The sequence below is a fragment of the Salvia splendens genome, unplaced genomic scaffold (assembly GCF_004379255.2).
Source record: "Salvia splendens isolate huo1 unplaced genomic scaffold, SspV2 ctg891, whole genome shotgun sequence".
NCBI classification, from domain to species: domain Eukaryota; kingdom Viridiplantae; phylum Streptophyta; class Magnoliopsida; order Lamiales; family Lamiaceae; genus Salvia; species Salvia splendens.
In genome coordinates, this window is record NW_024599577.1 from 1 (window position 1) to 50,917 (window position 50,917).

The 50,917-nt window shown below is 39.4% G+C and overlaps 3 protein-coding genes and 1 non-coding gene across 4 annotated transcripts; all 4 read right to left on the minus strand.

Annotated features, from left to right (window-relative positions):
- Positions 1 to 15,778: 15,778 nt before the first annotated feature.
- LOC121791735 lies at positions 15,779 to 16,270 on the minus strand. Its single transcript, XM_042189589.1, has one exon. It carries the CDS (start codon positions 16,268 to 16,270, stop codon positions 15,779 to 15,781), a length of 492 nt encoding a protein of 163 aa, XP_042045523.1.
- An 18-nt stretch (positions 16,271 to 16,288) lies between these two features.
- LOC121791736 lies at positions 16,289 to 16,660 on the minus strand. Its single transcript, XM_042189590.1, has one exon. The coding sequence runs from the start codon at positions 16,658 to 16,660 to the stop codon at positions 16,289 to 16,291; it is 372 nt and encodes a 123-aa protein (XP_042045524.1).
- Positions 16,661 to 24,975: 8,315 nt separating this feature from the next.
- LOC121791737 lies at positions 24,976 to 29,461 on the minus strand. Its single transcript, XM_042189591.1, has 2 exons — positions 28,740 to 29,461; positions 24,976 to 25,006 (listed from the first exon to the last, which is right to left on the minus strand). The coding sequence occupies exons 1-2, from the start codon at positions 29,459 to 29,461 to the stop codon at positions 24,976 to 24,978; spliced, it is 753 nt and encodes a 250-aa protein (XP_042045525.1).
- A 17,128-nt stretch (positions 29,462 to 46,589) lies between these two features.
- Positions 46,590 to 46,696, minus strand: LOC121791738. The gene has a single exon (XR_006048711.1). It is a non-coding gene; the product is annotated as a small nucleolar RNA R71 (small nucleolar RNA).
- Between the last annotated feature and the right edge of the window lie 4,221 nt (positions 46,697 to 50,917).

Consider the following 50,917-nt stretch of genomic DNA (forward strand, 5'->3'; position numbering starts at 1 on the left):
ACTTTGATTCCAAAAAGCAATTGACCATTGAGGATACGTAGGCATCTCAACTTAAATTTTAAATTTAAGTTGAGCTCAAGTCCTTTCCTTTATTTCTTTTTCTCCCATTTGTTTCGAATATGTAATTTGTAAATTGTAATCAAGACTTTAAGTCTTTGTAATTTATAATTTTGAGTTGTAATTTGTAGTTTTGAGTTGTAATTTGTATTTTAAAGTTGTAATTATATCGATAAAATTGCATTTGTACATCGCATTATTCTAATTTTATTTATGCAAGTATATTTTACATTTTTTTACTTGAATTATAATGTTATAAAAAAAAATACATGAACCACCGAACCGGCCCGGAACCGGACAGGAACCGGCGGTTCCGGATCTTGACATGAACCGCCGGTTCACGGTTCGGGAACCGAAACCGTCGAACCTAGGACGGGCCGGTTCAGGTTCAAGAAAATCTTGAACCGGAACCGCCGGTTCCGAACCGTGGTGACGTCTACATGCTAATAATATGAGTAGTAATGAGAAGGAAGCAAGTGCTATTGAATAAAGTATTTCGATTTCGAAAAATGAGGCTACAAGAGGAAATCCCAACAATATTTTTATTTTCATTTTATTTTAGAGAGACAATTGATTTGTAACAGATCCAATAAATATAAAGCCCAGGCCCAGCCTGTATTTCAGCCTGCTAACAGAGGCCTAACTCAAGTTTATTCAGTGGACAATACTGAAATAAATAAAACTAGTTATTTATACCAATAAGTATAAAAAAAGATGTAGGATTATTGTGCATTGGAAATGAAACTCAAACAAAAGTACAAAAAATTGAGTAATTATTAGCACCTAATATAATGCAACTTACTTAAATATAGTAGTAGTACTAATTTTTTACCACGAATTTTAAAGTTGACAAATAATATTACAAACTTACTTCCAGTTGTCAAAAATACTTTGGCGACGGATTCCGGCTTAAACTAAATGATGCGGAAGATTATGTGGCAATATTAAATGATACAAATGGCATGGTAAAAATCTATCTTAGTTAGATTTTAAATTGAACTTCATAATTAGTCACTGGAAAATGATGTTGGCATATTTTAAATCTCTAAAATAAAAATATAAAAAATCATATTTTCAGAAATTTGAAAAAGAAAAATTCACATCTAATGTGCCTCAACTAACCATTTTACCCATGTGAGACTATAAATAAATGGTGCATAAGTCATTTTGCTTATCTCAGTATTACTAGTATTTGACAAACATTCATATATTGAAGTTAATACTACATGACTATTGTATTGAAATGTAAGAATGAGTTGAATAAAATGGCTTCTTCGCCTTTTATTTTCAGGGGTAAAATAGTTAGTCGAGGAACCTCAGGTGTGATTTTTCCTTGTCCGAGACCCAAAAAATGTGTTTTTTCTTACTTCCAAAATGGAAAATGTTGATCTCATTTTATAATTTCACTCAAGAACAAGTGTGATTGCCTACTATGTCATTGCAATCTACTCCTCTCTCAATGAAATCACAAATAATTATGTTAATGCTAATTGGGTGCAAGCAAGCAATGGAATAATTTCTTTACAATTTATGTGAAAGGGGCCTTTGGCGTCGATGATGTTTACATACTTTTGTCATTGCAAAATTTAACACATTTTTTTCTCAAGAAATCGAATCGACCACTAAATTGTGAAAGTGACTCACACCTTGCAACTTCCCTGAAAAAACTTGAATATGACTATTGGAAATTTGGAGGCTAAAAATATCATGTGAAAAAATCAAAATGTATGATGCAAAATGCAAATTCAATTATAATAATATTTATATTTTTGGATACAATTTATTAATTAGTAGTACTTCATTTTCCTTATTTTAAATGTCCTTATTACAAATATCTCACGCCATTTGAGAGCGTGGATATGAATTTTTTTTAACACAAGATATGTGATTAATGGACAATCAAATTAATTTACATTCCTAAACAATCATATTTTGCTATTTTGATACATTTAAAATGACATTTATATTCTTTTTACATTTCTAATAACTAAATTCCACAATTCACTCAATCATTTCATTCAAAAGATTTTGAACGTGCATAAAGTCAAATCAAGTGAAATGAGACTAAGAGAATATTATTTTTAATTATTCTTTAATACTCCTAAGTAGGTTATATACGTTCATTAAAATAGGGCCCGACCAAATCAACCAAAATAGGTTATGCTTTTATTTTTATGTTTATGTTTATTCATTTCAAAGTGGGGCGTTCGATTTTGACGGCCGCCTGCGTGCATGCACCAAAACTACACGATTTTCCTATTTTAACCCTACCGCCACCCTCTCTAACTCTGGATATATTTGTCAATTCCTATATAAGATCGTTTGATTTCCTGTTTTTTTACATTGACTTGGATTTTTCTTGCTTAGAGAAGAGAAAACCATTCAAGTTTGGCATAATTATAAATATAAAAATATCTTTCTCATTAATTATAATTTGTGATTTATTTTGTCTTATAGTTTGACAATGCCCAGTTTGTATTTATTTAAAATTGTGATTAGTAGATTTTATTCAAAATTTAATAAACTTTAATTAAAAGTTTATTGGATTTTAATAATACTTTATTTAATGCGTTTGATAGCTATTGGTCCAACTGCTCAAACCTCATAATATTCTCGTATACATTTGAAAAACATATAGTGTACAACGTGCAAGATATTATTTATCACTTAAAAAAGAATAGATAATAGTAGAAGCCAAATAAATAGAATGGTTGGTCAAATGAGAATCCAATAATTCAAATTTATTAGAATATAATTAACACGATTTTAGCATTTCTGTCTTTTAATTAAGCTGCCAAATTGCGGAAAATGGTATTCTTTGTCCACCCTTAACCCCCTATTATAATACCACATGCTAATCTTATGTTTCAACCATAACCAACCTAAAACTTTTCAAACCTTAAACTCTTACAATTAAGTTGTTGTTTCTAACTTATTAACAAGTTAGGGTTCATCTTTATAATTAAAGTGTTGTAATGTTACTGGTGTAAATTAAATTTGAAAATGTTTCAAAATAAATGCTAAACTTATACTCCACTTTCTATCATTACTCTAATAGTAGCATTTTTTCTACACAGCAAGCAAAACGCCACATAAAATTTGAAATTAACTTATTAGCTAGGTGGAATGTTTAAAATTTGTTGTGAAAGAAAACAAAATCATGATGGCGTAGTGTTTTGTAAATTTCAAAATTGACAATTAGTTAAGCGTAAATACGATGTTTATATTCACATTGACAATTGATACTATTTTGGATTGATGGTCTTGGTTTGGTCATCTCATGATGCATGACGGTCACCAAGTTAAGTGGCTCGCGAAAATTCTTGCGGTGGTCACTACACCACACAAACAAACTAAGGACGATTCGACTCGACTCATAGGTAAGCTTCCGCTTTCTAGAATACGATGATTATATGGCATTTTTATTGCCACGTAAAATAAAATTGGTGGGATATTTCAATTACAAACATAAATGATTCTTATAAAATACTTATAAGTTTAATATTTATTTTGAGATTAAATAAAATTTTATAACCAATTTAAGATAAATATCACAGTTTAATGGAGTACCACATTAGGAAATTAAACCTCGCAAATTCACAAAAAAAAATAGTTTATCATAAAATTTGACTAAATTCTACTACCTCCGTCCTACAAGAAGTGTCACATTTTGTCATTTCGGTCTGTCCCACAATAAGAGTCATGTTTCACTTTTACCATAAATGGTAAGTAGACTCCACATTCCACCAACCAATTCTACTCACATTTTATAATAGGGAAATGCTATGTGACCACGTTATGAACAACCATAAACTTATTTAATAGAAGAAAAAACCGGTTCATTTATTATTTCTAGTTCAATAACAATTAAATTTGCTTTTGTATCCTTTATCTCCTCTTCTCTCTTCTCCAAAAAGTGGCACCTGATTTTCCCTCTCTCCCACATCCTTTTTCTTCTTGATTACCGGTATCATTAAGTAATGCCAACACAATTACCCATATTTATTCTCTCTCCCATTTTTTTTTATTTTCAGTTTTTCCCTCTCCTAATACCTTCCACGAATGGCAATAAGCCAATAGGGTAGTGATATAATGAAAATCTTATATCTAATACAAACTCAAAACTTTAATCCTAACCACTAATTATTACAGATCAACGCTTATTATGTTTCCAGATTAAAATTTCAATAACTTCTATGAATCTATCAATAGAGGGTATATTAGACACTTTCATAATACAATGAATCATTTAATTATAGAATAATTGTGTAACCCCGATTTTGTCGTTCTCTCTCCTTCCACTATTCACGTTAATTAAACCGTTTCAATTATAACCCCCCCCCCTCATTCCAACTTTTCGCCTTTTCGTCGTTCTCTCTCCTTTTCGTCGAAAAAATTGCTTAAATTTTGCGGTGAAATTGCGTTGATTCTTTGTTGATGTTGAATTTTGTGTTGAAATCGTGTTGATTCTGTGTTGATTCTAAAATCTGTGTTAATTTTAAGAAGATTTTTTGTTGCATTTGTGTTGAATCGATCGTGTTGCTTTTTTGTTGAATTCTGAAATCTGTGTTGATTTTTTGCGCTGAAATTTCATTGATTCTTTTGTTCTGCTGTTAGTGATTTTTTGCATTGAAATTGCGTTGATTCTTTTGTTCTATGTTGAATATTTTGTTGAAATCGTATTGATTCTATATTGATTCTAAAATTTGTGTTAATTTTTTGTAGATTTTTTGTTGAATTTATGTCCATTGTTTTAATCGTGTTGAATCACTTTTGGAATTATTGAGATTGATACACAAAGCAGCCAGATGTCAACAAAGAATTAAAAAAATGAACTCGCACAACAACTATATATATCAATATAAAATCAACAAAAATATCAATAGAATTGCAACATAGAATCAACCGTAGCTTACAAATGTCAACATAGGATCAGCCATGTGATACGACATATCAACAAAAATTCCAATAATTTCAACACAGGTTCAACGGAAAACAAACACAATCTGAATAACAAATTGTATTCGCAATCCACTCAACATACGGACATCTACATCCTAAGAATCTGAAAATCACAAATCTGGAAATGAAAAATCTTTAAAATATGAAAATCACGAATCACGAATGTGTCAATCTTCAACGTATGGAAATTATGAATCACGAATGTGTCAATCTTCGACATATGTAAAACATGAATCTGGAAATGAAAAATCAAAAATCTTTTGCGGCATAAAGATTGACCTATAATTCTCATTACCATGAAATTACCTTTATCAGCGTTAGAACCCTCCATATAATAAAAAATCGTTGTGACACAGAATACGCCGAAATTGATTTTATGAAATATGAAATTCAGCGGGATAATATTACGCCGGTGACGGTACAGTCATAAAATAAATTCTTGAATACACCGGCAAAGAAATCAATTTAAGTCTTCAGAATAAAGTTTTGACGTCAATTACAGTGGTGTTAAGATCCTTTCGAAGATGTGAATATTTTTGGTTTTGGAAGGTGGGAGAGAAATTAGGAACGCAAGAGCCGTTCAGAAACTTAACTTACAAAAATACTCTCTGTTGACAAAATACATGCTCTTGTTGAGATGGAAATTCTACGCAATATTAACCACAGATCTGTTATAATTAAAGGCTATGATTAAAGTTTTGAGTTTGTATTAGATATATGGTTTGCATTTGATCACATCCCTAAGCCAATAACCCATAATTATTTCTAGTCCCCTCAAGCCATGAAATAAAATGTTAGTATATTTTATTTTAAACTATCAATATATCTGAATCAAAACTAAAACTAAGATTAGAAATAATTGATTAAACAATGTCTTAAATTATTAGTGGCAAGTAAAGAGGGATTTGTTCCTAATAAAAAATCTTAATGACATTAGTGTTTGTTTAAATAAATATTTATTATCTTAAGTCTAATATCATAAAAGGGGTGCATTAAGGTCCCAACACCCTCTTAATTTTAGACATAAAACAAATCATAGCCATTAGATAGATGGATTGGATGGATGTAATTTAAATTAACCGAGCTACATTATTTCATGCATAATGTACATTATGGGGGCAGAATTGTAAACACGGTACTTATTGAATATATTTTAAAACGGCAGGTCCTATAATTCCGCGTGATATTATGATAGACGATTCACATACCACTCTCTCTGTCATTCCACTCTCTTCATCTCTCACATCCCCCTCACTTCCTGCCACATCCAAAACCCTAACCACTGCATTTTTTAATCCAAAGAACATATTTCACCGTCGATTGACCGTGCAAACATGGTTTCCCCTTCTTGTTCTCATCATTCGAAGGTCTTGTTTTGTTTTTAGGTGCAACCAGGAGTCGTCGATTTTTCTAAAGCCCGAAATCAAGTAAATATTAGGACCAAAAAGCGATAAGGGAGCAAGAATTTCAGTTTGTGTTACATAAAAGTGCATTTGTTTTGGAAATTCGATGTCGTTTGTTTCATTACAAAACTAGAATTTTCCTTCCAAGAATGTGCATCGCGATTCAGTAATTCGTTCATTATACGGGTTAGGATTGTTTAGTTTCAGGTTTATTGAATTTTTTGTATGTCTTTTATGATTACTTATTCTAACAATTGTTTCTGGTGTATTGATTGATGTCAAATTTGGATTTTTGTTCCGTTCTTTTTTTCGCATGAACAATTGTCAAATTAGCAGCATGTAATGTGCGATTGTCAAAATATTCAGTTGTTGATCCTTAATTTGTTTGTGTGTGCTTGTAGTATTCGTTTCTATTTGGTTTGTAAGAGAAATAATAATGTCATTGGTCTTGACTGAGTTCTAATGTTACAAAATAGATAAATGAATTAGTGGTTTATTTTCATCTAATCTTCATTTAATAGAGAAATCCGAAAGATAAGTATTTCATTTTTTTATGTGCTTGATAACTAACATTGCAAAATTTTAATTAGTGGTTTATTCTCATTCAACGTTTTAATTTTTATTAGAGAAATCTTAGGACATTAGTGTTTGATTAAATGATATGAGTCTTTGAATGTGCTTAAGATCTAATATTATAAACTAGTAATTTTTTATCATCTAACTCTTCATTAGTTCTTATCCAAAATTCGTAACTTATTTATTTATTTATTTATTAATATATGAATATTTTCTCTAAAAAAATTAACAACGGTTATTTCACATTTTTGTGGGTTGGTAGAAGAGTCGGAAATTCTCATTTTTTAACTTTTATTAGAGTATAAGAATATGAAGATGATTAGATGAATATTTCCTCCCATTGCTAATATGAGCAAATTTTCTCCATATTGCCATACGGTGGTAAATTGATAAAGCAATGTTATGGAGTAACACTAATATTATTTAAAAATATCATAGTCATATTAAAATTTGTGTAATAGTGTTTAGTTTGTTGGAACTATAAAACGTAATTAATATACTAATTTTAATTCAAATTTGAAAAGAAAGAATAGAGGGAATTGTGAGTCAAAATTCGTAACTTATTTATTTATTTATTTATTAATATATGAATATTTTCTCTAAAAAAATTAACAACGGTTATTTCACATTTTTGTGGGTTGGTAGAAGAGTCGGAAATTCTCATTTTTTAACTTTTATTAGAGTATAAGAATATGAAGATGATTAGATGAATATTTCCTCCCATTGCTAATATGAGCAAATTTTCTCCATATTGCCATACGGTGGTAAATTGATAAAGCAATGTTATGGAGTAACACTAATATTATTTAAAAATATCATAGTCATATTAAAATTTGTGTAATAGTGTTTAGTTTGTTGGAACTATAAAACGTAATTAATATACTAATTTTAATTCAAATTTGAAAAGAAAGAATAGAGGGAATTGTGAGTCAAAAATATAAATATAGATTGAGGGTTAATAAAGTATTTTAAATTTATCCACTAACTATAATTAATATTTTAATATATAATTAATATATAAATTTACTAATATATCCTTGTGTGGTTGACCATAATGTAGTTGTTTAGCATCACTCTTTATTATAAACTAATTAACATAAGTGAGACCTACTAACTTATCCAATCTATTTTTTTTACATTTTTCTAAATTCTTGCTCATACTAAATGTGACACTTAAAGTGAGAGGAGGTAGTAGTATTTTTAAAAAAATATCGGTCCTTAACCTTGAGTTGGTCCATTCAAGTTAGTAGTACTAGTATAAGTCCAAATCGATGTGATCATCAAATTTCACGGCAGTGTCATTTTTATAACAAAAATAGACCAATTGATGATAATGATATTAAATTCCAAAAGCTATCAAACATGATGCTTTGAATCAAAAATAAAACGTCATAGAATTAATAGGGCCAATAATGAATTTAGACTAACCTTTTAAAAACTCATGTAATATTAATATTGCGAGTTTTTTTTTTTTGATAAACACGAATCGTGCTCAAGCCATGACACGAGGGCGAGCCAAGAACTCAAAAGTACAACTAAAATAAAGTCACCCCAAAAGAAGAAAAACAAAAGGTCATGGGTTGAAATATATACCCCACAAACCTCACAAAACAAGCACAACCAGAACGAAAACAAGGAGAGCAGTTAAGAGAGCAACACCAGTTAGCTACACAAGATACCAAGCAACGAGAACAACAAGAAAAACACCTCCAAAACCTACTTAGGTGAAAAGGGAAGACCAGACACCAACCTTCAATTCACAAACCAAGCCGCAAAAACAAATGCTTCTTTGCCATATCCCAATTGGCACTGGCGGAGCCAATGTAGAACAAGGGGTAGAACTGTACCCCCAAATATTGTTCGTATTTATATAGTCTTTCGATGAAATAATTTCTAAAAATGTGCTTTGACGCAGCGGCAGGAAGTAGTTGTGCCTTAGCTGTCACGACCCAATTCTCATTAAGGATAACAAGAATGGGTGATTCGCGACTAATGGGGGATTAAAGAAGCGGGGATAGAAAATGGGGAAAATCTGAGGAACTTATCAAAGGCCAAATATGATATTATCGAAATAGCAGTCAAGTATTCGATATAATTCTCAAAATAATGTGATTGACATGTCAACTGAATCAGAGTTCAATGAAGAGACATTACTATTCTCATTCAACAAAACACAGCGGAATAGGTCCCAACTGAACGACTTCGTGTATGAAGACACGAATCGTCGAGATATCCACAGGCTTATTTAATAGCATCGACTCCGATCAATCTTTACTCCATCCTGACATTCAACCTGCACGTTTATAAATACATGCAGGGCTGAGTACAGGAGTACTCAGTGAACACATGCCGAAAACAAAACATACAATATAAGTTGTCATCCATCCACAGTATCACCCGGGGGTTTTTCTTAAAAGGCCCGAGCATACTAAATTCTTTTGTGATATTAAAAGTCCGACTGCAGTCTAAGTTCTTGGTATTCTGCCATGTCTGAGAAACTAGTGTGCCGTGAAGGTGGCCACCTTCAACGAGCACCCTCGCCGGCCAACCTCTCTCTAGGATGGCTCACAGCTCTTGTGCACTTAATTCCGAATAGGATTTGCGGTCCTATTGAGAACCGAATTCGTTACTAACCTTTTGGCATCGCCAAAAGTCTCAGCATATAGCCCTATCAGACAGGTCAAAAACAAATATTTTCTGGCATGACAACAACTTTAAAAGAGATGATCACATTCTCATTTTTCAGAAAAGATATTTCATACTTCAAAACATTTGCTTTATATCCACACTATAGTGCTGGATATTAAAAGAAAGCCCACCTCTTGTGCTTATCTTCACTTAATTTCCTCGCTGGGCCTCACTTGCCCCCGAATATTTTTCTCCCTTGAAAATAATAGCGTAACACGCTAATTAGCACTTGAACTATTTCTCTGAAAAGAATGCATGCATCCTGCAGGATAGCATCTATCTCTTAGTCTCGGCTTATAGGATTTCTCTTTAAATCCTAACTTGGCTTTACTGCTCTGCAACACTTAATCATTCTCTTTTACTTCTTTTGGAGAAACTCTATTTTCTCAAATAATATGGATTCTTAAAATCCCTCCTTAATTTCCTTTTTTTTCGGAATTTTCTTAAGGCTTCTTAAGACCTCTTAAGGCCGCCCACGGCGTCGCGGGGCGACGCCGGTCGGCCCTCGCTTCTTCGCCTTAAAATTTTCCATCCTCGGGAACTCAATAATTTATTCGGGAATTAATTAAGCTTCAAGCTCAATTCCTTAAATTAATTCCGCTCTACCAAATTAATTTCCCCAAATCCACTAATTTAATTTCCGGCCCAATTATTTATCCTCCGCCCAACTCTTAAATCGAGGCAGCCCACTTCCCTTGACTAATTAAATAGGACTTAGTCCATTTCCCCTTTTAAATCACTTGACCCAGAATTCATTTAAATCTAGTGGCCCAATTTCCTTTTCTGCTAGCCCATTTAATTAACTTAAGGGCCCAAACAAAACATATGGCATCAGCCCATATCCTACTCCCTTTGCTGCCATCGTGAATCACTCTCTCTCCCAACATAAAATTCCAATTTCTGCAAATGCAAAGGAAACCAGCGGCGTCCCCCTTTTTTTTCTCTTCTCTCGGCGAGTTCTCACCTTAGGTGGTCTCGATTTCTCCTGAATCGGACCCCTCCCTCTCCAATTTGACATTTCCCCAAATCAAATCCCTAGCCGTGTCTCTCTAGAGGCGTTGCCGCCTGAGTCGTATATGGGTTCGAGCTGCGCGTCGCGCCGGCTCGCTGCATGCCGTTTCCCCGCTGTCTCCTTCGCGACGCAGCTTCGGCGCTCACCGGTCTCGCGGCGTCGCCGTTGGGTCCCTGCCGCGTCGCCTTTGTCGGCGAGTTGCGCCCCACCTGCGCCGCCGGTGGATTCGCGTCAGCTTCCTCCGCCGAGTCCTTCGTTGGGCAGCTCCTTCCTCTAAAGCTAAGTCCCTTCCCCACTCCCCCTTTTACTCATTAATTATCGAGTTATGCATCAGCTTGGTATTGCTTTGTTATCTCAAATCCTTGTTCTTGTGATTTTTGTGCTTTGAAGGGAAGTTGGGCAGTAGCTTTGTGGTATTGGGATTCTTGGCTATGTGTTATGATTTTACATATGCATTTGGGAGCATTGGCTCACTGTAACTTTGGTTCTGCATATGTTCACTGGGGAATACTTGGTGGATTTGCTACTGTTCTATTTTCGTACTTGTTGTGGGGATCCTTATGAGGAGTGCTATGTTCTTGTGCTATCCGACCATTCTATATGATGCAAAAGAGGGTGTTGTCGAGGGGATTACCTTGCTCGGTGATTCCCTTCGGTCCTTGGCTGCCCCTTGACTGCCGTCGCTCCTCACTCCGTCGCCCTTCACTCCGTCGCACTCCCTTGCCTTGCGAGAATTTGGCAGGAAAAATGAGTGTGGAGTGGAGAGGGAGGCGGTGGTATTTATAGGCAAAATGCCTTGGCCTCTTGTGGCAGAATCTTGGGCATTGAGCTCCTAATTTTGGTTATAAGCTCAGCTCTCTTTCTAAGCTTCATAATCATGTTGTTTATACTATTTTGGTGATTATCTGGGGCTGCCCTTCTAGGCTATTTCTCAGCCTTGGGTGATTGTCTACTTTGAGTTGTATAGTGAGCATGCCTCACCGTGTACATTTGTTGGCTTTCCCCTCTTGATGAAACTTGGGGAATTGATAAAAGGAGCTGTCCTCAGCTCTATTTGGCAGCCTAATGGTTGACCCAAATAGCTCTACTATTCCTCATTTCCTAGTTGAGCTTGTGCTCCATCTTCTCTTTATTTGTGAGTTCTAAACTAACCCCATTTTGGTGTAATTGTAGGTACTAAGGCTGCCTCCTTGTGGCTTGGTGGAGCTGGAAAAGTCGAGAGGGAGGGATAGAGAGAAAGAAGACTTCCTCTTGAAGCTCTTATAGTCCATATTACTTTAGCAAACTCCAAGACTTGTATTGTCTTTTTCATACATGTAAGCATGTACTATTAGCATCTCCATATTTCCATGTAATTGTATTTCCAAAGTGAAACTTAAATAAAAGCATAGCTCTTATTTTTATCCTTGCATCAAATTCCATTGCACTTTGAGAAATTTTCTCAAGAACATTCAATATTAAATTCGACGTAGGAGATTACAAAATTCTACGTCTTCCGGACGAGACTTAATCGAGCTAATAAATCCAAATTAATCCAATTAGGAGGATTAAAACCCGGGGCGTCACATTCCACCCTCCTTAAACAAAATTTTGTCCCAAAATTTGTACGGCTTTACTCAAACATCTCGGGATATCGCTCCCTCATTTTACTCTCTAACTCCCACGTGGCCTCTTCCTGCCCGTGGTGCTCCCAAAGTACTTTTACTGAAGGGATGGATCTGTCCAGGATTGCTTTCGGCCTTTCCTCATAACTCAAATCCGGGTTTAATATCATCTCTTCCCGATGAATCACATGCTTCAGATCAAACACATACTTCCTAAGCTGTGACACATGGAATACGTTGTGAACGTTTCCAAAGCTTGGCGGTAACGCCAATCGATAAGCCACTGGTCCGACCGCTTCTTGGATCTCATACGGTCCTATATATCTGGGTCGGAGTTTTCCCCTGACTCCAAATCTGGCTATCCCCTTTGAGGGTGATACTTTTAAGAAGACTTTATCTCCCACCTCAAACTGCAATTCAGTCCGTCGGACATCTGCATAGGACTTCTGTCTGTCCTGAGCCTCTTTGATTCTCCCTCTGATCTTTCTGACAATTTCTATCATTTCCTCAATTACTTCCGGACCCAAAATTTTCCTTTCACCGACCTCGTCCCAATAGAGGGGTGATCTACACTTTCTCCCGTACAGTGCTTCGTACGCAGCCATATCAATTGTTGCCTGGTAACTATTGTTGTAGGCAAACTCTATTAGCGGCAACACTTGTTCCCAATTGCTTCCTCTATCGAGCACTACTGCTCTCAGCATGTCCTCGAGTGTCTGAATTGTTCTCTCCGACTGTCCGTCGGTCTGTGGGTGAAATGCTGTGCTAAAATTCAGTTGTGTCCCCAGTTCTTTCTGTAAGCTTTTCCAAAATCGGGATGTGAATTTGGCATCTCTATCCGACGTGATCGTTGCCGGTATACCGTGCAGGCGAATGATTTCCTTCACGTATATCTGGGCTAACTTCTCTGATCCGTACGTGATAGGGATTGGTATAAAGTGAGCGCTCTTAGTGAGACGATCGACTATTACCCAAATTGCAGTATTTCCTCTCTGAGACTTTGGCAGTCCCGTGACAAAATCTATGGCTATGTGTTCCCATTTCCATTCGGGAATTTCCAACGGTTGTAGCTTTCCATATGGTCGCTGGTGTAGTGCCTTAACTTGTTGACAGGCAAGACACCTCTCGACGTAGGAAGCTATATCTCTCTTCATGCCGTCCCACCAGAATTTCTTCTTTAAGTCTTGATACATTTTCGTACTCCCTGGGTGGGCGGTGTATGGGGTATCGTGCGCCTCGCTCATTATCTCATTTCTGAGCTCCTCTTGGTTGGGCACACACAGTCTCCCCTCAAACAGGAGCGCATTGTCTGCCTCCTCCTGGAAATTCTCTTGTTTGCCTGTTCTCAATTTCAAACGCCACTTCTCTAGAGTCTCGTCCCGTCTCTGGGCTTCCACAATCCTGGCTCTTAAATCGGGAACAACTACTAGGGTCGAAATTATACTTCCAATTGTTTCGGGCGCTTGCACCATCTCCAAACTCATTTTGTCAAATTCTTTTAGCAGTTCTTATTCCTGGGTGAACAGGATTGCTAATTGGTGCTGACTTTTACGGCTCAACGCGTCTGCCACGACGTTAGCCTTGCCCGGGTGGTAGTTTATGCCACAGTCGTAATCTTTTACCAGTTCGAGCCATCTTCTCTGTCTCATGTTCAAGTCCTTTTGTTCGAAGAGATATTTGAGGCTTTTGTGGTCCGTGAAAATCTCACACCTAACTCCATATAGATGGTGTCTCCAAATTTTCAACGCGTGAACCACTACTGCTAGCTCTAGGTCGTGTGTTGGGTAATTGAGCTCGTGTGGTCTGAGCTGTCGTGATGCATAAGCAATCACCTTCCCATTCTGCATCAACACACACCCAAGTCCACTTTTGGAAGCATCCGTATAGACAACGTAATCTGTCCCTGTCTCTGGGACGGCTAGTACGGGTGCACTGGTCAATTTCTCCTTTAGTAGCTGGAAGCTTTCCTCACACTCGGGAGACCATGAGACTATGGTTCCCTTCTTGAGTTGCTGAGTCATTGGCCTGGCGATTTTTGAAAATCCTTCAATAAACCTTCTGTAGTAGCCAGCTAGTCCGAGGAAACTTCGGATCTCATTAGGCGTTGTCGGCGCCTTCCAATTCCGTACTGCTTCCACTTTAGCAGGATCCACTCGGATTCCTTCTGCTGTCACAATATGTCCGAGAAAATTCACCTCTTTGAGCCAAAATTCGCACTTGCTGAATTTGGCATACAACTTTTCTGCCCGTAGTGTTTCTAGGGCAAGCCGCAGGTGTTCCTCGTGTTCCTTTTTGTTTTTAGAGTATATCAACACGTCGTCAATGAAGACTAGGACAAACTTGTCAAGATATGGATGGAAAACGCGGTTCATCAAATCCATGAATACTGCTGGTGCATTCGTTAGTCCAAATGGCACCACAGTAAATTCATAGTGACCGTATCTGGTTCGGAAGGCCCTTTTAGGCACATCCTCTGGCTTAATTTTCAGTTGGTGATACTCTGACTTCAGGTCCATTTTGGAGAACACACTGGCTCCCATGAGCTGATCAAACAGATCATCGATCCTGGGTAACGGGTACTTGTTCTTGAGAGTAAACTTGTTAAGCTCTCGGTAATCTACACACATTCTCATGGTTCCGTCTTTCTTTTTGACGAACAGTACAGGTGCTCCCCATGGTGAGACGCTGGGTCTGATGAATCCCAGGTCCAGGAGTTCTTGCAATTGCACCTTAAGTTCATCCAATTCCTTTGGAGCCATTCGATATGGTGCTTTCGACACCGGGGCGGATCCTGGTTCTAGATCTATCGTGAATTCCACTTGTCTGTCTGGCGGTAGACCAGGCAGAGTATCAGGGAATACATCTGGGAATTCACGAGCGATCTCGACTCCATCCAATTTTCTCACCTTTTTCTCTTCTCTGTTCAAGTATACAAGGTATGCCGGGCATCCCTTCTTTATCAACTTGCTGGCTTGCAGCATTGATACTACAGACTTTCGGGTTCCCATGGAGATTCCGTGAAAGCGAGTAGTTTCTCCTTCGGGGTTTCTAAAGGAAATCTGCCTTTCCTTGCATAAGATGGTGGCATGGTTTTCAGCCAGCCAGTCCATCCCTAAGATTATGTCTATGTCCCACATAATCATAACACTGAGGTTGTTTGCTACAACCTTAAGTTCGCCCAGAGTGATTTCTAAATTTGAGCAAGTACGAGATATTTCTATCCGTCCTCCTACTGGGGAAACTACTTCCATCCTATGTTCAGATTCTTTTGTATCGAGTTTCAAAGTAGTTACGCAATGAGCAGATATAAAAGAATGCGAAGCACCAGTATCAAACAGAAGCATAACGGGTGTGTTGAAAAGCTTACCCATGCCTGCCAAATTTCCCTGGTTCAGCTCGGGCTGCTTCTGCCTCATCGCATAAGCTCGAGCCTGCGTTGGGAGTTTCGGCCTCTGCTGTTGATTCCTTGGTATCTGCTATGAATTTGATCCATCCTGGACATTCATTGCGCGCAGTTGCGGGCGCTGAGCTGACGGGTTAGGTCTTGCTCTTGTCCCTGAGTTCTTGCTTGGACAGTTCTTAGCAAAATGTCCAGCTCTCCCGCAGTTGAAACAGGTATCAGCCCCTGCCTTGCAGGTGCCTCCATGCAGCCTGTTGCATCTAGGACACGGACTGGGTCCTGACACATTCCCTTGGAATGATCCAACTTGGTATCCACCATATTGTGGCGTGCTTGGTCCGTAACCTCCTCTTTTTAAATCAGGTTGAGCTCGTGGTCCTTCCCACTTTCTCTTGTCCCTAGATGGTTGGGACTGAGTAGGATTCATAGCTGGGGCAGTCTTTTCCCCTGGCATGGTTGCCTCGATGTCCAGTGCTCGTCCCAGAGCCTCAGTGTAGGACAGTCCTCCGTGGCTAGCCAGCGTCATGCGTATCTCATGTCTCAACCCAGTACAGAATTTCTCAGCCATCTTGGCATCGGTATCTACCTAATCTGGGGCGTACCGTGCCATTTCACAGAACATTCGGTCATAGTCTGTAACCGACATTCGTCCTTGTTTCAGATGATAGAATTCAACCTCCTTTTTCTTCCTGTAGCTCTTGGGAATATACTTCTCATAGATCTCGGTTTTAAATTCTTCCCAAGTCATTTCCTCTACATGTATTGGACCCATAGTCTTTTTCCTTGCCTCCCACCAGAAATCTGCGGGTCCAGTTAGCTGGAAAGTCACACAGGACAACCGCTCCTGGTCCGTGCAGCGTAAAAAGTTAAATATGCGTTCCAGTGCACGGATCCATGTTTCTGCCACCATTGGGTCTCCCAACCCGTTAAACGTTGGTGGGTTCTGTCTCAGAAACATTTCCTCAACCCGACGATCCTATGGTTGGGGTGGTGGTGGGGTGGTGACGGTGGTGGAACTGGCGATGGAGGTGGTGTTACTTCCTCCCATTCCTCTCGTACTTCCCCTTCATAAACCGGAAGGTTATTTTGGGCTTGTGCCCGGCCCCTTCCACGTCCTCGGCCTCGTGGCCTGCCAACTCTTTGTGGTGGCATCCTGGGGATTTATGAAACTCCTTTAATAAATGCATAACATTCGCGATGGCTAAACAGAAAACGTGGATTTTTCTTAGATATAAACGAACACTGCTTTTCAAGATAACGAGATTTCATATATATCACAAATCGAGTACACAATCATAAAAGTTTGCCTCGAAAGGTCTTTTTACAAAAGAACGCACATCCAAGTACGCATCATGAAGTCCCGGTACTACGGAACATCACCAAAAGTACTTAGCCACTGCCCTTCTAACAACTCGGGCCTTACGTGCTAATCAAAAGGTAGTCCCCTGAAATCTCCAAAAGAAAACACTACATCAGAACGCCATCACACTAGGACGTTTCTGATGGTACAATCCACCTACCGCTCCTCAATGCCAAACCCACTTCCCAGAAGGGGTGTAGTAGCCACAGTCCTGGATATCATCACTGTCGCTGTCACTATCGCTGTACGGTGAGCTCTCTCTCTTTGGCCCGCGCTTCTCATCACTGTTGACGAGTATGGGGTTGTTCTCGTCCTCTCCGCATGCCCATTCCCAGAGGAGGTGCGGGTCCTCCCTGCTCTCCTCAGTGAGGGCTGGGGGCACGGCCTCATTCCCGTCCTTCCTGAGCTGCGGCCATATATCATCCACACGCACCATACGCCTCCCCATGTCTGGGTGGACTGCCTCAGTTGCCGAGCGGATGTGCGAGTAACTGCTCGGAACTGTGATAGCCTGCAGACAGGAGCTCCCGACTGGTGCGACCACTGGCGGGCCTTCCTCCTTATCCTCCTCTGAGTCAGCCGCAGGGGCCTTCCCCTTTCGGGCAGCCTCCTGAGCCTCACGCTCTGCCTCTATGGGGAAAGTGGGGTCCCGCATAGAAGGTGTGCGTGCCGGCGGTGCCCTCGGAGTCGTGCTCCCAACTGGTCGCCGAGATGGCCCTGCATCGGACTCCCACTGGCTGGGACGTCCTGGCTCCCTTGGCGCCAGAGGATCCTGTACCTCAGGTGCTGGCGAGTCGATCAACAAGGGTGAAACCGACCCGTAGCACACAAAGCGAGTGAATACTTCTAACAGGAATCTAGGAAAATCCCCTACCAAGTCATAAGCAGGGTAGGCAGTGATTATGTACTTATCGGCCACCATGGTAGCCCACTCTCTCCATCCATCGGGGAGCAAACTCAGCAGACGAACTATGCCGTCGTATCCGGTGACGCTGCCATGGAAGGCCACATCCCACCATAGACGCTGGTAGTGCGCCAAAAACTCGCCCAGTGAGTCACCATAGCACCTCTGGTAGGTCTGGTAGGCCCTCTCATACTCCTCGGGGCTAGCACCTCTCCTCACCCGTTTCCGGGCGGTAAAACGACGACGAGCCATCTACACAAGGACACGTCTCGAGTCAGAGAAGGCAACGCAAGAGAACAGAACGCGAAAACACAACGTAAGGCAATGCATGCGAGCCTAAAGGGGTCATCCTCTAGAGCCACTATACTGTGTGATCTAATGTCATCAGACTAAGTTCTCATCTCAAACTTATTGTTCCATAAGGCTTTTATGGTGAAGAACACCAAGTTCTTTGGATTTAAACGAGTGACTTGGTCACCGTGAGGGTCTATCTCGCACCATTCCATCTTGTGCTATTTCCTTATAGCACCGTTCCTTGACTTTCTATCTCATCCTCTAGGTGGTCTCGATTTCTCCTGAATCGGACCCCTCCCTCTCCAATTTGACATTTCCCCAAATCAAATCCCTAGCCGTGTCTCTCTAGAGGCGTTGCCGCCTGAGTCGTATATGGGTTCGAGCTGCGCGTCGCGCCGGCTCGCTGCATGCCGTTTCCCCGCTGCCTCCTTCGCGACGCAGCTTCGGCGCTCACCGGTCTCGCGGCGTCGCCGTTGGGTCCCTGCCGCGTCGCCTTTGTCGGCGAGTTGCGCCCCACCTGCGCCGCCGGTGGATTCGCGTCAGCTTCCTCCGCCGAGTCCTTCGTTGGGCAGCTCCTTCCTCTAAAGCTAAGTCCCTTCCCCACTCCCCCTTTTACTCATTAATTATCGAGTTATGCATCAGCTTGGTATTGCTTTGTTATCTCAAATCCTTGTTCTTGTGATTTTTGTGCTTTGAAGGGAAGTTGGGCAGTAGCTTTGTGGTATTGGGATTCTTGGCTATGTGTTATGATTTTACATATGCATTTGGGAGCATTGGCTCACTGTAACTTTGGTTCTGCATATGTTCACTGGGGAATACTTGGTGGATTTGCTACTGTTCTATTTTCATACTTGTTGTGGGGATCCTTATGAGGAGTGCTATGTTCTTGTGCTATCCGACCATTCTATATGATGCAAAAGAGGGTGTTGTCGAGGGGATTACCTTGCTCGGTGATTCCCTTCGGTCCTTGGCTGCCCCTTGACTGCCGTCGCTCCTCACTCCGTCGCCCTTCACTCCGTCGCACTCCCTTGCCTTGCGAGAATTTGGCAGGAAAAATGAGTGTGGAGTGGAGAGGGAGGCGGTGGTATTTATAGGCAAAATGCCTTGGCCTCTTGTGGCAGAATCTTGGGCATTGAGCTCCTAATTTTGGTTATAAGCTCAGCTCTCTTTCTAAGCTTCATAATCATGTTGTTTATACTATTTTGGTGATTATCTGGGGCTGCCCTTCTAGGCTATTTCTCAGCCTTGGGTGATTGTCTACTTTGAGTTGTATAGTGAGCATGCCTCACCGTGTACATTTGTTGGCTTTCCCCTCTTGATGAAACTTGGGGAATTGATAAAAGGAGCTGTCCTCAGCTCTATTTGGCAGCCTAATGGTTGACCCAAATAGCTCTACTATTCCTCATTTCCTAGTTGAGCTTGTGCTCCATCTTCTCTTTATTTGTGAGTTCTAAACTAACCCCATTTTGGTGTAATTGTAGGTACTAAGGCTGCCTCTTTGTGGCTTGGTGGAGCTGGAAAAGTCGAGAGGGAGGGATAGAGAGAAAGAAGACTTCCTCTTGAAGCTCTTATATTCCATATTACTTTAGCAAATTCCAAGACTTGTATTGTCTTTTTCATACATGTAAGCATGTACTATTAGCATCTCCATATTTCCATGTAATTGTATTTCCAAAGTGAAACTTAAATAAAAGCATAGCTCTTATTTTTATCCTTGCATCAAATTCCATTGCACTTTGAGAAATTTTCTCAAGAACATTCAATATTAAATTCGACGTAGGAGATTACAAAATTCTACGTCTTCCGGACGAGACTTAATCGAGCTAAAAAATCCAAATTAATCCAATTAGGAGGATTAAAACCCGGGGCGTCACATTAGCCTTACACCGAGTTTAATTCCCAATAACTGCATTTCCATTTGTTTTATATTTTTCTTAATTACTCCATATGTATTTTTTAATTTTCTTTGTTCTTCTCTCAAATATACTACTCCCTTCTTTCCACAGTAATAGAGACATTTCATTTTGCGCACTCATTTTGAAAAATAATTATAAATAGTTAAAGTGGAGAAAAAGTAAAGTAAGAGAGAGAATATTGTAGATAAGACTATTTTCTACATTATTCTCTCTCTTACTTTACTCTTTCTCCATTTTAACTTTAATATTATTATTTTCTCTCTTCTTATTATCATTCTTAGATAATTTATGTCAAAAGTTATATTTTCATCTGTATAAGAATTTCAAATATTGGAGTAATATATATTTCTACCTATATAAAAGTTCTAAATAACTTATTTTTTATTTTAAATTATCTTTTATAAATATATAGTTATATCAAGATAACGATTTCACAGCTAATAAAAAAATGATCGGTCAAATTTGAAGGAACAAATCACTTTTATTAGATATCGAACCCCCAAATAAAAAGTTCTGGATCTGCCACTGCCATTGCCAATTGGGGTTAAGTTTCTTGAAGATAACCCTGTTTCGAAGGTCCCATATTGACGATGCTATAACATAAACCATGGACACCCATATCTTCTTGTCAAACTTTACGAAAGGAGGATCCGTCCTAGCAAGGAAGCATGCTTTTGGCTCTCCATATTGTGAGTTTCTATGTCCATGTCACAGAGTTAAGAGCATCCATTGTAGCGGACTAGCGGTAGGACTAGCGATTAGGGCGTGCGTTCGTCCACTACTAGAGCCGGCTAACGGGCGACAGACAAACGGGTAGGACTAGCGGTCATCCGCGAGCGAAGGGCGTTAGCCGATCGCTCGTCCGCTATTGTGGTGACGCGACTAGCGAGCGCGTTTTCTGATTATTATTTTTTTCAACTCTATATATACGGCTGGTTGTGAATTTGTGAATTTGTTTTATTGGCTACGGCGTCGGCTACTCCTAATGTTAGGCTATTATTGTGTTGTGGTTAGTCCTAGTGATGTGGCAGGCTGTTGGTTAGTCATAGTAATGTGGCATGAGGTGTATGTGGTCAGTCATAGTGCTAGGCTGTTGGTTGGTACACACTATTGTAGATGCTGTAATCAACTGTTCATTTTAGGATATCCTAAAATGTAGTGTAATTTATTAACTGCATTGTATTATAACCATTTATTGTTTATATAAGTTAATTCAATATTATGTATAAATAAGCACTCCATCCGTTCTCTTATAGTTGACGCGGAACTTTTCGGCACGGAGTTTAAGAAATAGATGTTGAGTGTGTTAAATAAATAGGTAAAAAAGTAGAAAGAATAAAGTAGAAACTGAATAAAGTAAAGAAAGTAAAGTAAGAGTGAGAAAAGTGTTACCCCCTCCGTCCCCAATTAGGAGTCACTCTTTGACCGAGCACGGGTTTTAAGGAAGTGTTTGAATGTGTGGTGTAATAAATGGAGTTAGGTAGTGGAATGTGGGACCTCTTTGACTTTTTGTGTAATAAATTTGTTTGAACTATTCAATGTGCAAATAAATTTTGGATAAAGAGATAATGGTGTAGTGATTAAATAAATTCCATTGATCTCCGACCAGTCAAACGGCTGCGACGGAGGCTGAGTTTCAGATTCGTCAAACACCACAACCGGAGGTAAAGTTTCAGATCCGTCGATTAATGGGGACGGAGGTAGAGTTTCAGAACCGTAGAATCCCTCGGACGGATCTGTAGTTTCAGATCCGTCGAAACCCTTAGACGGAGCTTCAGTTTCAGATCCGTCGAGAGCCTTGGACGGAGCTTCAGTTTCAGATCCGTTGAAACCATTGGACGGAGCTTCAGTTTCAGATCCGTAAAAGAACAAATCGGGGGGTTTCGGACCTTCAACCTCGTCGTCGCCTATGAACGGTGGAACACCGTGAACCCCGAACTGATGACCAATTTCGTCGTCGTCAACCCAGTCGGGTGGTGTTTCAGGGACGATAGTGTCCATCGATTCTGAGGGAGGCGGAGGGGGAGAGTGAGTGAGGCGGAGGAATCGAGAGTGAGAGAATGAATGAGAGAGAGAATCGAGAGTTGACTGTTGTTTCCATTTCCATTTCTTTTTTTTAATGTAAATAATGGCATTTTGGTAACTTTTGCCAACAATTAGGGTATTTTTGATGTCCAAATATAGTAAGTAGGAAGAGTGACTCTTAATCGGGGACGAACCGAAATGGAAAAGAGTGGCTCTTAATCGGGGACGGAGGGAGTACTATATATAGAAATGACTCAGCTACGAGGGAACTTCGTGAAATGGAAAAATGACTCAACTATGAGGGAACGGAGGAAGTACGTATTATAAACAATAACAAAATAGAATAATTGCATATAAATTATATTGTTTTGAATAATTGCATATAAATTATATATATTTTTTAATAATTCCATGCATGTAAATACATTTTTAGAATAATATAAATTTATTATTTTAATTTATATGAAAAATTAACTATTTTGATGAAAATAAGAAAGTAATTTATTACTTACACTTGAGAATTACGAATATTAATTTTCTTGACAAGAAAGAATTACCTCTTAATCATCATAATAAACAATACGTTCTCCGTCTTATAAAAATATGTACACTTTTTATTTTTTGTTTGTCCTATAAAAATATGCACATTTTCACTTATGAAAAATTATTCAAATTTATTACTCATGTACATCAATTTATTTACAATTTATACCACAATTAAAATTTTAAACGCTAATAATAAGAGCATCCGCAGCGGTGACACCGCGTCGTCCGTCTGTCCGTGCCAGCGGCGCGGTGCACCGCTGCTCGCCGTTCCGCTCTTGCCGCTGGCGCGGTGCTGCTCGATGCATCGAGCACGTCCGTGTCAGCAAGCAACACACGTGTCAACGCCTGATTGGCCACGGCAATGCCGTTGGAATTTCTTTTTTTTTTAAATCATATTTTAATTAAAAAATCCGATTAAAAAAAAATCACACTTACCAAAAAATTATATCCGTTTTCTCCCCACTTTTAATTTTTTTTCAATTGTTTTTCCCTAAAAATTCACATTTTCATCTATAAATACCCCCACTTCCACACAAAAAATTTCACACCACACTACACAATTCCCATCTGAATTCTCTCATTTCCATTCTTACAATTCTCAATCTTTCTTTCACTCTTACAACAAAAAAATGTCCGGCTCCGGCGATCACCCTCCGACTCCCGCGGTTGGAACCACGAATGGTTCGGCTCGCAACCATTTCCTAGTCCGGAAACGAAATTTTCGGCCCCTCCTCAAACCCAAAGTTCGCAAGCTCCGGGTGGCTATCGGCCTTACTGAGAGGTCGAGATTTAGCACGCGTGTCGCAGGCGCGTGTCCCTTCCTATTCAACAATACTTATACGTTCCCACTTCCCAAAATACTATTAATTAGTATGTGGTAAGTCGGATGTCGATCCCACGAGGAATGGTCGTATCCGTTATGTATTTCAACACTTAAGAGTTTGGCGATGCCGCCACGCTTTAAATTAGGGGTGGGAACTGAACTACGAAATATAAATAACACTTAAACTAATGTGGGAACTAAGAGTGCGAATAAAATGCATTTAAAAGAAAGCATATAAACTGGAACATAAACTGGGCAAGCTAATAAACTGGGCAAGCTAGCAGCAAGATCAAAACAGTGGCGAGAACTTTGTGAAATAACATTTTCGGGAATAAAATGAACAAGAGGAAAGAAACCAGCTTTTGTCACGAAAATTACTAAGTAAAAGAAGCAAAAGGAACTAAGTAGAAGGCTGCTAAACACTTAACTATGCAAGAGAAACACCAAATCAACAAGTTAGCTACCTAAATATGCCTTGAAAACACCAAATGAAAAGCTGAAAACTTTAACACTTAAACAAGATGAAATAAGCTTCAAGAACACTTAAACATGGTGAAGAAAAGCTAGAAGAATGAAATCAACAAGATCATACAAAGGCATGCAAAAAGAAACGCGACTAGACGACACAAATCACACAACAACCGACTACTTGCACATACTTTTACTTCTCTTTTTTGGAACGTTTTTCAACCATGAACAACTCCTAAAATGACTCCTAACATGCTTAGATAACTTAAATAAACAAGGAAATACACCTCAAGAAAGTGGCTTAACACAAACCTAAAATAGCAAACTTGAAAATAAGGTTTTCGAACTAAACAAGCAAGAACATCAACAACCAAACATAAATGCTAAACACTTAGAGAATTAAATACACCAAAAGCTCTTTAATATCAGCCCAACAACCTTAACTAGAGAGTTAAGATTTTGGAAAATGAGTACAACAAGGAACTAGATCATTCAAAGCATTAAAACACTACACAACTACAAGCTTCACCCCATGGTGAGCAAAAGTGGCAATGACTGCCTATGGTTCGAAATTTGCTTCAAGGATGAGAGAAAACTAAGCTTAGAGAGAGAAAATAAAACTAACTAAGCTAGCTAAAGAGTGGGGTGGTTCCAAAGTGGTTGAAAAGTTGTCCAAAAGATAAGATTTGTTGTTTTTTGTTCATATCTTTCAACAAATCTGATGTGGAAGTCTTATCCACTCCCCATGATGGTAGTTGGCTTCTTTTGCCTTCAAAAGTGTTGCTTGTGGGCGCTGATAGCACAAAGACTCGTCAACTTAGCTTTGAAAAGTGACTTTGAAGAGCTGTCAACATTGCTCGGACACTGGCCAATCCATCAAACTGGGCAGTTTGTGTCTTTTTTTTTTCTTTTTTTTTCTTTTTTTTTTAAATCACCATCACGGTGGGGGGTTAAGGCGGACCCCCAACCTGTATATATCAAAAACCATCAAAAGAACATACATCAACCAAGCCCAAAAGTGACTCGGTCCGCACGAGAGATACAAATTACAAGAGCTAACAAAGCTACTATGGTATCCCCACAGACCGGGTACTAACCATCTAACTAACTAGAAAACAAACATAACAAAGCTATACATCAAAATAATACCAAGGATGATGGCCAAAAGCAGGCCAAATCCAAAGGAAAACAAAAACAAAAAAAAAACAAAAAAAAAACCCATAAATAAAAATCACGAACCATGTGAAGTAGTCATCCATCTCGATATCTGAATCTGAAGTTCGGATAGCCCAACTGGTCCATCTTCACGAGCGACTTCAAATACCGAGGCGCTGAATCCGCATCAAAGAAGCTGATGGCAGGGGTCTGGACCCCCCTACCTGCCAAAAAATCTGATGGCCGGTTGCCATCTCGAAAGATGTGAGAGAACATAAACTGTATCTGAGCGAGCAAAGTGCGAATGCGAGCCATGTGATGTCTCACATCCGCTGCACCTCCGCGTCCTGAAGTGAACACCGCGACCACTGCTGCCGCATCCATCTCGACCCAAACCTGCGATGAGAACTGCATAGCCAAAGTCAGCCCGTGAAGAAGAGCTAAGAGCTCCGCCTCGAAGGCCGACCCAGCTACGAGGGGCGTGCAAAAGGCCCCCAGGAGGGAACCGTCTGAACCACGAACCACTCCCCCACCGCCTGCCTATCCCGTCGAGCTAGAAAAGGCCCCGTCGGTGTTCAGCTTCACCCAAGGATCGTCGGGTGGATGCCAAAGCACTTGCAGGGACCTCAGAACTCGCCGGCGAGGAGGAACCGAAGGCATGAAGTCGACAGCCGGAGAGCAACCGCGCCAATGAATGGGCAGAAGCACGCCCGCCGCCACCAACGTCCGCAAATGCCGAACAACCTGCCAAATAACATGGGAAGAACGAAAAGAAATGCCGCGGTGCTTGCAACTATTCCTCTCCGTCCAAATGAACCAGTATACCAAACAGGGAATAATGAAGCTGATGTGCAAGGCGGTGGCCCTGTGAGAGGACCTCCACCAAAAACCTAATCTAAGTGCAAAATCAGTGCACGTGTGAATGTGTGTGCTAATGTAAGGGAACCAGCCATCAAAGTAATCCCAAACCGATCTCGCCAGAGGACTCGACACAAACAAATGCTGAAAAGACTCGACTGAAAAAGAAGAGACACAACACAGACACTTGGAAGCGAGAGAGATACCACGGGCCTGAACATAACAATCAACAGGGAGCCTGTGGAGGAGGAGGCGCCAGATGAAGACAGAGATGGTAGGGGTCAGCCCAGCATTCCAAACCATGCGAAGTCCGACATGTCTAGGGGACCGTGTCCGGATGAGCTCCCAAGCTAAGGCCGTCGAGAACTCGCCATCGCCAGTGAGCCTCCATCGCATCACATCCCGCCTGCCCACCTCAATCGGTACAACCCTGATAAGATCCAACACATACAAAGGCACACCATACAAAGCCAAATAATCATGCAGATTTTCAGAATGCCAAGTATGATCATGCCAGAACCTAGAAACCTCAGCAGCAGGAAGATTAGTCCCGGGCGGACAATAGGTCCTAAGGGGGTGATCCCCGACCCACACGTCATCCCAGAAACTAATTTGCCCTTCTCCTAGGGACCATCTAATGAGACCATGAACCTGACCCCTAATACGAGTGAGGCGACGCCAAATAGAGCTATCATGCACAGAGTAAGGGGAAATAAAAGCGCGCCTAGCATGGTAACAATACTTGCGCATAGTGAACTGCGCCCATAAAGAATCCTGTGCGAGAAATCTCCACCAGAGCTTAATGCTGAAAGCTTTGACGACCTCGCTGAAACGACGGATGCCGAGGCCTCCCTCATCCAACGGCAGGCAAATCTTCTTCTTCCAGCTAACCCAGTGAATCTTCCTCTGTTCCCCAACCGTGCCACAAAAGAACCGGGCCAAGATCTGCTCCAACTCCCTCATCCAATACTCATACGGCTTCAGGACCTGGAAGATGTGAAGAGGGATGGTGACAAGGGTGCTCTTGATCAGAGCGAGGCGCCCTCCAAGAGAAAGATGTCTGTGAGACCAGCTGTGAATCCGGTCCACCATCTTCTGTCGGATATCTAAAAGGTACTGGGCCTTCAGCCCCCCCTTATAGATAGGGACACCAAGGTAAGTGAAGGGGAGGAATCCCTGCTGGAATCCACTCGCCTCTGCCACCTCAGCCGCCCAAGCGTCGAACTTCTCAAAGAGGTAGAAATGACTCTTTCCCCTGTTCACCATCTGACCCGACACGGCAGAATAGTGCTCGAGACAATGAACCAGCCTCTCCACGGACTGTCTGTGCGCCCTGACAAAAATGATAACGTCATCGGCATAAGACAGATGGGATATGGCTGGCGCGCGCCTAGCACATCTATACTCCATATCGGGATGTGTGTCCATGAGCCTATTCAAGCTCCTCGAAAGATAATCAGCAGCAAGCACGAACAGCGACGGCGATAACGGGTCTCCCTGGCGAAGTCCCCTCTTAGACTGGAAGAAACCTGCCGGAGCCCCGTTCACAAGCACTGAGAACCAGCATGAAGAGATGCATCGATCGACCATACTCACCCACCCCGGCGGGAATCCCATCCTCTCAAGCACCAGGAGGAGGAAAGGCCACTGCACTCGATCATAGGCCTTAGCCATATCTAGCTTGAGGGCCAGATTAGGCGAGTTTGCTTTCTGAATGAGCGACCTGCCGATATCGTGAATCAATTCCTGAGCCAAGAGCACATTATCACTAAGCAAGCGACCCTTTACAAAACCGCTCTGGTTCGGCGCCAAAACTTGAGGAAGCAGCGGCGCCAAACGCGATGTCAAGATCTTTGTGATGATCTTGTTGGTCACGTTGCAAAGGCTAATCGGCCTGTATTCTGCCCAGGTCGCCTGGCTTGCCTTCTTCGGCAAGAGTATGATGGTCGTGGCTGTGAAGCTGCGGGGCATAGGAGTTCCTAAGAAGAAGTCCGCCACTGCTGCCACCACCTCTGCTCCAACGATGTCCCAACAGTGCTGGAAGAAAAGAGACGAGAAGCCATCCGGTCCCGAGGCGCTGTCCCCACTGATGCCAAAGACCGCCCCTCTCACCTCATCGTAGTCTGGAACTGCACAAAGGCCCTCGCGGTCCACGGTCTCTGGGAGACTGCGCAAGAGATCAAGGTCCGGCTGCTCCAAGTGCTCAACGTCTGACGTGAGAAGCCGCTGGAAGTAGTCAACCGCCGACTGTCTGATGTCCTCCTCTGACGTGAGAGTCTGCCTCCTGCCTGAATGACGTGAATCCGGGACTTCACCCGCTTCTGTCGCACCCACCCATGGAAGAATTTGGAGTTCCTTTCGCCTTCTGCCGCCCACCGAATGGCAGCCTTCTGCTTCCAGAAATCCTCCTCCATCTTAGTGCGGAGTACGTAGAGAGCGGTGCATCGGCTAAGCTCACTTCTGTGGGCCCCTGTCGGGTCCCCATCGTAAGCCGCCTGGGCATCGGCAACCGCCTCCTCTGCCTCCCTCAGCTTGTCAAAGATGTTCCCAAAGACCTCCCTGTTCCATCCCTTGAGAAAACCCTTAACTCTGCTGAGCTTGAACTGAAGATTAAGCATGCCGAAGAAGCCCGTCTCCGCCGCCCAAACTCTGGCAATCTCATCCCTGAAAGTGTGATGCCGAACCCACATGTTCTGAAACCTAAACGAAGGCCTCGGAATCTGAGTCGTGAGCCGGCACCGCATGAGCAAAGGGGCATGATCTGAAGAGATCCTGGGCAAATGAGTCACCCTAGTAGCCGCAAAGGCGGTCGTCCAGTGCTCTCCAAGAAGAACTCTGTCTAATCTCTCCCAGAGCCCGCTCCTCGTCCAAGTGAACGGCGGGCCATCAAAACCTGGGTCCAGTAGCTGGCAGTCTGCAACAGCGTCGGCGAAGTCCATCATCTCCCCATGCCTGTCTGTCGTGCTTCCCTGTCTCTCTTCCTCCAACAAGAAGATGTTGAAGTCACCACCAACAAGCCAAGGGGCCCCGTCAGTAGCTAGAGAGATGTCCCTGAGCTTATTCCACAGATCGTATCTCCCCTCCCTCGAGCACTTAGCGTACACTACGGAGAGATAGATTGAGAAAGGGAATATTGCAACAGAAACTCGGACGTGAAGGACCTGCTCAGAGTCATCAATGACCTCGACCTGCCAGTCCCTGTGAGAAAAAATCCATATCTTGCCGTTCGTGTTCGAACACCTAAACTGCAACCCAAAACGCCTACTAAAGAAGGAAGGCTGAGGATCCGTCTGGGGCTCAAGCACCGCGACAAACAAAACACTGTACATATCGATCATATTTTTGAAAGTGCCCTGGGTAGTAGCGTTCGCTATCCCCTGGGCATTCCAGATCATGAAGTGAGAAGACATGGGAAACTCAGTAGGCTCCCGAGGCCGAAAGCCTCGCCTTCTTTGATGAACCCTCTGCGGGAGGGGAAGTGTATCCAATGTACTGCAGCACTGGATCTGTGACATCAAGCGTCATCCTCGGGACCTCCGTAATCATATGATCCTGGTGGCCATCACTGTCCACCTCATCCTCGGCCTCATCCGAGGGAAAATCCTCCAAAGCCCCGAACATGTTATCTCCGTGCAACACCATGGATAACGGGCCGTATCCAAAGCCTCGTGTGATGGAAGGCGATCTGGATCTAGAGGCCCGCTCCCTTTCTGACGAGGAAACATCCCCCTCCATACCCTGATATCCCTCGCCGTCTGACAGTGTCATCGTCGAGGTGGTGTTCGCCTGTTTCTTCTTGCCCTTATTCTTCTTCTTGCCCTTATACTTCTTCTTAGGCACGACGAAGCCGTCGTCCCATGCAGCTTGTGCACCCTCTGCGGCTGCTGAAGAAGGCCCAGGGTGTGAGACGGGGCCAGGTGCCGGCTCTGTGATCACCACGCCCTGGTTGCGCCTGTCCTGGCGCCGTGGCTGTCCAACCTCTGGGGGTGGCCTCTCTGTAGGCTGGCTAGCAGAAAGTTGGTACCTCGGGCCCCGAGGCTGGCTACTAGGGCCTGCCTGATGCGGTTCTCCCTGTCTGTCGGGAGGAGGCCGGTTCTGTGGGGTCGGCCTGTGGGAATAGTCCCTCTTGGGAGGCATAGGCCGCCTCCCAGAAGCATAACACGTCGTCGCCGAATGACCAACATGCTTGCATTCGGAGCAATAAAGAGGGATCTTGTCCCATTTCACTTTCAGTGTCACATGTTTTCCGGCAATATCAATATCAATCTCATCAAGAATAGGGCGTGACAAATCTACTTCAACACAAATGCGAGCAAATGAGACACGGGATCTAGTGATAGTGGCCCTATCTACTTGTACAGGTTTGCCTAACATCTCACCAATCGCAATAAGAGACGACTCTTCAAATAAATGAACAGGCAAAGCAAGTATGTTACACCAAATTGCAACAATAGGGATCTCAAAAAAAGGATCGAAATCCGGAGTCCATTTGAAAACACGCATTGGGTGATGGTCTACATACCAAACAGGGGAGTTGTTAGGCCCATTCAAAAGTTTCACATAATCAGACATATCAGATAATTGAATAAAAATATGCTTCGCATTCAAAAAATTCCACGACATAGAACCGACAAATTTCATATTACCTAGTGCCTTTTGGATTTGATGGGCAGGGGGGATGGAGTGTGAAAATTTCCCGACGATGGCGGGACCTAAACGGCCTGCAAGAAGGGAAGTTTCATTAGCCAAAAAAAAATAAACATGGTTTACCGTCTACAATGCGGACTTCGCCTCTTTTATCCGCCTTTTCTCGGTCCAAAAGAATCGGGCCCTCCGCCGGCTGCCCCAACCGAAGAACATCTGCCATGGATCGGCCAAAATGGACGTTAGGCTGCCCTTCATTTGGTTTCTCGGAGTGAAAATTTGGTGCCGAAGTGGCAGCCTCTTCTGTCGGTCCCTTTTCCTTTAGATTTTTCCATGGATTGTTGGCATTTTGGGGCTGCAAAGAGGGCTTCGAAGCAGCCGCTGGACTACCTTGCAAAGAGCTACCTCCGGTGACCCCCGTGTGAATCAATCCCGTGTGTTCAAGAGGAGGAAACTCTAACATTTCTTCATCATTAAAATCTGGGCCGAAAGAACGTTGTCTCGGATTTTTCTGGGCTGAAACCGAAGGTTGCATACTGGTGTGTTTCCGGGCAGATTGGGATGTGGAACTTCCGGCAAAGAGGGTTGCCGTGATCTCTTTTGCGGCTAAGACCGAAGCTGGCTGGGATGTTGATAAACGGCTTGATTTTTTGGTTTTCTTTTTTGAGGCAGGGGCTGTGTTGACGTTGAAACGGGCTGTGGGTTTGGATAATTTAAATTTTTGTTGCTGCTGCAACACTTTGGGCTGCTGGGAACGAGTTTGGGATCGTGTTTGGGGTGGGGATGGTGAGTATTTGGGCTGCTGGGATGTGGGTTTGGTTGACAGGAGTGGGGGTTTGGGCTGTTGGGGGATTTGGGTTGAAGGAGGAAAAGAAGAAGTGGGGTTTGTGTTGGGCTGAGGGGAGGGGTTTGAGTGGGCCGAAATTAAAAGAGGAAGAGAAGGCCCAGAAGGAAGACAAACCTGGTCCAGCGAGAGAGGATCGGAGCCCAGAAGCTGAGGCCCAGTTTGACGATCCAGCGAGGTGTTCAGCAGCACCAAGGATCGATTCTCGGTGAGATCAAGAAGAGCAGCAGCTTCTCCATTCAATCTCCCATGCACGTCGTCTGTCAGTAGCCGCTCCATGCCCAAAAAAGTAGAGTAGTTACCTTGAATCATGGGATTTGTTGTAGTTTGTGTAGCCTTTACAGTAGAGGCTTGTTCATTCCCCATGCTAGAGGTACTCATGATAGAAACAATAGGCCTGCATGGAGGCTGTACCATCTCGCCTGAAAAGGCGTCGGCTCCTCCATCTCTCGATGATACGCTGCCTCTCATCCCCGGATTCTCGGAAGACTGGTCGTTCTCCTCACCGGCGTACGTGTCAAGGGACAACGTCTCAGCATTAGACGACCGTTCGATGAACGCCGCAGCCTCCTCAGCCGTCATCGTCGGCATATTCGTCGGAAGATAATCTTCCTCAAAATGACCATTTTTTGCATCAATTAATCTCTGTTCTTCCATTTCTTTTTGGTATTCCTCATCATAATCAAGCAAATCATCTTCATCAATCTCTTCCTCAGTCATGGAGAGATAGGCAGCTTCCGAGACATTCCCGTCGGCGACTTCCAAAATATTCCCGTCAGGCTGGAGCCCCACATTTCGCGACTCAGAAGAAGCATGGTCAGGCACTACATCCATTTCTCTTTCAAACACAGAAACCAAGCGTTGGACGGAGGTTGGTAGCGGCCTTGGCGGCCGATCCGCCATTGACGACGAAATGGCGAAGCTTTTCCGACCTCAACCAAAACAGCTCAGATTCGGTATAAAGACTCCTTGGACCTCACCAACACCACGACTAGACTCAAAACGACGAAGAGGCGGCTAGATCCGCCGGAAACAGACGAAGAAGATGACGGGGTTCTAGAGAGAAAAAGAGACGAAAATAAAAAGTGACCGGAAAATGACCAAAAACACGACGATGATTAAAACTAAAACGGTAGAACAACTTCTAAGACTCAAACGGAGAATATGAAAGGAAAAAACAAGAACAAAAAACGCGAAAAAAAGGCGAAATCGGATTTTGAAATTTCAAAGGGCCAATGTTTTTTTTTTTTTTTTTAACTGGGCAGTTTGTGTCTTGTGGATTCCTTCCTTCTCAAAATACTGAATTTGGATCCAATTTGCCTCTACTTTTGCATGTAATCCAGAATCCATTCCATTAGCATGCTCGTCGGACCACTCCATTCATTTCCTGGCAAAACATGCATCTTTATATGCAAATTTTCAACAATATAGCATGAAAAGTGACTCTAAAATGGTGACTAATGCTAGCCTATCAAACCTCCTCACACTTGGCACATACTTGTCCCAAGTATGTGGTTGAGCTTTTTACTCCAATGCTAGCTTAAGTCACCCCCTATCTCAATACAAACTAATTAAAACAAAACTATACAAACATGTACAAGACACAAACACATAAGAAGGCTCAGTTGAAAACGCACAAAACTACACACAAGGGTCAAGCTTATGAAACACAAACCATACTCAACCTCCCCGAAATTCAAGCAAGAATGCAGCCCAACTGATTTTTCTCCTCAAAATATGGTTCATGTTGTCAGTTTTGTCAAGATCGTTAAGAACTACACATAAGTTCAAGTTTCCTCAAGTCACCTCTCAAAGTGTAAAGTGTTTCACTCAAAACTCACCACAAGCACTCAAAAAGATATCACTTAGTCAAAATAGCTCGAAGGGGGCTTTGAGAGGGTTGTAGCGGGGCTATCGGACCTTTTGAATTGCATTGGATGGATCCTAGGGGTCCTAAGCTTGATGTAGAGAGTGAAACTATGCATTTGAAATGTGTACACACTCACAAAAATCGAAACCAAAACATGACGAACTTATGAACTTCAAGTGTGGCTTTGTCGCACGTCATCTTCCTTCTTGCCTTTTGTGCTTCTTTCTCCTCTTTTTTCTTTTTTTTTTCTGTTTGTTTTTTCTTCTGCCTCATACTTCTTCTTTTCTCTTTTCCTTTTCTTCTCTTATTCTTTTCTTCTTCTCTGTTTTTTTTTTTCATACTTCTTCTTTTTCTCTTTTTTTCTGTCATTTTCTTGATCTTTTTCTCAAAAGGTTCTCAATGTAACATCATTCTTCATCTTTAAACGGGATAAGATTCTCCATATTCGGCTTGACTAAGAAAGTGTGTAGTATGCATAGTTGGGGTGTGGATGTAGGCTTTTATGTGGCTAATGAGAGTATATTCTGGGCAATGAAATGAACAAGGCCTAGGCTTCAAATTGGATCACTAGGGATAGCTCATTAGGTAGGATTATCAACAAAATTGAGGCTCAAGTGGCTATCCTAATGCCCTCTAACATTTGCCAAAATGACCAAGCGATATCCAAGATTATGCAAGTCACACACACTCAATAACACTCAAAAAAGATAGTAGAAAGTATTCTACTTTAGAAACAAATCTTGAGGTTAAAACAAATGAGTAGTGCTCTACTTTTCCATCATACACACGTCATCCAACAACCCATTATTTGGAAAGAGAACTTTGCAAAACAACTGCATTCGACTCGTTTTAAGGGAAAATATTTTGCAAAGTCTATGCATCAAAGCTTGACTAAAAACTCAAAAACCTTCGTATTAATTTTTTTTCATTTTAAAACAAAGACTGACACTTACTTAACAAACGGATAAAAGCCTTCATTTTTTTCAAAGAAAAAAAAACTAACTCCAGCTTAAGAAACTAATTTACATAACTAAAGTGATGAAAAACAACACTTCCAACTACAAATAATTCCCCTCCTCACACTTAAACCTTGCTTGCCCTCAAGCAAACCAGTGGACGACCAAGATGCCCCCGATGGGCAATACGGGTGGGCACCCGAACCACCCGTACCTAGAGCGGGAGGGAGCGGCAGCTCTCAAACTCCTCATCTTCCTACTCGTGGTGTCCGCACCCCGTACACTCCGGGGGAGATGGATCAATTATTCAATGCGTTTTTGTCTATCTCCGAAGATCCGGAGATTGGCACGAACCAATCCGGGGACCATTTTTGGTGGCGCGTCTGTCGCCGGTATAATCAAAACCAGTCGGGTGGAACAATCGAGCGCAACGAGAGTATGGTGCGCGATGTCATATACAGAGCCAACGAAGAAATCCAAAAGTTCCAGGGGTATTACCTTCCGGAAGAGCGGTCGTCGGGTAGCGGCAGAAGCGAGGTCGACATCATCAGTGCCGCGTTGGCGACCTACCAATCCCAACACTACAAACCGTTCAAGTACCTCAATGTTTGGCAGGAGGTGCGTGTGCATCCGAAGTATAGGGGAGGCGTATCATCCTTCTCTAGCTCCTCCAGCAAACGGTCGAGGTCGGTATCCCTATCCGATGCCGGCTCCGATGAGATGTCCACCCAGCTAGCCGGTATCCCTAATTTTTTTGTAATTTGTAATAGTATTCCGGATATTTTTAATGCATTTTAATTTTGTGAAAATGTTTTTATTTAAATTGAATAATAGAATGGTGGGACCCTTGAACTTGTCCTTGCGGAAGAGCACGGATGTGGATATTGTGCTATTGCCTAAGAGCAGAGAGTAAAAGTGGGTCCGAGCCCACATCCGTGCTCGTTGACAAGAGCACGATGGAGATGCTCAAAGAGATCCAATTATTCACTATCGTTACTTTAACTATCTTTTTTTAGGAAAAGAGTGATGATGCCACGTACATAAACCTTTTAATTACTAATTAATTTAGTTATTCATCGAGGGCGGCGTGCGGGACCCTGAAAATATGCAAGTAGGAATTAAATAACTATGGCAAAATTTTTACAACTGCAATTGCAAGTGGTTACTCTAAAATAAAATAATTGAAGATGGAGGCTTTTTTTTCATAACAGCCGCTGCAGATTTGCAGCACGTGACTTGGCTTTGGTTATTGCACTCTCTACTAACTCTACAGAACTAACTCTATCACTTCACCTTTAATTTTCTTTTTTTCTTGCTTTTTCGTAAATCATAAATGGAGTATATGACCATAATATACTTTTCTTGTTGTCATTATCTTTGTAAGTATAAAATTACCAACCGCGGTTTTGGTATGGTTCTGAATACTCCCTCCGTCCCATAAAGATTGTCTCACTTTGACCAAGCACGAGTTATAAGAAATGTAATGAAAAGTGAATTGAAAAATTTAGTGGAATATGAGTCTTACTTTTATATATTAGTTTTATAATAAAATGTGAGTAGGAATGAGTTAGTGGAATATGAGATTCACTGCCAAAAATGGTAAAAAGTGAAATGAGACAAATTTTGTGGGACGGACGGAAATAGAAAAATGAGACAATCTTTGTGGGGACGGAGGGAGTATTAAATTTATATGGATTCTTTTTGCGGTGTGAATTTAATTACATTAGGATTAAATGTGGTTAAACAGTGGCTGAATCGTTTGATACTATCAGTTATTTGATAACCAACTACTATGTTGGTATGGTTCGATTTCGATTACCAGTAGAATTGAAATAATCAAATTAAATTACAAAATAGTACTAATTAATTAAGGTCTAGATAACCTATCGATTTGGAAAGTTACTCAATTGTCAATGAATTATTGGATTGGTTAGTTGTGAGAGTAATACAACCATAATAAGATAATTGTGATATTAATATGGTGTGAAAGAGAGGAATAGTGCCAAAGCTAAAGTATATTCTAACCTTGAGATTACGAATGATATTAATATGGTATGATACTAAATATAACCATAATAAGACAATTGTGATCGGAACCATTACCCCTAATTCATACAGCTACTCCTTGTATTTTCTTGTTGTATAATTTGTCGACCTAGAAATAGCAAGGTAATGATTGATTTTAATTATTAATATTTTTTAAAAGCAATAATTATTCTGACGCATATAAATAATAATTCGTATTCACGCAACTTATATACTTGTATTACACACTGTCAACCCAAAAATAAGAGCATTCTCTAATGACTACATAAACGTAAGGATAAATTAAAATAGAAACTAGGAAAGTAAAATTTTTACAAAAAATAAACTATACCTATACCTTAGACAAGAAAAAATATCAATATGCATGTTAGTAGTTGTGAGACCACGACAAATTACACACTATTAGCTGAAGGTTAATAAATTATGAAGTAGGAATATATTCTTTCAACAAAACTATTTATTAATTTATAGATGTTCCTTGGGATGCTTTTGTTAAAAGCAAAATGTTGATTGGTAGTGCGTAGGCTGAAATTATTTGGTAAATAAAAATATTCACGTATATAATATCCTTTGTAAAAATATTCAACGTGATTATGAATGACTTCAATTATTAAGCATCAAGGAAGAAAAAAATTGCTCAAAGGAAAAGAAAGAAATACTAAAATAAAATTGTGCGTGAATATGAATGTCTCCAATAATTATGTGTTATACTATTGCATTTTTTAATCTCACTCAAAATCGTTAGACATCCAACAACTCAATTAATTAATTACGTGATGCATCTTTCCTTTTCTATTGCACATCTCAGTAGTTTATACGGATGCACGATCTCACACTTAACACATATTGAGAATAATATATACACGTGCCTATATATAAATTATCACAATATATATATATATATATATATATATATATATAATATATATATTATATATGTGTGCATTATAATGATAACCCCAATTTCCGTAATAACCCTATAACCAAACCTGGACCACACATTTTTAAAATCACGCGGTTCATATTCAAACTTAGATTTACTTCATAAAAAAAGCGCGTGGGTAAATATGTCATTTCGCTCATGATAAAATTTACATATCCAAATTTCGCTCATTTAATTTCTGAATTTCGCTCATTTTATCATTTTATCAGTCAGTCAAAAGTATCATATTATCAACTCAGAGTATCATTCTATCCGGCAAAACTATCATTCTATGCAATAAATCTAACATATATCATTTTATCATTTTATCAGTCAGTCAAAAAGTATCATTTTATCAACTCAGAGTATCATTCTCTCCGGCAAAACTATCATTCTATGCAATAAATCTAACATATATCATTTTATCATTTTATCAGTCAGTCAAAAAGTATCATTTTATCAACTCAGAGTATCATTCTCTCCGGCAAAACTATCATTCTATGCAATAAACCTAACATATATCATTTTATCATTTTATCAGTCAGTCAAAAAGTATCATTTTATCAACTCAGAGTATCATTCTATCCGGAAAAACTATCATTCTATGCAATAAACCTAACATATATCATTTTATCATTTTATCAGTCAGTCAAAAGTATCATTTTATCAACTCAGAGTATCATTCTATCCGGCAAAACTATCATTCTATGCAATAAACCTAACATATATCATTTTATCATTTTATCAGTCAGTCATAAAGTATCATTTTATCAACTCAGAGTATCATTCTATCCGGCAAAACTATCATTCTATGCAATAAACCTAATATAATCGGCACAATACATAATATACAAACCTACAAAGCAGTAAACGTATCATTTTATCAACTCAGAGTATCATTTTTATAAGGTTACTGTCATTTTATCCGCTTAGATTATCATTTTATCAGGTAAAAGTATCATTTTATTAAACAAAAATGTCATTTTATACACCAAAAATACCTATCATTCTATCAGCTGAAAGTATCATTCTACCTGGCAAAACTATCATTCTATCGGCTGAAAGTATCATTCTATCCGGCAAAACTATCATTTTATCAGTTTTATGTCATTTTGTCACGTTAAAGTATCATTTTATCAGCTTATATGCAATTTCATCAGCTAAAGTATCATTTTTATAAGGTTACTGTCATTTTATCCGCTTAGATTATCATTTTATCAGGTAAAAGTATCATTTTATTAAACAAAAATGTCATTTTATACACCAAAAATACCTATCATTCTATCGGCTGAAAGTATCATTCTACCCAGCAAAACTATCATTCTATCGGCTGAAAGTATCATTCTATCCGGTAAAACTATCATTTTATCAGTTTTATGTCATTTTGTCACGTTAAAGTATCATTTTATCAGCTTATATGCAATTTCTTCTGCTAAAGTATCATTTTTATAAGGTTACTGTCATTTTATCCGCTTAGATTATCATTTTATCAGGTAAAAGTATCATTTTATTAAACAAAAATGTCATTTTATACACCAAAAATACCTATCATTCTATCGGCTGAAAGTATCATTCTACCCGGCAAAACTATCATTCTATCGGCTGAAAGTATCATTCTATCCGGCAAAACTATCATTTTATGCAGTAAACCTAACATTTATAAGGTAAAAGTATCATTTTATCAACTGAAAGTATCATTCTATCCGGCAAAACTATCATTCTATGCAATAAACCTATCATTTTATAATTTTATCATTCAGTCAAAAGTATCATTTTATCAACTTAGAGTATCATTATATCCGGCAAAACTATCATTCTATGCAATAAACCTATTATTTTATCATTTTATCAGTCAGTCAAAAGTATCATTTTATCAACTCAGTATCATTCTATCCGGCAAAACTATCATTCTATGCAATAAACCTATCATTTTATCATTTATTAGTTAGTCAAAAGTATCATTTTATCAACTCAGAGTATCATTCTATCCGGCAAAACTATCATTCTATGCAATAAACCTATCATTTTATCATTTTATCATTTTACGTGATATTTGGCGAAATTCAGAAATTAAATGAGGGAAATGACAGTTTTACCCCCGCGTTTTTTTTAATGAAGTAAATCTAAGTTTGAATCTCAAAACTATCATTCTATGCAATAAACCTATCATTTTATCATTTTATCATTTTACGTGATATTTGGCGAAATTCAGAAATTAAATGAGAGAAATGACAGTTTTACCCCCGCGGTTTTTTTTATGAAGTAAATCTAAGTTTGAATCTCAACCGCATGATTAGAAATATGTGTGGTCCAGATTTGGTTATAGGGTTATTACGATATTTAGGGGTTATCATATGATCACGACTCTATTTATATATATATAGGATTGTGATCAAGATAGAACCATTCTTAAACGTAGAACCATTCTTAAACGTAGAACAAATGCCAAACGGAGGTCGTTAGATCTTTTAACTACCCTTATGATGTATTAAAGACACCTATTTATGGACATAATTCTAACTTAGGCGTGTACAATTTTTTTGGCATCATAGTAACCACAAATTTAAGATTTAACAATTTTTTTCTCTCCCCTTTTTATTGCATCTATTTAATGACTTATATTTAAAATTTTAAAATATAGTAGTTTTATTAATTTTATATATATGGTGAACATTTGTCTACAAATAAATAATGTTTATTAGCAAACAAATAATGATGGATTTTTCTTATTAAACTAGTCTTTACAAATTTAAATTTAAATAATGCAATATAAAATAATTAGCTATATTAAGTATTAAAAATTTATTATCTATTTTTAATAAAATGTAGTAATAACTAAGATTTATACAAAATATGGCAAAAAAAATACTTTATAATTGAATTGTAATTTTCAATATTGATAAACTTATTTATTTTGGCACTTTTGATTCACAAGATTCTTTATAAATATCAAGAGTTCTTAGCCCAATTCAATATTTTTTTTCTTAGCTCAATTCAATATACTATCATGTAGTACTAACAGATTAAAATAAAAAATAACATAAAAAATGCTTCATCATATAACTATATTATTTTATCATACAATTCAAATTAGAATAAGAAAAATATTTATTTTTTTTAGTATATTTTTTTGTATTATATGATTTCAATGTTTTGTACTCCATTTTAAAATATTTGACAAAAATGAACAAGCTATGAAAGAATAATACAAAAGAAAAAGGAAAAATTTAAACTTAAAATATCAAATAATTAAATATTTTTTTTGAAAAAACACATAAGTTATCAAATTATTTTATAATTAAATATAATAATTTGGTTATATAGTGTGTTAATTAACACTACTATAATAATATTTATAATCGAAATTAATATTTTTTAATCTAAGTGTTACGTACATTACACTAAAAATTTTTGAAATCCATTTATGACTTTGAACCATGATTCAAGTTTATCTCTAATTACTAAACATGCAGTTAGGTATATGTATTTAATTTGATTTAATTTTCCTAAACTAGATATATAGCCATTTAAATTAGTCATAATATGAAATAAAATTATGCCAAAAAAAACATAAGGGTGTTATGGCATACAAACATTATGTCTCTAAATCACTACCCTAATTGAAAATGAATTTTGTTAATTATAACTAACTTTTAAAAAATATATATCTCTCACTTCGAACTCATATAATTATCCCAACACAAACATGGGTCATTCAGGGCCCAACCTAAGCCACCTCGGCTCTGATACCACTTGTTGGGAGGGTCAACTACACATTAATTCGATATTATCCACTTTGGGTCATTACCTTTGCACAAATTTGTTTTCCCTTTACAAGGAAATATAGAATAATAGGAACATTTAAATAAGTTTGATTCTTCATTGGATCATAAAGGCCCACTTTTCTAAGATCTTTTCCTTCTCTTCGGGATCGAACATCAATTGCAACGATTCGATGATAGATATAGATGAATACCCCTTGGAACCGTACATGAAGTTTTCTCCTCGTACGGCTCGAGAAACAACGATTTAATTTGAAGTTTTGTATGTGTATCTAATTTTAATTGGGTAACATCCAAAAGGCTTATATATAGCCTACAACTTCCCTCATTCATCCGATGTGGGATGAGTTTGTAAACCAACAAACCTTCCGAGACCACATCGAGAACACAGTCGACATCGAGACATTATGAGCTTGACTCGAACTTGAGTCATCCTAGGCCCAACTCGAACGTGGGTCATCTAGGGCTGACCCAAGCCACCTCGGCTCTGATACTACTTTTTAGAACTGTCAACTGCACATTAATTTAGTATTGCCCGCTTTCGATCAAGCCCACTGCACAAATTTATTTATGGGTCACTCCTAAAAGACCTCAAACTAATTGGAGTTGAACAACAATTATATATAACTTCCAAATTCTCTCGTTCATCTGATGTGGGATGGGTTTACCTCCCTTCGAACCGAGACCACATCAGGAACGCAGTCAATATATTGAGACATTATGAGCCCAACCCAAGCCTCATCGACTTTGATACAATTGTTAGAACTGTCGACTGCACATTAGTTTGTTATTATCTGTTATAAGCCACGCCCAATCTGCACAAATTTATTTTTAAGTCATTCCCAAAAGCCTCAAACTAATTAGAATTACACAACACTTTTTTATCCAATTATCGAAAAATAATTCATAATTTATACGTTATATAGCTGAATGCATATGATCCAGCCATAGTTTTTATAATGATATATTATTACATGTTAGTTATTTTTATATGACAATGGTAGACCATATGAAGATCAATAATTCAAATTCGTTCTTAATTAGTAATTTAAGTATCTACAGGAGGAAAAGTTCTATTTAATCCGCCTTTTATAGATCTGTGGTCATAACATATTTTTCCTCTTTTAATTTTGCAATAATTTTCTACGTTAAACTTTGATAAGTAAGGAAAAAAACATTTTCTAAGTGAAATAATTTTAGAGAGAATCGAAATGAATTTTATTTTCATATCATCCAATTAAACATGATTCATAAAGATAATAAATTTATTAGAATCATTAAAATAAATAAATAAATAAATAAAATCCATATTAGTATATGATATCTATGCATGTCTAAAAGTCTTAAACAGCTGTTTGAGAATGAGCAGGCCCGACATAGAAGAGTTTGCAAGTGGAATTGGTTTTCATGTGATTCTCATATTATAACATTTTCTTTACTGAGATTTTCATATTATAAATTGAATTCCTCAATCTTACACAAGACTCCTAAAAACAGGGTTCCTAGTTCCCATATGGTGCTGATCTATACTTCAAGATTTCTAGTAACTAGTTCTTTACAACATTTATTATATTGACTAAAATTAATAATATCATGAATATCCGAATTAATCTATACATTATTTCTATTATATTATTTCTTTTTCCTTTGGAACTTTATAATATTATTTCTATCTGTCTATAGTTGGCGTAATGGGCTTCTTTTAATGATATGCATGTATTCTATTCTATTTTATCTTTATGAACAAATTCGATTCATGGGGTTTGTTGTGAAAATCAAATTAATTAGAGTTACTTTTACTCCAAAGAGCTGTAAAAAGGGTTAATTTCGTTTATATAGAATTTTTAGTTTGTATATTTATATTGTACTTAATACACTTTGTTAGGTACGAATTATTCATTTAAAAAGAAGACAATTTTTTAGAAGAATACAAAATAATACACTCTTCTTAATAGAAAATTAATGCACTAAAAAGCGGGCTTGAAATAACAACCGATTGCTCGACAATCAATGGAAAGCACTCGGTAATGTACGATTAGCAAGCCACTGCGTACCGAGCAACACATATGCTATTTGGTAATCAAGTAGGTAATTCTCCTAGCATTTGTTGAGTAAATGACCGTGGAATTACTGAGTGCAAGGCCGTACTCGTCAAATAGCCAGCTCCTTGTCGGCGACAAACTTGAATGATTTTCGACCAACACGTACAATTGCTCGATATTCTAGGAAATTATTTTTATAATTAATATATAATGAGATCCGCACTAGGCAGGTTTGTCATTGTTTTACCGGGAACATAACAGTCCTCGGAATACAAGAATATTTTAAAGATAAACTTTCCGAGTAAAATATGTTCTTATAAACATGATATTGGAAAAAATATGTCGAACAAAAGTAGTGTTCTGTAACGAAAGATTATTATCCCATACCATATATACCAAGTAACGCATTTCCAGAAGTATTTTTTTTACAAAAAAGATTATACAACAAGCACACAGCTACTAGCCTACTAGACTAGGTAAAGGAAAATAGTAAAATAATCCTCCAGCTGAGCTGACCCAACAAAATAACTAGTGAATAATTTTATTGAGCTCGAACCTGAATTATCCAGTAAAAATATTTACTCTGGTAATTGTAATCGGTATTCTTTACATTTTTAAAAAAATGAATAAACGTCAACTTGCAGCAAATTGTACAAGGAGTATATTATTTGTATAAAAATGAATAAACGTCACCTTGTAGCAAATCGAGTAATAAATAGCCTAAATTTTAACCTTTCTTTGGAATTGGGCATTGATACCATCTTTTATAATGAAATGTTCAAATGTGCAATCAAATTGGTAAGAATTTTTTGAATAAAAGAATGAAACAAATAATAAAATCTAATTTTTGGAATTTGTATACTTTTTACATAAGAACTATAGTTTAGTATACCATTTTATGCATTTATTTTATTGGAAGTAGTGTATTATAGCAAAGGTAATTAATACTACTATGATTTTATCGGAAGAGACTTGCTTTGATAGATGGAGATGATCGCATATATAGGGGTGGCACGGTACGGTATACCGCACTCAAAATGTCATACCGGATACCGTACCGCAATTGCGGTATGGGAAAATATCATACCTATACCATACCGAATTTTTCGGTATACCTCATTGCGGTATACCGCAAAATTCGGTATGATTATTTTCGATACCGTTACCATACTGTCTATACGGTATACCATACCGTTGATGCGAATCAAATTGTACATTTTTATTCACCTAAATTTACATGATTTATAAAGTTTGATACTACCAAAAGTATATTTTATGGTGTAGGAAGAGGAATGAATGGTGAAACGAAACAAGGAATGAAGCTCGAATGGTGAAAAAGTTCGATAGACTGCCCATAAGGCTCTCAAAATGAGTCACCCGGTCAGGTGTATTTTAGGCCGAATAATCCCACCCGGTCGGGTGATATTTATAGTGCATGAGGAGTCCAGAGGCATTTCACCCGACCGGGTGATATTTTCAGTTGCAAATATCCACCCGGCCGGGTGGATCAATTCAAACTGCAATTTTGCAGTTTCGTGGCGGTTTTGGGGAAATTAGAGAGAAAAGAAGGAAAGGAGAAGAGAAAGGGGGGGGGGAGGAAAATAGAGACGAATTGAGGGAGAATATTGAGAAGAGAAGTCGGACGGTGGAAGAAATCAATTTGAAGAAATAAGTGCCGATTGGTGCTTGGGAGATTATTCAAACAATTCATCATCCTCAACTTCTCTGAAATTGATCCATGGTTTCATTCAATGTTGTTGTTCCTAGTTTAATTATGATAGGCTAAGAACTCCATTGTTGCTCCAAACATGTTGTTAGACAAGTTAATTTCATGATTTATCATATGTTCGTTTCTATCTCGTGTTCGTCTTTGCTACTAGTTTGTTGAATGTTTTTATTACTGAAGGTGCATCTTTGGTGATAATTCCTTAATCTTAATTTAATGTCTTTTTAGCTTGAATTAAGATGGACCAAGGTAGTGTTGGATTATCAATTGAATTCGTTTAGATGACAAATTGATTTTGGATGTTGAGCATAATTGAACTCGTTCTTTGAATCTCGCGCTTCCGTAGGATTTTTAGAATTATGGAACTTGGTTTTAAGGATATGCGTTTAGCTATTCTTTGACCGTTTGGGTTTAGCATGTTTAGTGCCTACACCTTAGTTTGCTCTTAATTGTCCCGAATGTTATGAGATAGAATTGAATATATAAGATAAATCCTCTTGTTGTCTATAATTGTTTGGAGTAACAATCTCATCTCTAGATTCACCTTGTTCGTTTTATTTGTTTTAATTGTTTTTGCATAATTTTGAAATCAAACTCTTCAAATCAAAATACCTTTTATAATGTGTTTTCGTTGTTTTGGAGTTAAATAATCTTTACCTTCACTGTGGATCGACACTCTTTTACTACACACGAAGCTGTAATCTTGCAGTGAAGTGGTAATATTTGGGTAATTTAATTGAACTTGAGTGCAAGACTATCTTGTTTTAATAGACCTAAAATTACACATCAAGTTTTGGCGTCGTTGCCGGGGAAGGCAATAGATTGTTTAATTTCTAGATTGTTTATTTGTGTTTTATTTTATTTGATCTTTCTTTTTATTTTGAAGGTACTTACTTCGTGTTCTTGGGGGTGATAGCCATCTACCACGTCTGGACTTGAAGACGAAGGAGTATATTTTTGTAGGTGATATTTTCCTAACTCTTAGTTTAGGTAGTTTAGTTTTCACTCAAGCATACATGTTTTATAGGACTTACCCCGAAGTTGTCGAGAGGTCTCGCTTTCGGTAGTAGGAAATATACTGTGTTTGTGCTTGGTGTCTTTTCTGTTGCGCAGGTTTTAAAAAATAAAAAAATAAAAAATAGTGAATGCACACACGATCACATGGTACACCACCGTTTGGATTACTCTGTTATCAAAGAAGGAGAAGGTTTAGAGGTTCAGCGTTTGAGATTTATCCGGACTATCTGAGTCCAATTAGAAGTAACTCACTCTTTGGGTTAAGTGAAGAAAGGGATCAAGAGTCGGACGTTGAATCAATGGCAGAGAACAACAATGAGATTCCACCACCCGTGAGAAGGTTTGGCGACACTCTTAGGTCGGGAATTGAGTACCCGGGGGAGTTTTCCTACCCAAATGACAACGTCAATATTCCACCTCACTACATTAGTTTGGTGAATGGAGGAAATCTTTTCCACGGTCGGGATGATGAAGATCCGGTGAGCCACTTGAATGCCTTTTATGAATTGACAAATTCTCATAGACCTCCAAATGTGGAGCATTATCGGATTAAGAGGGCACTATTTTCGTTCTCATTGAAGGAGAAAGCAAGAGGGTGGTATGATTCATTACCGGGCTACAACATAGCAACATTCCAAGAGTTGAAGTCGTTGTTTCTTTTGGAATACAACTCTCCGATGAAGATTGAGAAGTTGAGAGATGAGATCACTTCATTTCGACAGAAATATGATGAGTCCTTCGCAGAAGCATGGAAAAGATTCACAGAAATGCTTAGGAAATGCCCAAGTCATGGTTTAGCTCCGGGGCATGACCTCCTGAAATTCTACAAGGAGCTCAATAATGAAGGCACGGGATTAGTCACTGCAGGGTCGAATGGAAAATTGGATGATCTAACTCATGATGAGGTTAGAGCCCTATTCCAAAGATTGGCGAATAATCAGAGGAATTGGCATAATCCAAGAAGAGCGGCTGAGAAGGCAAGAGATACATTTGGTGCTACAAAAGATGCAGAAAGAGTGACAGCAATAGAAGTACAATTGGCGGATATAAGCACCCAAATGCCGTCAATGACAAAAGAAGTGAAATCTCTTCAACTGACTCCTCAACCTCAAGCAGTAACTGTGATGAAGTGTGGGTTGTGCCAAGGAGGACATCATATGGATCAATGTCCAAGTCTTCAAGGACCACCAGTGGAGGACGTGAACTACATTGGTAACAATCGTCAAGGGTTCAACCAAGGCAATCAGTACAACAATCAGCAGAATTGGAGGCCTCATCAAACAAATTGGAATCAAGCTGGTCCTAGCAACACTTCAGGTACTCAATGGAGGAACAACACTCTACCCCCAGGTTTAGAGAAGAAGTCATCAGTTGAGGATCAATTGGGTCAGATTTTCTCTTTTATGACTAAAAGTCAAAAGGAGAATGAGAACTTCAAAGAGAATACGGTGGAAAAGTTTGGGCAGATCGAGGCTACAATGAGGAATCTTGAGACTCAGATTGGGCAGCTTGCTACGACATCTCATACAAGAATCCCTAATACCATCCCGAGTAATACAGTGCCCAATCTGAAAGGCAATGAACAGTGTAAGGTAGTAACTTTGAGAAGCGGTCGTGAGTTGGATTCGACACCTTTAATGGACGGCCAAGGTACTTCCGGCATCTCACACTCAGGGGCGGATGAGATGTTAGGCTTGCATTCCTCGCACGCAGGGGCGGACGAGGCATGTAAGGGAAGTCCCGCATTGGTGCATGGGGCCCAACATGGTCAAGAACAGGCTGCATCCGGCAGCAAGGAACATGGTGAAGAATCCGAGTCAAGTGGAAAGTTCTCTGCGGAAGAGAAAGGAAAGAAGATAGTGGAAATGGAATCAAAGAGAAAAATGATGACAAGTCCGGCACAAGATCCTAAGAACAAGTTCAACTTCCCCGATCATATTCCTCCTCCACCATATCCACCCAAGAGGAAAAAGAGGGTTCCAAAAGAGAAAAGCTTTGAGTGGATGATGAATGTGATCCGAAAAAGTGAATGTGGATGTATCATTAGTGGACCTCTTCACTAATTTTTCCAAGTTCTCCAAGTTCTTTAAAGATATGATAGCAAACAAGGAGAAACTACAAGATGAGGGAATAGTGGCTTTGAGCATGAATTGCTCACAACTGATTTCTGGATTGATGCCAATGAAGAAGAGGGACCCCGGAAGTTGTGTGATTCCTTGTGAGATCGGCAATACAATCTTTCACAAAATGCTTATTAGATCAAGGATCAGGGATCTCACTGATGGCTCTGAAAACTGCACGTGCCATTGGTCTAGAGGATAGAATGGAGCCTATTGACATTGTTCTACAATTGGCTGATCATTAAATAGTGAAGCCCACTGGAATAGTAGAGGATGTCCTGGTCAAAGTCTACAAATTCGTCATCCCTGTTGATTTCATAGTCTTGGACATGCCCGAGGACAAAGAGGTACCAATTCTGTTTGGTAGACCATTTCTTGCCACAGGAGATGTGTTGCTTGGAGCAAAAGACAACTCTGTCACGTTCATGATTAATGGTGATCAAGTGACCATTAATGTAGAGAAGGCAATGAAGCACCCTAGTGATGCAAAAGCGTGTTTTAGAGCTGATGTCCTCGATAAATGCATATTTGACAAGATGTGTTGCTCGGTAAGAATAGAAGGAAGTGTATATAACAAAGGGAGTTTAAAGAGAGACTTAGGTTCGACAATCAAAGTAAATTTTGATGAAATAGAAGATTCTCAAGTTGATCAACCAAGTCTCGAAAATGAATGTGTGGTGGATACTTTCGTGGCAGATGTAAAACCTTCAATCGAAGTACCACCAAAGCTAGAATTGAAGCCACTCCCAACAAATCTGAAATACGTCTTTCTTGGTGATGATGAAACTTTACCGGTTGTGGTATCAGCTATGTTGAATAATGAAGAGGAATCCAAATTAATAGAGCTACTGAAGTCTCACAAGCAAGCTCTAGGATGGTCCATTGCCGTTATCAAAGGAATTAGCCCTGCAATATGTATGCATAAAATTCTGATGGAAGTTGGAGCTAAACCGGTAAGAGAGACACAAAGAAGGTTGAACCCACTTATGCAAGAAGTGGTGGAAAAAGAAGTTAAGAAATTGTTGAAGTTTGGGATGATCTATCTCATATCCGATAGTGAGTGGGTTAGCCCGGTGCAATGTGTACCAAAGAAAGGAGGAATAACCGTGACAGTCAATGAAAGAATGAAGTCTTAGCAACTCGATTGGTAAATTCATGGAGAGTTTGCATGGACTATAGAAGATTGAACAAGGCGACAAGAAAATATCACTTTCCGTTGCCATTTTTAGATCAGTTGCTTGATAGAATTACGGGTTATTCTCATTACTGCTTCTTAGATGGATACTCGGGGTATAATCAGATTGCAATTGCCCCGGAAGATCAAGAAAAGACGACATTCACTTGTCCTATCGGTACTTATGCCTTCCGCCGGATACCTTTTGGTTTGTGCAATGCACCGGCTACATTTCAACGTTGCATGATGGCAATATTTTCTGACATGAATGAAGACATCATGGAGACCTTTATGGATGATTTCTCTGTCTTTGGATCCTCATTTGACCTCTGTTTAGAAAATTTGAGATGGGTCTTGCAAAGATGTGAAGAATCTAACCTCGTGCTTAATTGGGAAAAATGTCAATTCATGGTTAAAGAAGGAATAGTGTTGGGACACAAGGTGTCGGAGTTGGGATTGGAGATGGATAAGGCTAAGATTGATGTGATTTCTAAGTTACCTCCCCCAACGAATGTGAAGGGCATCCGTAGTTTCCTTGGTTATGCGGGATTCTACGAAGATTCATAAAAGATTTTTCAAAGATTGCAAAGCCACTTTGCAACTTACTTGAGAAGGATGCAAAGTTCGTCTTTGATGATAAATGCCTTGAGGCATTTGAATTGCTTAAGAAAAAGCTAGTCGAAGCTCCGATTATTATCACACCTGATTGGTCGAAACCATTTGAGTTGATGTGTGATGCTTCGGACTATGCTGTGGGGGCCGTTTTAGGCCAAATGAGAGACAAGGTCCTACATGCTATCTACTATGCTAGCAAAGTACTCAATGAAGCTCAATTGAACTACACCACGACAGAGAAGGAAATGTTAGCAGTAGTGTATGCTAAAGTATGGTGTCCAACACAATGATGCCAAAGTGGTGTTGAAGTTTATCAAGAATCACATCTTTAACCGCTTTGGGACACCACGAGCTATTATCAATGATGGAGGAACTCATTTTTGTAACAAGTTGTTTGAAAACCTTCTAGGAAAGTATGGTGTCCAACACAAGGTTGCTACCCCTTATCATCCCCAAACAAGTGGTCAAGTTGAAGTCTCCAATCGAGAGATTAAGCGGGTGCTTGAGAAAGTTGTAAAGCCGTCTCGAAAGGATTGGGCTCAAAAGTTAGATGATGCTTTGTGGGCATATCGAACGGCATATAAGACCCCGATTGGAACTTCGCCATACAAGTTGGTCTTCGGAAAAGCTTGTCATTTGCCGGTAGAGCTTGAGCATAAAGCTTATTGAGCTTTGCAAAAGCTAAATTTGGATTATGATGCCGCAGCCGAGAAGAGAATGTTTGACAAGAATGAAATGGATGAATTTAGGCTTTATGCATATGAGAGTGTTGATCTCTCCAAGGAGCGCGCTAAGAGGATACATGATGCATCCATTAAGCCTCGTCAGTTTCATGATGGACAACTGGTCCTTTTATACAATTCTCGGCTCAAACTGGTTTCTGGGTAAGCTCAAGTCAAGATGGTGGGTCCTTATGTTGTGCACAAGGTGTACCCCTATGGTGCTGTTGATATTCGAGATCAGAAAAATGACACTCTTTGGAAGGTGAATGGCCAACGCTTGAAGGCCTATGTTGGAGTTGAAAGTGGCTTGGAGGCAAGAGAAGTGGCTACACTAGTGGATCCAAAATTGTAGATCAAGGATGAAGAAAGTCGAGCCAACGACTATA

What these genes read in the sequence shown, in the direction of transcription:
- LOC121791735 (XM_042189589.1), bottom strand. Translation starts at nt 16,270, where the DNA reads ATGGCTGAGAAATTCTGTACTGGGTTGAGACATGAGATACGCATGACG.
- LOC121791736 (XM_042189590.1), bottom strand. Translation starts at nt 16,660, where the DNA reads ATGTTTCTGAGACAGAACCCACCAACGTTTAACGGGTTGGGAGACCCA.
- LOC121791737 (XM_042189591.1), bottom strand. Translation starts at nt 29,461, where the DNA reads ATGTCTTCTCACTTCATGATCTGGAATGCCCAGGGGATAGCGAACGCT. An exon ending in TCGTTTAGGTTTCAGAACAT is followed by an intron (nt 25,007 to 28,739) that starts GTGGGTTCGGCA and finishes TGATATATACAG; the next exon opens with GTTGGGGGTCCGCCTTAACC.